General features: G+C 27.0%; 5 protein-coding genes across 8 annotated transcripts; 2 read left to right on the forward strand and 3 right to left on the reverse strand.

Moving 5' to 3' along the window:
• Nucleotides 1-5,239: 5,239 nt before the first annotated feature.
• On the reverse strand, nucleotides 5,240-10,381 carry LOC135927558 (aldehyde dehydrogenase family 3 member B1-like). Its single transcript, XM_065463618.1, has 11 exons — nucleotides 10,317-10,381; nucleotides 10,131-10,274; nucleotides 9,995-10,090; nucleotides 9,820-9,955; nucleotides 9,517-9,769; nucleotides 9,117-9,350; nucleotides 8,713-8,839; nucleotides 8,569-8,639; nucleotides 7,745-7,860; nucleotides 7,532-7,661; nucleotides 5,240-6,069 (listed from the first exon to the last, which is right to left on the reverse strand). Exons 1-11 carry the CDS (start codon nucleotides 10,329-10,331, stop codon nucleotides 6,000-6,002), a joined length of 1,392 nt encoding a protein of 463 aa, XP_065319690.1. The 5' UTR covers nucleotides 10,332-10,381; the 3' UTR covers nucleotides 5,240-5,999.
• A 6,735-nt stretch (nucleotides 10,382-17,116) lies between these two features.
• On the forward strand, nucleotides 17,117-18,913 carry LOC135925914 (heat shock protein 27-like). The gene is made up of 2 exons (XM_065461492.1): nucleotides 17,117-17,872; nucleotides 18,090-18,913. Exons 1-2 carry the CDS (start codon nucleotides 17,295-17,297, stop codon nucleotides 18,271-18,273), a joined length of 762 nt encoding a protein of 253 aa, XP_065317564.1. The 5' UTR covers nucleotides 17,117-17,294; the 3' UTR covers nucleotides 18,274-18,913.
• A 6,019-nt stretch (nucleotides 18,914-24,932) lies between these two features.
• LOC135927020 (uncharacterized) lies at nucleotides 24,933-42,067 on the reverse strand. Its single transcript, XM_065462956.1, has 6 exons — nucleotides 41,915-42,067; nucleotides 38,779-39,158; nucleotides 36,792-36,940; nucleotides 31,525-31,691; nucleotides 30,147-30,308; nucleotides 24,933-28,222 (listed from the first exon to the last, which is right to left on the reverse strand). The coding sequence occupies exons 2-6, from the start codon at nucleotides 39,154-39,156 to the stop codon at nucleotides 24,933-24,935; spliced, it is 4,146 nt and encodes a 1,381-aa protein (XP_065319028.1). The 5' UTR covers nucleotides 39,157-39,158; nucleotides 41,915-42,067.
• Nucleotides 42,068-43,582: 1,515 nt separating this feature from the next.
• Nucleotides 43,583-54,035, forward strand: LOC135925872 (NADPH:adrenodoxin oxidoreductase, mitochondrial-like). Its single transcript, XM_065461415.1, has 12 exons — nucleotides 43,583-43,694; nucleotides 43,737-43,832; nucleotides 43,872-43,994; nucleotides 44,038-44,082; nucleotides 44,136-44,204; nucleotides 44,248-44,349; nucleotides 45,591-45,792; nucleotides 46,694-46,914; nucleotides 48,880-48,930; nucleotides 48,988-49,099; nucleotides 51,773-51,937; nucleotides 53,524-54,035. Exons 2-12 carry the CDS (start codon nucleotides 43,761-43,763, stop codon nucleotides 53,640-53,642), a joined length of 1,281 nt encoding a protein of 426 aa, XP_065317487.1. The 5' UTR covers nucleotides 43,583-43,694; nucleotides 43,737-43,760; the 3' UTR covers nucleotides 53,643-54,035.
• On the reverse strand, nucleotides 53,660-57,581 carry LOC135925871 (uncharacterized). 4 transcript variants are annotated; one of them, XM_065461412.1, is made up of 17 exons: nucleotides 57,507-57,581; nucleotides 57,331-57,462; nucleotides 57,098-57,288; nucleotides 56,965-57,055; nucleotides 56,807-56,920; nucleotides 56,706-56,753; nucleotides 56,542-56,595; nucleotides 56,357-56,492; nucleotides 55,780-55,898; nucleotides 55,692-55,712; nucleotides 55,303-55,429; nucleotides 54,824-54,945; nucleotides 54,572-54,661; nucleotides 54,464-54,528; nucleotides 54,320-54,369; nucleotides 54,159-54,257; nucleotides 53,660-54,048 (listed from the first exon to the last, which is right to left on the reverse strand). In XM_065461412.1, coding segments are annotated over exons 1-17 (1,641 nt in total). In that variant the 5' UTR covers nucleotides 57,508-57,581; the 3' UTR covers nucleotides 53,660-53,867. The 4 variants fall into 4 exon arrangements, with proteins under 4 accessions (XP_065317484.1, XP_065317483.1, XP_065317486.1 ...); XM_065461411.1 differs by having other exon boundaries at nucleotides 56,807-56,923; XM_065461414.1 differs by lacking the exon at nucleotides 56,706-56,753.
• Nucleotides 57,582-72,089: the final 14,508 nt, after the last annotated feature.

The following is a 72,089-nucleotide window of genomic DNA, read 5'->3' on the forward strand; positions in this document are numbered from 1 at the left end:
ATAATTACTTTTTAAAAAAAAATAGATTTAAATAAATAAAAAAACAGAGAAAGTTGAGATTTCCTCATTTTAAATTTATTTGTGAGGAATTAACAAAAAAAAGTTACAAAACTGCATGAAAATTATATCTAAATGTAAAGCCTTGTATAAACTTAACTCAGTGCGACAAGACTCGTGGAGTTCCTACTCGTACGGACATGGACCTCAATTCTAAAAAATCGGATAGAATTGGGCCTAAATTTTAAATAATTTTTCTAATGCTTCCTATTTTTTTTTTAATATGATCAATCAGCGCTTAAGGCCGTGGCCTGGTTCGTCTTATTTCTAAACATTAGTCTATTTAGTCGTCTATATAGGGTGCCCTAGTTTATAATCTTTAGCCCACAAAGTCTCAGAAATAAGATTAACAATGACATGGCCTTAGAATTTTTTCTCTTTTGTTGAAATATCTTACTTTTTTTCATTCGTTTCGGACCTATTACTTAAATAAATTTTGGATTGAATTAGTATCTTAGTGAAAAAAAAATAAAATAATAGATCTGATGGATAAAAAAAATATTTAATTTTTTTTCCCCCGGATCGTACCTGTAAAAATGGATCCAGATACACAGTTCAGACTATATTTACAATGGTAATGAATGAAATTACTAAAAAAATATTAAGCGTGCACGAATTTTTTTGGGTACTATAAGTACGAACTACCAATGACACATGAAACTTACCTTGAGAACGATTCATTCGTCAAAATTCTTGATGAAGGGTCGATGAATAGAAATCAGATTGTGAGCATCAAATTTTGATCTTCAGGATAATAATTTATATAAATGAATGAAACCTCTTGATTTTTTCTTTCTTTATAAAATTTTAATATAAATCATTTATTATCAAAACGACGCGTCCCTGTCACCAATTGATTTGTATTGATACATATATAAATAATTGAATTGACGATCTATGCAGTATTATTAAGAAATTATTGGGTAGTACAAATATGATGTCAAAGCAATAAATGTATATATATATAAATTATTAAAGAATTGTGTAAGAGCATATATTTTTTTAGCTGATATTAATAATCATTATTTGTAATATACTGGTAAAATATAAATAAATATTTATAAATGCCCTTGAGAATGAATAAGAATTAGGATCAGATTTTTATTGTGATAACTGGGAGAATGAAAAAAAATAGATAGAGAATTTTTATGTAGAAAGAAGAAAAAAAACCTGCAGCAAATAGAAATTAAACCACTTTGCAGTGTGTTGTAAACCTGGAGGAAATATTTACAGTACAAATTACAATAGTAACGAGGAAGATTCAGATTTCTTAATAAGGGTCTACAAATATGGACAACAACCAACAATTATGGTATTGTTAAACAACCACGAAATATGGAATATGATACAGGTTATGCAACAATATGGAATAAAATTGGAAGGCCAAAACTTAGAATGGTTAGAGCTCCAACTATATATGGAAACAATACAATAAAAATTATGGGAGAAGCTTATGTAAAAGTTCAATTAGATGATATAATAAAATGGCTTCCTTTATTCCTTAAAAAAACAAATGATGCATCGCTATTTGGATTTCCATGGACTATAGAATTTGATCTATCGTTACCAACAAATGTTAAAATCAATATGATCAACAATAAATATAATAATAAAGATAATGGTAACGTGAATATTGACAAACTATATAAAGAATTCGCTACGGTATTCGATAATAAATTGGGATTAATAAAAAATGACCAATAAAACTATAATTAGAAGAAAATACAAAACCAATAACTCTACCAGCAAGATGTATTTAAAAGCAGATATTCAAATGAACTGAAACATTTGAAAGAAAATAACATAATAGAGAAAATAGATTCCAACAGTAACCTGGAGTACTCCAATGGTAGTGGTACGTAAAACATTTGGTGATACGATTATGTGGTGATTTTAAAGTAACATTGAATAAATTTTTACTAAGATTTAAAAAACGCAAATCTACAAATGAATATTAACGAAGAATCGAATAACTATGGTAACACCAATTGGATACTACGCTATGTACGATTACCTTTTGTTATAAATACATCACAAATAATATTTCAACGATATATGGACGATTTACTGGCTGACTGTAAAGATACAGCAGTTTATTTCGACGATGTTATAATCACAGGAAAAAATTATACAGAACGTGTAGAGAATATTAAACAAGTACTCAAAAAATTACAAAATGCGGGGTTAAAAGTCTAAACAAGCAAAATAAATTTTATTAGGATACCTAATAGATGAAAATGGAATACACCAAGATAAAAAGAAAATAATAGCAATACAAAAATATCCAACTCAAAAATAAAATCATTCACGGTTCATACCAAACTTACATGGAATTATAGCCGAATTACATAATAAAACTAGTAAAAATGTTAAATGGGATTGGACTAAAGAAGATGTTACATTATTTGAAAAAGCAAAATGAATAGTAACAGAACAAAATACTGTACAGTTTTATAAACCAGACCTCGAGTAAATATTAGAATGCATCTAATCAAGGATTTGCAGCTGTACTCCTGAATAAATATAATAACGGAGACGAATTTCCAATAGCGTACACCTCAAGAACTTTACAAGATGCTGTAAAAAATTATTCTACAATAGACAAAGAAGCTAAAGCAATAATAAACGGCTAAAAAAATTTCATAACTATTTGTATGGATGTAAATTTATAATACGAACGGAAACCTCTAATAAAGATATATGGTAATAAAATTTAAATATATTAACAAATCAAAGATTATTACGTTGGACATATAAATTATCCGCATATGATTACGATATTATGTACAAGGTGCTAACAATATAATTGCAGATGCTTTATCATGAAATCCAATAGAGAAAAATGCTGATAGAATAACAAGCGAATAAAACAGTGAATCATATAATAAATCTTACTTATGACATATTTACTCTATCAAGAAAAGAACTTAGAGAAGAAACTGCAAAAGATCCAATCTTAAGAAGATTGAAAATATTAATAAATGGTACAAATATACAAAATCAAGCATCAGAATTCCAAGCTTTTAAAACAAAATAGATGAAATAGAAAATGACGACAGTATTTTGTTTTAAAGTGGCAAATTAATCATTCCGTACTCATTTAAAAAAAAAGAAGAGTTTTACATATATTTCATACCGAACATCGAGGTATTACATCAAAGAAATCCATTACTAGACATTATATATGGTGGAAACAATTCGATAAAAATGTTGAAAAACTAGTTAATAGCTGTATAAGATGTTATAAACAACGCTGAGATATATAGGGTGTTACCGTATACCCGTGTAATCCGCCATCGCCCTTGGGAAAGGGATTTTGCCGGACCACTGGACGGATTTTATTGACTGGTGACGCGTACTCAAAATGGATCGAGATCGATAGAATTAAAGAATCAAGTAAGAATTTAATAAATAGATTAGAAAAATGGGTTACCCGATATGGTATTTCACGTCAAATTAATCGACAATGGTCCACAATTTATTTCAAATGAATTTGATAAATGGTAAAATCAAGAACATACAACATATAAAAACTACACCGTATCATTCAAGAAGTATGGTTTAGTAGAAAGATGCATTCCTATCAAAAATCGATATTTCGCAAATAGAAAACAAACAAATGGGGAAAAATGCTAAATGAAGTTCTATTTACCTATAGAAATTAGAGATCTGCAAAGTAGGTCCAGCTCGTACCAATTTTTTTAAAAAAAATCAGGTTCGGGCCTAATATTTTTTAAAAAAATTTTAAAATATATCCAAATTCCTAAACTTTATGTTGAATTTTTAATTTATTTATAGAAACAAGACGCCATATAACATACTTTTATTTTGACTAATTATAATTAATATCCATATTTAAATAAATTCGGGCAGGGCCGGTATAACTTTTTTTTAAAAAATTCAGACTGGGCTTGAAAAATTGGTTTGATGCAGATCACTAATAGAAATTCAGAACACACATCAACGGGACGAATACCAGCAAAACTATTTAAGTGAAGGAGACTAAATACATTCTTGAACCGGGTCAAACCTTCTATTACTGAAAAATTAAAAACTTCTATAGTGAAACCTAACTAGTTAGACAAAGGAATACATAGATATTTTGGAGAAAACGATTTAGTTTGGATAAAAACCCCAGTTGAAAAAATATGGCATGAAGGAAAGATAATAAATCAACATGATAAATTCTCTTATAATGTAGAAGAAAAAGAAAATATAGTACGAAAACACGCCGACCAACTACGAACAAGGGAAGAACTAGTTGAACCCGAATCAATAATAGATGACAATATAAAGTTAGAAGATAAAATAGTAGAAACAATTAAAACAAGTCAAGAAGGAATTCAAAACTGCAATGCTAGAACGAAAGCAAACAAAAAGATTAATAGACGAACTTAGTGGGAAATAAAATATTTTATATATTTTAAAAAGTTATAATACTCAATGTTATTTAATTATTATATTTGTCATTCAATAATATAACTTAATTATATTCAATATTATATAAAAGGTCAGTTAAATTGAATAATTATAAAATAGTATATAATATAAGAATTGAGAATAAAACCATTGGCCTGGCCATATATATTATGATGTTTCTTAAAGATATAAAAAATTGTATAATTTTTGTAAGATTCAAGATGAGTCCTGTTATATATAAAAAGCAGATTTTGATGCAATATATGATCATTAATTTATCTTTTTTTTTAAAAAAACAATTATTCGTTACCTTAAAATCATTTGATCTTTCAACGGATAACCAATAACTAACTAGATCAATTATCTAAAGTAAGCTTATTTTATTTATTTAATATTCTCAAAAAATAAAAACCCTTCTGTCCCAAATATCAATTCATAATTTTAAAACTTAATAAAATTTAATCCGTTAGCTGGCGTTAATATTCTTATATTGAAAGAAAGCTTTTGGTATAGGGTTTATTTTGTATACACAAGAGAAGCTGATTTTTAAATATACTAACAATTAGGTTGCGTAGAGGTGGAAATTAAAAAATTTAAATTGATTTTTTTATTATCGAAAATTTAAAAATTTTTTTTTATTAAATCAAAACTTGTAATATATTTATTATGACAATTTTTTATATATATTTTCAATAAAAAACAAAGGTTAATATAAAAAGAATTTATAATATCAAATATAGTAAACGGCTAATACAAGAAAATAAAGAAATAAGTTAAGGTCTTAAATAAAATTATGTTAAGTTACAATTTAAAAAATAAATTTAGGTTACTATAAAAGTATAAGAGGTGGTCAAATATAAATTGCTTACAAAATAAGAAAATATTATTATTCTTAAAAAAACATATATTTTGCAAGGCTTTAAATAAGTATTTATTTAATTTATATTTTAAATTAAAAATTTTGGCGAGGTTAAGATTTAAATATATTCAAACCGCGCTTAAAAAATAAATTTAAAAATATGAGCTTTGTGGGTGGTGGTCTAAAAATATGTCTGTGAAAATCTATGTCATGCTTAAAAATAGTTATAAACTGTGGAAAAAGTGATGGATGAAATATTTTAGATTAGAATATTACTGTAATTTAAAGCTAAAGAGGGAAATATTTTTATATTTGGATAAAGGATATTACTTTGGTGAATATTTGATATAAGAAATTTTATTCATATAAAAAATATAAATATAACTATATTTGAATATTTAAGGAAAAAAACAATTATAATGCCCTTATATAAACGTGAGCGTATAAACTATATTTGTATATATAAACGTGAGCGTTATAAACTATATTTGTATATATAAACGTGAGCGTATAAACTATATTTGTATATATAAACGAGCGTATAAAAAATAATTTAATTTGAGATTACCAATTAAAATGTTTGTATTCAAATGATAAAAACATTGAATTAATTACAAACAAACTAGATAAATTAATTTCTATAATAAAAAAAAGAGATCCATTTTTAGACCTTTTTACGCATCAGGAACGATAACCATTTGGTCTTTTTTTCGGAAAATGGCGGATATCTCATGCTAAATTTATAAAAATAATGGGAGGGGGGAGGAGATAAGTAAAGTATAATAATGTTATTTGCTATCTCATGATTGGTAAATTAAAAGCAAAATGTAAGCCAGATATTGCTCCCGACCCCATAGTAATAGCGACAAAACACTAAAAAAAAGAAGGTATCGGATTCAATAAGATTGTGAAATAATGTAATTTTTATAGAATCTGAAATTTTAATATACACTCCATTTTGAAGAGCATTTAAACTTTGAAGAGAAGAAAACCCAAAATTATTTTATTCTATATTTTAATATGCATTAAATTTAAATTTTCAATTTGATATCTTTTGTCTATCTTATTTACAAAATTATGATTATGAAAATGAATATTAAATATTTATAATCTCTTTAATTTTACATTTATTTTTTTAAAAAAAAATGTATTTTATAATTTTGATCAATTAGGCAAAAAAAAGGGTATGAATAGGGAGGAAATACAACATTAATATTTTTCAGGCCATGAGCGATGATGTTACCATTGGCTTGACCCCATAAAACTCTAATTTACAATATCCTATCTAGGAGCTATAATAAATATTTTAGAGCTACTTATTTTTCTTTTAAAATACAAAATTATTTAACCCAGTTCTATAAAATGTAATTTATTCATTAGATGATTTAAAAATATAGTTTAACTATATACAGATAGTTTTACGCAGGAAAAACAAAGTGTTTATTTATCCAATTTCTTATTTAAACCGAACCAATCAGAATCCATGGGCCTAAACCGAACCCTTTATAACCTTTCAACCCAAACCCAGCGAATTTTTTTAGTTAATAGTTTTACCTACTGCCTGCATTTAGCTATAATAAAGCTTAAATTTAAATTAAACCCCAATATTAAATTGCCTAAATCAAATCTAAAAATAAATTTTTAATGGTTGATTAGCAGCTTTGTCTAACGGGTCGGATTTTTAAAAACCTCTAACTCATTGTAGCCAAAAAATACTGTCTAAATCTCGCGATTTCGATAATAGATGTCGAAACCGTTTTGCCATCTATGAGCAAAATCTTCAGATTCTGGATAAAATATTGAGTTAGTCGGTTTTAAAAATCGGCTCAGATCGAACCGTTTAACACTATGGTTGATAATAATAAGAGTATTAGAGTGTTCTATATTTTTACAAAAATTTCAGAATATTTTATTTAAAAAAATTATAGAAATTTTAAATAGGAGATCACAGTGCAATAATGGGAAATAAAATATGATTCCAAATTATATTTCAGCATTTTTATAGTAGATATGAAAGAATATAGTTAATAAAAAAATTAATTTGTCGGGGAAAAAAACGGATTTGGAACACAATAATACACTCTGCCGCTGAATCATAGTCTTAATATAAACATAAAAAGGGTAAAAAATATTATCTTTCCAAACCAAATATATATATTTTTAAAAAAAAAATTATATTCCTCTTTCATAAATTACTCATTTATGGCCTCGAACCACAGCGATGTTTTTAGGCAAGCCTTTGAGTTGGAAAACTGTTCGAATGAATATCTACCATGGTACTTTCCCATTCCGCTGTTTCCTACACCACCGAAAGGTAAATGCTCATCTTTACAATCATTTATTTCAAAAAAAAATGAACAATTTTTTTAGATGATCTCAAAAATAAAAATCAAATTATAAAGTTTATACATGTATAGTGCATGAAAACGTCGTTCATACAGACTCCCCCGCTAGAGGTTTCAGATATTATTTTATTTTGAACGGACGAATCATCGGTAAACAGATATAGCACCAACGGTTTTTCCCTAATTTAAAATAAAATGTGATTATGGTCACCTCTAAGAAATTTCTGTTACAACAGCTATTTAAATTTATATTCGCCTATTTATAGCCATATGACCTAAAAATGATTAAATTTTATTAAAAAAACTACTTCTAATATTTCCTTAACACTAACCCATATCTCTCTCAGAGACCTTCATGGGCTGGGCCAAACCGCAGGCCCATACTAATATATTTTTTAGGCCTGGATTTAAAAATTTTTTTAATGGGCTTGGGCCTAAAATTATTAAATTTAAATGATTTAAAACAGCTAATTTAAAGAAATATTGCCTTTTTCCCTTCTAATAATAAATTTCAGTATTGTAAACAAAATGATTGCCTAAATATATTTAAATATTGTTTATTTTCATTAAATAAAAAAAAATTAAATTTTTGGATATGGGCTTGGGCCGGGTTTGGGAAATTTTTTTAACATTAGATATAGACCACAAGCTTGGGGCTAAAAAAAATTTTTTCACGGGCCTGGGCTGGGTTTGGTCAAAAAATTAAGGCCTATGAAGGTCTCTGATCTCTCTAACCTTTTATCTATTTCTTACATCAGATATTTTAATTTAAAAAAACATAATTTCACCCAATCATAGCTTTCCTTGGGTTGAGCTATTTATCTAAAAAGGATATATATTTGTCAAAAAAAATATATATAAACATTTTTTTATACTCATAAAATTTACCCGTTATTAATTAATTCTATTATGCTTCCAACATTCTCTATCACAATTATAGGCAATAAAGGACCAAATATCTAAAGAATTTAATTTATATATATAAACTTAAAATTGATGATTCGATTATTATAAAAATGTAAATTATCAAACTTCTTCACGCATTATAGGAGCATCGATATTCACATTGACTAAAATGGTAGGTTCAATATACAATTCGACCTCATCAAATTTGCCACCGTGAGCTATTTCACAATCTTCCATTAATCCTTTGATCCGACTAATATATTTAAAATGGTTGAATATTATATAACAAAGTATTATAAACAAAATAGGGGATACGTAGTTTATAGGGATTTTTTATTCATGTCATAATTATTTTAAAGTACTTTTATTTTCATCCATTGCACAATTAATAAAAAAAATATCCCCCAAAACTTAATTGTCTAAAGTTAATCAAAAAAAATCATGAAGCTCATTCTATCCATCATTTGATAATGCCTATTATATGAATAGAAAAACGTTTTATATATAATATAATAAAAATTATTTCTAACTCAAAATGGAATTTATTGATAATCCTTCCATATGAATCACTTGATTTTGGATCTCCACCATAAAATTTAATGAGCAATTCTTTAGCTACTTTGATAAAAGAGTCCCTTGTATTAAAACCCTGGCAGATTAAATAATCAGGTGATAAGCATATCTGTCCACAATTAGAAAATTTTCCCCATAAAATTCTTTTAGCAGCTATCTCTACATCACAATCAGATAACAATATCGCTGGGCTATTTATATATAAGATAAAAATTTGACAATTGTATTAACAATACATTCATTATTTGTGTGTACATTATTTAGCTTAAAATACTAATGATAAAATTAGATTGATCAAAACATTTATTAAAAAATGACAAACCAATAATTTTATTTTATACATTATAAAAAATAAACCTTTTACCACCAAGTTCCAATGTTACCGGAGTTAAAAATTCAGCTGCAGCTTTCATAACTAATTTGCCAACACCTGAACTACCAGTAAACATTATGTGATCAAATTTATGTTCTTTTAACAAAGCAGATGTTTGTTCAGAATCACCTTCAATTACTGCAAAGCAATCATTGTCTAAATATTTAGGAATTAACTTAGCTAATAAAGCTGTTGAAGATAAAGAAATTGGAGAAGGTTTTAATATTGCAACATTCCCTTTTTGATTATATAACAAAAATTTTATTACTAGTAAATGAAATTAATACCTGCTGCAATAGCACCCATAAGTGGAATCAAGCTTAACTGAATTGGATAATTCCAACTACTTATAATAAGAACAATCCCATAAGGTTCCCTGACAACATAAGCTGAGTTAATTGATTGAACCCAATCTTTTTCTACCTAATTTTGTTGTTAATTTTTTAATTATTATGTATTTACACATTCTGGTAACATCCATTTTTTTAGATTGTTAACTATCACCGAGAGATGATTTCTAATAATCAATATTGTTGTAAATAATACCTCATGTTTATTCTAGATTGAATTTTTAATAAGTCAAAGAATTTCAAATAACTTTATGTAAATCCTTATACAAAGCATCACATATTAAATCTTCATTTTCCTTCAACATCAAATCAAATTGATTTAGTTGTTGTATTCTAAAATCATAGGAACGCGTTTTACCCTTCCTAAAACCACGCCTTAGTTTATTTATAATCTAAAAATAATCCTATAATTCCTATTATTTTAGAAAATTTACATCTTTCGCATCCATTCTAAAATTGCATAAATCCCGAAATGAGGATCTGATAATGACGACTGACATTAAAGGTGTGGATATTTCAATGGGACATTTAAAAAACCTGACATAATCAATAAAAGAGTTCCCATGAAAAAATAAATGAATAAACAACGAAATAAAGGTTTTTTTAGAGAAATATGGAGACAGATCAACCCAAAGATCTCTTCTTACAATAAATGCTTACTATCTTTGGTTATACCTATCTATGATTTATCCTTACATCGAATAATCTTCTATGCCTCTATTTTCATAAATTCACTTTGCTATTCTTGATATCTTTTTACGTGACATGATTTTAGCGTTAATCACTCTAGTGTTGCCAACCAAGCTACGATAGATATTCCTCAAAATTCATCAAATTGGATATTTAATTTAGGAGAAAAGAAAAAATAGAAAGCCCTTCATACGTTTGTGGTCATGCCGGACGTATTTATACGTACAACAGTTAAAAAACTGTTATTTAAACAACAAAAGCCTATACCCGAGAACTTCATTGGGAGGGGGATTGGATGATTTTAAGTAATCTTATATGATTACTGTCAATATTGAGAGATTTAATGCATCATATCTAAAGAATTACGATTTATAAATGAGTAAAATTTAATATATAATATTTAACTTATATGTTCCTTCCAAATAAGTTTAAAATTATTTGCATGCACTTATAATTTCATCAATTAGGTTCATTTTGAATTTGAATATTTCAAAACATATGGTAAAGATAAGAGGATCTGGTAAGAATAATAGGATCCTTTTAAGCTTCTATTTTTTTTCCAAACTTAATCTATGTTTTTAAGTTTAATTCCTCTATAAATCCCTATTTTTAAAAAGTGATATATGTTATTTACTTATTATTAATTTAGTTAAGGTTTCAATTTATGGTAATAAATTGATTATCGTAAATGCACTTTATATCAATATATAAACATATTATTGTTAAAATGAAATTATCATTATGATCTTTTATGTATAAAATAAAATTATACTTCATTATTATAAAATTTTATATCTTAAGCACTTTGGACAATTATATTTGAGACGTATTAAATTAGAAGCGTAGAATATTATAATGTATGCCTAACAAAGACTCGAAAATATTTCTTATGGAAAACAAAAAGCATCAACATTTAGTCAATTCCATATTCCAGAATTATTAAATCGAAAATGAATATTCAGGATTATGTAATAATTTAGAACTCATCTTTAAAGTTAAAAATATTGCGATCATAATTTTAAAAAAATCGGATTTGTTATTAACATAGCGTACATGGGTACGAATAATTAAAATAAAAATTTCAATAACTCAAATAATATAGAAAGCATTAATTATGTAACTTTTCTTGATTGTTATAGAAAATATTTAATGGTATCACTAATATTTTCCTACTTTGAAATAACTATACCTTAAAAAGAGGCGGAGAAACTTATTATATATTTGTCCAAATGAAAAACTATCACTAGCATGTTGATAAACTTCTACGAGATATTTTTATCTTAAGAGTAGGGCTGCCTATGTTGGATAAAGAGCTTCTGTCAAAATATCCCGAAGGAAATTTTGAACATACCGTGCGGTTAGCGATAGCTCCTTGGAAAGGAAACCCAGATAGAAGTTAACAAAATCAATAAACATAAGCTGAAGTAAAGTTCCAAAAACAGACATTTTAATAATAATAGTTATAATAACGGTAATAAATTTAATAATAATAATAGTTATAATGCTTACAAATTAAATATTAATAATAATATTCCCAATAATTATAAATCTTTTTAAGCCTAACTTCATATAAAAAAAGTCATATAATTTCGTTGCGCCAAGGCAGACCACATTAGCAAAAAATTGTAGAACTCATGCCTACAGATGATTACTATGTACACCTCACCTGTCATTTCCTAATGAACCAGCCATGCTGTCAGGACTGCGTTCAGTTAATAGAAGTTGCATGGAGACGTATTGGCAAACCATCGCCTGCGTATAATGGGGTATAATAATATCAAAATCAAAGTGTTTGGTAATATATAATATACAGTGAAAGTCGAAGTAAAAATAATTTCTAAATATTCCTGTTAAAGGAAGGAATTCCCTAATTTTTGGATGACTTTTCTTAAAGAATTCGATATAAAGCTTCCGGAAGAAGTTTGAATAAATAATATAAACATGAAGGTTCTCATTTTAAATATTATTGTATCAAATTTCCTCTGGTTTTTTTAAAAAAATTTGGCAAAATAAAACTCCAAAAGCATAGAAACATACAACCGAAAGCATTACCGATAGCTTTACCAGCAAGAAAAGTTCCATTTCTGCTGCGTCAAACCGTTGAAGCTGAGTTGGACAGACTTTTAGACACAGGCATTATCGAAAAGATAAATCCAATAACTCCATTTACTTGGGCTACCCCAACAGTTAATATCTTAAAGAAATCCAGTGCCCTGAGGATATGCTGAGATTTACGTTTAACAATCAACAAATATTTAGCTATAGATAATGATTTACTACCAATTTTCGTCGACTTGACAAATAGGATCACGGATGGTAAAATATTTTTATAGATGGATTATAGAGATATATTTTCATAATTCGGAATTAGTTCAGTAGATTTTGACTCATGTCGGTTATTATCTTTACCTAAGAATCTATTTGAGTCGACTAGTGTTCCAATAATATTTCAACGATGCAAAACCTATTTAAGGGAATTTGTTTCCTCTTGAATCAAGTTTAACAACGTTTAAGTTAAGATCAGTATCAGTAGTGGGTGGGGGGGGGGTCCCTTACAAAAGGGGTGTGTTAATAAATTTTTTACTCTGTTTATATATAATATTCTGGGGGTTAATTACCATCATTATTTAATTCTCATTTATTGAAATAAGCTTTATATACTTTTAATTAGAATTAGTGGTAGCAGAGGTGTTGCCAACTATTTACAAAAAGGGGGTTCCAAAAAGCATTAATTTATCTTTAAAAAGGTGTCTTATAAATTTAACCATTCAATTTATATAAAACTTTCTGGGGGTCTCAACCCCCATATCCCCCTTTTTGCAGGCCTTCGAACCACTTTTTCCCGGCCTTCGACTGCGTTTATTTCTTGCTAATCAAAATAAGATCTAAACAAATGTAAATTCTAACTCAATGCTTTACCCTCATAGTCGATAAAAACCACAAATATTAAAAAAATAAAAAAATTTTTTTAACAAGTTAGTCCTTTAATTTGTCTTTACAGAGTTAAAATGGATAATTTAAAAATGAACATTAAATATGGATAAATGAGCACTACAAAAATCAGTGCAAAAATTAGAATTTTAATGTGTTCTTTCCGGCAATGTGTTACTTTTTTCAACTTTAAATCGTTTTTTGAGGGCGTTTTTTTAATTTAAAATTGTGATTTTACCGACGAAAATGCATTCCAAGCATGTTTACAATACCTATCTTATGAATTGTAGGTAATTTTACCTATAACTTTTGAGTCATTTATAATTTATATAAAAAATATATGAAAATTTTATTTTAAAATTTTAAAAAAATCGCTCAAAAAATGATTTAAAGTTGAAAAAAAATATCACATTGTCGGAAAAAACACAATGACGATAACATATATATAATATACATCTCATTTTTATTTAAGGCGAAAGGAAGAAAAGTATAATAATAATGTCACATAGAAAATGCTACTTATTACATCCAAAAATTTTGTAGAATCACTAGTTGAACATTAATTAAAAAGTGGTGCTAAATTCGAAAAAAGGATGCTTTAAGATCCAAAGCACCTAGCTAATGACGCACTTGAGTAGCATAAAATAATATTATGCTATATTTAATTAAAATAAAAATATCCCTCCTAATATTCTATCCCAATTATATGAAATATATTTAATTGCTATATTTATTTTTTTTAACCTTGACAATGTTAGCTTATTTATCATTACCTTCGTAGATAGAGATACTGATATTAACGTCATTTTTTGGTTAATGTATTGTCAAATTTAATATGAAAATAAATGTAATGAACGAACGTAGTAAAAAAATTTATGATATTATTGTTTGTAAATTTGAAATTTCGCAAATCTTTAATAATATATTTATGAGGGCGTAATATGGGAGGAGGGGTACTTGATATAGTTAGATACAATTGGAATATATGTACCCCTATGCACATTTAGTATTTGCTTCGTTCCTTAATCCCCGATTGAGGAGTCAGTGGTAGCAAAGCTTTTTAAATAGTCATATCCGATCAAAGTTTCGATTGAACAATTAAAAACTTGGGTTATTTGAGTTCTTTTGTGGTTATCAATATACAGGAAGTTTCATAAAATCAACTGAGGATTTTAGTGTAGATAAATAAAGTCGTTTCCCTAAGCGAAGAAACTGATCCATTCGCAAAGTTTTCATCTATTGTAGCTGTGAAAATTCCATATACCTTCAACCAGTACAACGCTATTTTATAACTTACATAATTTACCAACACAACTTCTAAAACTAAAAGTAATAAATTTTCACTACTATTGGCCAACAAAATACATATCTATAAAAAAATAAAGAGTAGTTATAATTATAAAATCTCGTCCATTTTATACTTTTTTTGGGACAAAGAAATCACAAGTTCTACACGTGATATATAAAATCAGGCGACTCTTAATAGATAAAAATTAAACAAAGTAATTAAAAAAATATATATATTTTACGTGAATACATGAGTAAGCAATATAAATTTAAATAATAATATAACAGTAGCTATTTTGACATTAAGCATATCGGTGAGATTCATGCCCAGTAGTTTCTGTTGAAGAATTAACTAGAGGGTTAAGAATACATTTATTTCAAATTATTGGGTTATTGTGCATACATGAACGACTTCTATGAGAAATACGAAAAGGAGAATGAATTTCCTTGAATAGTCTAAATACTGGAGTTTAGAGGGGAAACGCAGAGAGCGTCTTTCGATATCAGGGAGAGTTTTTGGCAACTCATTTGATTAAAGGTATAGTTTTAACTAGATGGTTTTCTTAAATATTTATTCTTTAGGCACATGCGGCTATTGATAATCATATTTGTGCCTATGGAAAATAAACCCTCAAAATATCCCATTTTTCATTTTGCTCTGATTGCAATCTTTATATAATGTTTTTAGAATTTCAGTGATGTCGTTAGAATTTTCTACTTACGTGCTGGGGGAGGGAGGTAATTGATTTCTACTTTTATTTTGTTTTATTGATGATGCCGACGCGTATTTACATTTGGAAAATAACGTGAAATTACGAGAAAAATATGAATGATATGTATTTAAATATTCCTTAATTTTACATAATATCGTCTTTAAACTTTTATACTAAAAAATCCGGACTATTATAATATCAAAGGAAATACTACTAAAATAAAATTTATACAAACTACATTGGGAAATGTTATATTTGACATCATGGGATTATTTAGAGTACTGGACGTGGAGAGGGGACGAAAGTAACCATAAGATTTGATGTGCCAGCTAGCTCTGGGTAAGGAATAGGAGGAGTAGATTGGACCATTGATAACTGTTGATGTTTCAAATAAAAATGCACAATGTCAATTATCCATTATTTTAGAGAGGTCCCGGGATAGATGAGCTTTAAACACTGTTGAGGTAGAGAATCAAAAATAAAAATGGACTTAATGCTCCACACATGTCAATATAGACTCTTTCCTTTATTTTCCAATGTAAGCCAAAGGTTATCACACTATTATGCAATAGTAAAGATGTTCGATTAAACGCACAAATTAATGCAAAAATTAATAATCATTTAAATAATTAAAGTTGACGTAAAATCAGTGGAAAGTAAATAAGTGACTATCCACAAACTATTCCGTCCTCGTATAGATTTTTTTTCCTATTAAGTGTGCTAACATTCTTAGCCAATCATAACATCGAAAACTATGTGGGATCGTTTTGTGTTTTTTTTATCAACAATCCTGTGCTTTAAAATTGGCGCAAACAACCCCCCCCCCCCACTTAATTACACACAAATATCAAATTGGTGTTCAACAATGTGAGGCGACTTAATTGCGATAAAAAGGGGGGTAATTAAAATTAATTATAAATATGTTGCAAACAACAGGAAATATTATTAAATTTTTATGAAAAAAAATCTCTATTACAGTGTTGTGCAGATTAAAACTTATTTGAAAAAATAAAATTATTTGACTGGCAAAAAATTGTTAAAATAACATATCTATATATTCTTATTAATTTTTAAAAGTTAAATAATTTTATTTATAAACGAATTAAAGAATATGGAAATGTTTTAAATTAAATCTGCAAAACTGTCTATAAAATATCATTGATGATCACTCTGAAGTATAAAAAAAGGTTTGCAAAAATCTGTTTACTTGTTATGACAATTTAAATTTAGTAGCTATTTGCCTAGTTAAGTTCTCTAGGGTTAAGCTAAAAGGAGTTATTTAATTTTAGAAAGTGTTGAGTATGGTTCTAACTTAGCATAACCAAGGGTTAAAAAAAAAATTTTATAATTAAAATTAATTTATTTCACATTCTTATCTTATTGATTTTGAATTTTTTTCAAACAAGAAAAAAATGACTCATGTAAATTGTAATTTAAATTTTTTTTTTAAAAAAAATCGATTTTACTTTTACCAATACCAATATATAATTTATTTGTTCAATATCGGCAAAAAAAAATAATCAAAAAAAGATAAATATTATATTACTCATAAAAACGGCCTTGAAATAATTTTTTTTTTTTGCGATAAATAATAAAACGTTTCATTTCTCCTTTTTTTTAAACGAAAAAATAAAAAAAAACTTTACGAAAAATATTTTTTTCAAAAAATAACTTAATTGATTTTTTAAAACAAAAATTGACCAACTCGAAAAACTCTAACGAAAGTGATCTGAAAAGTTTTTAACAAACTCGTAAAAATTTTTGGCACCGTTGTTTATAAATAATTAAATTATGTCTGAATATCGCGGAGACATATCTATTCCCGTCAGGAACGAATCCAGGAGTTATTGGTCTTCCGAGGGCAGGTCCTTGAAAGATAAATTTGCCGAAGAAAGGAGAAAAATGGAAGCCGAAATGGAAAATTTGAAACAAAAATTTCACTTTTCCAAAGATCGTCCAGCCTCCTCCATCGAACGTTCGAATTTCGACAACAGCAGAGATTACCAATCTTCCTCTTACTACGATCAGAGTAGCAGTAGCAATCGAGATAATTATTCTAACAGGAGTCCTCAGAGATACGATACTTCGTATTATCCCGAGAATACATACAGGCAACAAACCGCTTCTTCTACATTGGCGCCTTATCAACCGACCGGCTCCATCCAAGGTTTTGGCAACCAACCAGCCGGCCCCATCCAGGGTTTTGGCAAAAGTCCCGAATGGCGCTATGTCGAAACTGGGCCTGATGGTCGAAAACTGGTTAAACTACAGTTCGATATGATTAATTACCAACCCAACGAGATTCAGGTCTTGGTGGATAACGATTTTCTCAAAATTCGCGCCAAACACGAGGAAGGCGGTCCTAACAGGTATAAATTTAATTTTTTAAAATAACGCAGGTAACCCCTCCTAGACAATGACGCTCCTCATTACCAAAATAAAAATAGGATGCCCCCTCCCCTAAAATTTTAATAATCCCGTTGCATTACAGCCCCCTCCTTTCTTGTTTTGCGAACCCCCCAAAAAATAACTTATTTTTTTAATAATGAAAAAGCGTTCAATATCGTTATATTTTAAATTTCTAAGATCTTGTTACCGGGAGTACAATCGTGAATTTACTCTACCCTCGGTTATCAGGAGCAATCAAATTATATCCCATCTTTCGAGAGATGGCATACTAACCGTAGAAGCCCCGCTTCCCCAAGACTTTGATTACCGCAGAAATGATATGGGGTTCGACCTGAAAGTGCCAATTGAGTATCGACAATAAGGTGATTGGAAAGCTCAAAACGTTTTCTTTATGTTAACTTGTAAATTATAGTAAAGTTTGTATAAAATCTTTTTTTTTGCCCCTCCTTTTTTAAAAAAAATAATATTAAGATTAACTACAAATAACAAACTGTTTTGTTTTAAAAAAAAATTTAAATTTAATAATAAAAAGAAGAAGAAGAAGAAATTTTATTAACCTCGTCGTCGAGAATTATATAAAAAATAAATAAAACTAAAAGTAATATGTGAAATATTGTTTGATAATTTTACACACTACATTACACATATCTTTCTTATGATTTTTTCTTCCTTATTCGGAGTTTCTAAGAATTGATAATTAAATTAGCCATCTTATCACAAACAAAAAAATAAGTTAATTCTAATTTTAGGATTTATATTTTGCGCATTAAATCATAAATAATCCTTATTATTTTCCCCGCGACCTATTCAAAAATTAAATCAAACTTTAGAAAATCATATATATTTATTATCCCCAGAAATCCATTAAATTTATTAATTTCATCCGCTAATTTTTCCAAGTTTTTTTTTTGATTTATTTATTGGAAATTGAAATCAATATATTTTATTTAATCTAATATATATAATTATATAATTAAATAATTAAATAAAATAGAGAGAAAGATATAAAACTATTTTAAAATACATTTTTAGAAACAATGTTTTTTTTAAAAAAAAAATTCTTTCAAAAAATTTTGAGGGATTATTTTTTTTTTGTGATTGATTTTAAGTTTTTTTACTTGACATGTATTATCAAAGAATTTTGGAAATCGATATTCGCATATTTTTCTTACTTTTTTTTGAAAAAAAATTAATTTTTTAAAATCAAGGTTAATATTGAAACTTAATGTTAAAAAAAAAGAAAATTAACACTCTTGTTTAAATTTCAATTAATCACGTGGTATCGACAAGGGCGGGACAAAAGTCTCCGCGACCGCATGGCTATTTATTTGAGCACGCCCAAATCAAGAAAATTAGCCTCCTTTTGTTGTAGCATATTTGAATGTGTTGAGTGCTAAAGACACAATCATGTCTAGCTATCGTTTTGTGAAGCTAATAATAGAATCGTATTTAGGAAAATAATAGTTTATTAAATTATAATTTTTATTTTTAATAAGCTAGATAATATATTCCAATTTTTTAAGAAATTATAATATATTATATATTATTAAAGAATGCAATTCTATATTTATTTCCATTCACCACAACATTATGATATGTTATATTTGAATCTAAGTACTGTCCGGGTATCTAACCCATATGGTAAAATTTTGAGGATCTCCAGGCTGGGATTAAAAGTCTATAAACCCGGGATGAAAAAACTTATGTTCCCAAATGCTACACAGGAGCAATTTCTCTCTTGTCATTTGGTTTTTATTCTTGAATGACAGGTGCAAGCAAGAGTTTTTTTAAAAATCGTTTCAAGGAGACTTTTAGAAATCTCTCGACTCAGCGGAAAAACTTGCGGAATTGGTATGGGAAAATAATTCATTATGATTGAATAATTCAATATTTATTTACGCTTGCCTTTATTTTCCAAAATTATTTAAAAATAACAAAAATTTTTTAGAATCCGGTCCGGGCCGGAAAATTTTCTCAAAATATTTGACCTTTGTAGATCTTTTATTTGAATAGCTAATTTTTTTTTTATAGAAAGGAGGAAGAGGGGGGAGGGGTTTAATATGTGTTTTTTTAAAAAGAAACAAAAACTGTTTTAATATTTCAAGGTGAAATTTTTTTTTTCATTTAATTTTTATTTTTTTCGTAAAATTGGCAAAAAATTTTTTTTAATATTATTTAATCTAAAGGAAATTAATGATTCTCTTTTTAATTTCGATTGTTATATTTTTTAAAAAAATGTTTGCTTTGTCATTTAAATTCCTTATCATCCATCTTAATATGCGCACAAATGGAACGTTTTTCTACGCAGCGTTTCAAAACGCAAATATAACATTTTAAATGCATTCGTTATAAATTGATTTTTTTTGATATATATTTAGACATTTCATATTAAAAAATTAAAAATTTACGGTTCATTTTAAACATAGCTGTGTTTACGTTTTTTATTTGCGCTTTGAAACGGTTGAAACGTTCAATTCGTGCGCACTATGAAGTATTTTTTTTAAACTAATTTTTAAGATTTACAATAAAAAAAAATAAAATGAAAATTTAATGATAAAATTCAAGATTAAATTATAGAATTTATATATAAAACTACCATACCACCCCCACCCCATTTGTGTTTAGAAATTGATAACTCTTTTTTAGACTAATTTTGTCAACAAATATTGATCAATTTTTAAAGCCTAACCCTTCCCACTAGTTCCAAAAAAAAATATCACGTTTTGTTAATGCTCTTGAAATATCCAACAAAACAATTTTAAATGTTTTAAACCCCGAACTAGAACCATTTGAATTTTGGTTTCAATGTTTATTTGATTGAACCCGCCGAAATATTGGTATTGTTAAACGGCTTGATTTTTTAAAAACGGCTACCTCAATATTATAGCCAAAAAAAATATAACGCGAGCCTGTTGATTTCATTCATAAATGGCAGAAAGGTTAGGACATCTATTCACAAAATCTCGAGGCCTCCTAAATTTTATTTTGACTAAATAACATAGAGCCATAAGTAGTGTTATTAAACCCCTCCATTTGAGCTGAATTTTAAAAACGTCTAACTCGTTATTTTATCCCAAAAAATATTACGCAAGTCTGAAGATTTTGATGGTAGATGGCATAAAGTGGGCATTCTCGAGGCTTAGACAATATTTTTTTTTGGCTAAAATATTCAGTTAGCCGTTTTTAAAAATCGACTCAAATCGAGTTATTTAACGACACAAATTATAACTCGTGAATTATTTATTGCATCAAATCATCTTTGGATGTAATTTAAAAAAAGAACACTTTTTTTACGCCTATAAGAGGTAGCGACTGACACGATAACTGTTCGCAACCTCGTTTATTTTTTTAAAAAAAAGCAGTTTTTGTCTAACTAAGAAATAAAAATTATATAATTCTTGCCAATATAAATATAATAAATTTATATTTTTTGGCACAAATTAAAAAATCGTAAAAATTTTTGAACATTTTAAATTATTCGTAGGTATAAAAACAAAATCAGGAAAATTTATAATAATTATTCCTAAGAGGATAATGTCAAATAACACGTATCTAATATATTTATTTCTAGTTTTTAATCCAACTTTTTATATTTACTCTATAATCAATGATAATGTTTTTTTAATAAAAAGAAAATTAAAAACTAGAGCCAAAAAGATTTTAAAAATTGACGAATAATTTATAGATTTTGATTGAGGGGGGTTGACAAATGTGAAACTTTTCGTAAATATCATTTCAAAATTTATAAATTATAAGAAAATTAATTTTTTTAGACGGTTTAGAAATTTCGTTATAATAGTGTTTTATCCAGAGACCTTCATGGACCTTAATTTTTTTTGATCAAATCCGTCCCAGGGGCGCAGTAAAAAAATTTTTAGAACCTTGCCTCAGCCAATATTTAATATTAAAAAAAATTCTCGAGCTCGGCCCAAGCCCATAATAAGTTTAAAGTATTATCCAAAAAATTGATTATGTATTTAATGAAAATAAACATTATTTAAGGTATATTTTAAGGCAATCATTTTGTTTACAATACTGATATTTAACATTATTAAGAAGAAAAAAAATGCAAAACTAAGGCCCAAGCCCATTAAAAGTTAGAAAACCCAGGCTCGGCCCAAGTCTGCTAAAAATATATTATAAATTTTTTTTTGCCTTAATAGATTTTTCATTTCTAATTGTATTAAGGCACTTGGACCAAGATTTGTGCCAAACCCGAATTCATGGTTTGGGTCTTTTTTTCTGAACTCGTACCGTCTAGGGACAGTTTAAACTGAACCGAATCTACATTTTTTTTCTGAAAGGTTACAGCTGTCCCTAATTTAATTACCGTTTAAAAAAAAAATAATTTACCAGTAAATCTTTGATTTAACCGTTTCTTTTTTTTAAAAAGTGTTAAAACTAAAGTATATATTTCATTTTAAACATAATTTATTTAGCTTTTATTGATTTAAATATTGATATGAATGCCCATTTATATATAATAAAATCATGTTTATAATTCTCTTTAGAATTTTAAATTTAAATTGTCGAATGTACATTGTATATTATATAGTCGAATTAAAATTAGAGTATTCTATATAGAGAATTCTATTGAGCTCCTGATATGTATAAAAAAGAAGTCGTTTGAAACCATAATTTTTGCCAATATAAGTGCCTAATGGTGTAATACAAGCAGCAATCGACCCCTCAGTATAAGAATAGGCCTAGACCACACCATTTTTAAAAACTTTTCCAACCTGTTATTCCGAACCTGGCTAAATCATTTTAAGACCCAAATCCCCTCGTGTCATTCTTATCAATAAAATACAACTTTTTATCGCGCAAATTGACCGTTTGGATTTTAAAAAGTAACGCATCCCTTGTTTAAATTGAGGCTGCTGCTTGATTAATATCTTCGATACAAATTTTTAACTAAAGTTAAAAATAATTGGTTTTTGTAAATTACATATTATCGTCTGCCTTTTTTTATTTCATTAATTTTTAATATTATATTTTAAATGGTAAGTAAATTATATTTTTTTATACGCTTTTATATAGTATTGCTAAATGATGAATAAAAAAAAGTATGGAAAAATGGTTTTTAGCGGCAATCGATAATTTGATCAATTTGCACATATATTATTTGAAATGCATATTTTTGCATTTGCAACTCAACGTTTGAAAGGCTCAATTTATGCACATTATTAGGTAGAAATATTTTTGCAGTATTGATTTTTATTTTAGAAAATCCAGCTACAAAATAAAAGATTTGTATAAAAAAATTGATAAATTAATAATTATATATTATTATGTTTGTAGTAATACTATTTTATAATTCAAGTAGTAACTTTCTTGGGATTGAATTTATTATTCCAAATTAATAAATAATTATATACAATGATTATGTTATTGAATTCAAGTATACTTTCATAGCATATAATCTTAATATTGCAACATAATTTAAAAAAATTTTTTTTTTTGGTTTAGCCTAAACATAAACACCACGTTTTTTTGCAATTTTTATAAATATAATTTTTGCGACACAGCGAACCCTATAAATATTAATTTATATAGCAATATAATATAAAATTTTTGTTGAGTTAAAAAATTAAAACGAGAAAATAATATATTTCTTAAAGCAAAAACTCTCAGACAAAATTTATGATTTGGCATCAAATACATAAATTTTTAAATGGGGTAATAGATTTTTTTAATGCTTATACAAGCAAGGGAAATAAATAATAAATCAAATAATTGTTGTAAGAACCCAGTATATTCATTCTTAAAATATAAAAAGAAAGACAGTTTAGGGGCCTTCAACATTTTATTATTAAATCCTATATCCATCAGATAAATAGTAACGTCCCCCGAAAGTGTAAATTTTTCTGTTGAATAACAAAGAACATTACAAGAGAGTTTGGAAATAACATAGGATACCTGTCAACTTGATATCTACTTATATTTGATAAAAAAAGACTTGGTGCCTATTTCTTAATCTTAGGATCAAGATAGAAAGGTAAACTGCAAGAGCTGCTTTCTTTTATAATTACTATTAGAGGGTTGCGGGACAACTTGCGCGAACTATTTCTACAGGCCGGGCAATTATTCCTCAAATTAAAGTTAAGAATTAGGCTAATTTTTTGTCTTTTTTTTCATAAAAAAATTTTCAAATGACCGGTCGCTCACATATGAAGGACTAAATTTTTGAATTATACGCATCACAAATCACATAACAGGTAATAATGTTTGAGATCAAAAACTATAAATCTTACCATCTAAATCATGAAAAATTCCAAACTGTAGACAGAAAAGAAAAATAATAATATTAAAAGCAAAATCCTTGTTACATTATTTTTTGCATTTATCTTGCTATCTTATAAGGGGCTTATTTAAAATTTAGAAAATAATCGAATAAAATTTAATATGAGATCTCTAAAATTATTTATAACCGAAATTAGATCATTTACTCTGGGTTAGATTTATAGTTGGGTAATGGCTATATGTCAGCTAATCCAACTCAATCTTCAAGCGCCTGCGGGAGAAAATACATTAACATTAAAACGTTTTAATTTATTTGAGTTTCTTCCAAATTTGAGCTGCTATCTTTTAAAGAAAAACCTCTAAGCCAAAGTGATAGTTTTCGGCTAAAACCTTGACTTAGCAGGCTAAAAATTGGCTTTAACGATTAATAGTAATTATCCAACTAGCTTAGATCACGAGTCAAGATAAATGGTTATCGATTTTTATTACAATATAAATTAACTATATTTATTATAGGAAGATTAGTTTGAGCATTAAATTAACCATTATTTTTTAATATTTTGTACAAGATTATCTTATTTTTAACACTAATTGTATAAATAAAGGATATATTATTTACAATTCTAAATTCAAATCATTACAAAAAAAAATTATAATTTTGTTGAGGAATTGGGTAAGACGTATAATGCATTATTTAGTATTGTGTACATGACTATCTTATTTTTAACTCGATTGTATAAATAAGGATATAACAATTCTAAATTTCAATAGAAAAAATCATAATTTTGTTGAGGAATTGGGTAAAACGTCTAATTGATAATTTAAAAATTCAAAATTAAGAGAGTATAATCGTTCGTTCAAATTATTAAAAAATGGTCGTAAAGACTTTTTGGGCATTTTTTTATTTGGACATTTTTTGGAGTCATGATTTAATACTTTTATTCTTTTCTTCGAACCATAATTATAACTTTTGTGGGCGGGTAAGAAACCTAAGGATGGCGATTTTCCCCTAGCATCCCCGTAATAGTCTTGGTAAATGCGGACTTGTTTGCGAGGAAGCGGAAAGGGGGGTATATTAATTTCGTGGTCCAGTCCGTGGTCCAAATCGAAGGCTGCGTAAAATGCGAGTTCCTCGGTCTGTATTCGTCGTTTCATTTTCAATATAACGCCTTCGAAAATGGAGAAGAATACGTGATGCCATTCCCTTGGGAATTCTCCATTATGCGTCTCCAGCACTGTTCGAATTACGTCACCCGATAGGATTTCAGACGTATAATTTTTTACGTTATTCGCGAATTCGTTGAAATTTCTCGCACTAGATGTCATAAGGTAATCGGTTATGGTCGGAAGAGTAAATTCGCGAATTATATTTCTGATAGCGAGGTTAGCTTGATTATTAAAAGTTTCTATATTAATAATCGAGTGGGATGAGAATCTAGGATGATGTTTAAAGTCTAAAGGGGGCCATTGAAACGCTTTGATATCGGGACTTATGACTAACGTCTCGATTATGTTAGTTAGGGACGGCAATAATGAAGCGTTAAAATAGGATATAAAGTCGGAGGGGTGCCAAGCATATGTTGGTTTATCTTGAGGTCCACAAAGATCGTTGTTAGATATAAAATTGTATTCGTCGCAAATGGATATCAGTTCCTTAAATGGTGTTCTAGAAATTTTATCGTAAATATATTCTATCAAATTATCCGCCCTCAATTTTTTGCTGATACGAAGACCGAGATCATCGTCCAATTGAGTGTTGAGACATTTCCTAAAAGATTGGATCAAACCGATCTTTAGGTTTTGAAGACCGGGGTCTAATGATCTGATTATTGAATAATGATTTAAATCGGCTCGTACGCTAGATGATTTGATAACGTTAACCAAGCAATTTTTTATCAAGTTATCAAAATTACTGGCTTTTTCTATAAAATCGTAATTCGAATTGTCGGTTACCTTCGATTTTCCATTAACAAGACGGTGATCAAGGTCGTCCAAAATAAGGATTAAGGCGTTCGAGTCTAAAATATTTTTAAGATAAATTTTAGGATTCTCGTGAGATTTTTTTACATTTTCGTTAGCGTTTTTTAAAAAAAATTTGGTAAAAATTTCGAAGTGATCGCGACATGGTCTTCGGGCGGGAGCCAGAAAGATGAAGGCAGAGTTGGTTTGCGTAAGGGTGGATTTGATGATAGGTCTGCTATCCTCATTGTCAACGCAATGCAGACCGACAAAGCTTACGATATAATTTACTCTCAGAAGAGTTTTGATTCCGCGCTGATCAGTTACGATAGATGATATCAAGCCGTTGTAATTAAAGGGATATTTATTATCGCGATCCATGTAAAAGACTCGAGCGTCAACCGAGAAAAAAGGAAATAAGTATCGCGAACAATACATTTCTATCGCCATGTCGTTAAAGGGTATAAAGAGGGTTATCTTGTAATAAACGTCTCGAGAATCCAATGTAGGTGATAAACGGACATCGTCGTTAACGACTTCCGCGTAACATTTATCCGTAGAACATTCCGCCAAAGTGGCGGCATGGGCGTTACGATCGATGGCTGCTTCGTTATAATAATCGTCGATTTTTAAGTTGGTGACGGGAATATAGACGGAAGGAAGAATCATGTTCCTTCTAGGCGCGGCTCGTGTGGGAGATGAAGGGAACCGTTCTAGTATATTAGCTAGGAGTTTGTTTTGCCTATGCTTTTCAACCCATTTTTTAAAATAGAGTTGCTTAACATATTTCTCTCGTTTCGACTTAAATAAATCGAACGTGTCATCATCATTACTATTACTATTGCTACTAACGGTACTTAATTTACTACCAAGTCTCTTACGATTTCTTAGGTTTAAAGAATCCGCTACTTTAATTATTTTTCCGACTAAGGAAGGCGTTCTACTAATTTTTTCCGGTCCTACCTGCAAAGATTTAAGCGTATCTCGGCTAATGACATTAATTAAGACGCAAACGGCGTTAATTAAGAGACTTCTATATAGGTGTATCGCGAGAGAATTTTTTAATTCTTCCTTCAAGTGCGGCTGCTTGGATATCGAAGAAATCACAATACCGTGGTTTTCGATGATGGTTTCTCTGATAAACCCATTTAAAAATTTGGCGCAGATAAGTTTTGAAGCTTTCGAAAAAGTTCTTCGAACGTCGATCAAGGCTCGGGCATAATCGTATAAAACTGAACGAGGAATTTGGGTTAACAATTTAGCTACTATATTTTGACTTATAACTTCGATAATCATATTTCTTTCCATCTTATCCGACTTTGCAGGGGTTTCAAGAAGGGATTGTCCTGCATCAAATCTATGTATTTTAGCCAATTCGGTTCCATTAGCATTGAATGTATGAAAATCACCGCTGATGGATTTGGGAGACGATAAAACGTTGTCACTCTCGAATGGATCGTTTTCTTTCCAATGCTCGGGACTGGAACCGTATTTTCCATTATTTCCCGTCGACATATTCGCTCCATAGTAAAATTCTTCCAAAGGGGGGTAGCCAGTGTAATCCCCCGTCTTTCGGTCGAAAGAAAAGGTGGGCACGTATTCTCTGAGGGCCTTGATATCAAAAGGGTCAGACCCCTGAACGAAATACGCCACGAGGGATAGCTTATTTTCTGGGAGTATAAAAGAATCTAGGTAATTTTCCCGGGCATTTTGGACGGTAGTCTGGCGCTCATCGCGTATGTTATTATAACAAGTTCGTGGCAGCAAAACTACGTTGTCTAGTGAATCGTCGTAACTAAGGAGAGAATTGTCGTCAGAGCCAGCAAAGGGAAAGGTATCCAGAAAAGCTTTGGCATGATCGATGTCTCCGAAAAACAGGAGTCTGGAAAACCATGAGAGGGAAAATAGGCGTAAATTATCGCTATTGATGGTGGCATGATTGTATTGAAGAGATGGGTAACCACGGTAGGCGTTAATCATTTTAGAGACTGCCGATGCTCGCACTCTATAAAAATATCGATGCAGCAGGCAGAGCGTAATAAAATCTGGAATCTGCGAAGAGTCTTTCGGGCGCAAAAGAGTGAAAAATCTAACATAATCTCCGTTACCTGTGTCATTTCAATAAAATATAATGTTTAGAGTTTACTATTGTATATATGTCGTATCGGGATATGGAATTTATATGGTGATTCGAAATATCCCGATTTTAAACTTTCACTGAAAGCGATTTTTAAAATTATCTGATTTGACCGGAAATGTATTTAAGTATATTTAGAGTAACCCATACTGTGAATTTCAAACAATTTATGAGGTGAAATTTAGGACTACTTTTAATTTATAGCAAATTTTATATAAATTTTTCATATAAATTAAAATAATACATAACAATTATTTAAAATTTATAGGGTAGGTACACTATACATGCTGGAATATATTTCTGGGTATAAAAAAAATTTTTAATCGTTCTCGATAAATGATTTAAAATCGGAATCCTATTGGTTTATCCCAACACGACATAATAAATTATATAAGATCAAGAATTGCTATAAAATATGCCGGTAGGAGGAGGGAGGGGAGGGTGGCGTTTTTCCTTGGCAATAAATTCCCGAGTGAGTAAGATTTAAGCCATTTAGCTTACCAAGTGGGCAATTACTTATAAAAACTTTTATAAGAACAGGGTTGAGCAATATCGTTTACACTTATATTTAAAATACTAAATATAAATACTTTTTTTTGTTATTTATATTTTAATTTGGAGAGGTATCTAGAAATCGTATTTTAATTATTAAAAATTAAAAAGTATCTTGTATTTATTGCGATTTGTAAAATGCAAATATTTTTTTAGTAATTCTTAAAAAAAATATATATTATAAATTGCAAAATCCGTAATTTATTTCTTTAAATATAAATTTTGCTATCCGAGTTAGAGATAAGGAATCAAAATGTTATCCGTTTTATCTAATTTTATTAAAAGGGGCAACGTTCATGCCCAAAATGAAACTAAAGAAATAAATATTTTTGAGGTGATATAGAACTTGAAGATATAGATATTAGTTCCAAAGAGTTAAGATATCATGATTGATTATAAAATATTTTCAGAAGATTATCTGATGATCATATTACCGCGCATTCGCCGCGAATTCGTGCTAACTGAGAATGCAGGGTTAGACGGCCAAGTTCTTCAAAATATATTACAAAATCAATAATAAAGTAAAAGTACAATTAAATTTTAAAATTCTATGTCAAAATAAGAAATACATGTAATTTTTTCGATATGATATAATACTTTCTAATAATTTTTTAGAAAATGGTTGATGAAAAAGAAAATTCCGCCAGGCGTGAAATAAGTTTCAATGAATTGAAAGATTTAGATAAATAATAGGTACTATCTAGAATCTTAAAATTTAGGCAATAAAAACAGCTGGTACAATACGCGCTACTATAAAATAAAGAAAAACATAAGCAAGAGAATAAATTTTTTAGTACATAACTTTTTTAACTATATAAGTATTATGTTGACAATATGTAATAAAGATAGTTGGGTATTCAGCTTATGCTTAAACTTAGCTCAGCTAGGGTTATTAAAAAGCCCGATTCGATTTTTAAAAACGAAATTAAGATTTTAGCCAAAATAAAATTATATGGAGATTTTGCTCACAGATGAGACAGAAAAGTTTGGACTTCTATTTACCAAATCTCAAGGCTTACATATTATTATTTGGCTCAAATCTTAAATCGGGCTTTTTAAAAATCCTAATCACCCAAAAAACAATTGGCATTGGCTATTATCCAACTTTAATAAAGAAAAAATCTATTATTTTAAATAAAGGATCCATTGAACCCATATGGTAAGTGAGGTTATATTTTTTATTTTTTGTCTGCTAATCTAACCGTTTAATATAATGTCATTTTTTATATTGGTTTTTATTTAATAAAAACGAAGGAAAACTGTACGTAGACTTTTATGAATCATACGATTGGGGAGGGGGGGGGGCACTAATATAATTAAAATCATGATATTTAAAAATTTACCGTAGGCTTCAAAGATGCGGAAGGCGAAACGCATAGCGGGAGATTCGTAAACGGAGAAAGGAAGCGAAGCCAGATGTGTCACTATATCCCCTTGGCGAGCGTCTAAGTTAGTGAGTACTAGATAAGCCTGAAATTCTGGTTCGTGTTTGGTTACAGGGTTCGCTAAATAAATTTTTTAAAAAAAATTATAGACTCTCCCTGAGCGCGACAAGTAATGACTTTGTGAGTCATATATAAGTGATAGATAGTGGTATTGACTCTAACTGGTGTCGTAGTTCGCAATATTTTTTTCTTTAGTTTATATAAAATTAGTAGAAAGGTCAATCATTTTTAATAATAACTTTGATTTTTTTTCCATAGTTTTTGTTAATTTTTGTGTGATTAAATTTTGAAAATTTATTATTTTTATGCTAAAGAAAAATAAATGAAATTTTTACAATTATTTTATCAAGTTTTTTTTTAATAAAATTTTTCTTCGAAGTTTCTCAAAATAGTGTTAAAGATTACTACTATTCTGATAATTTTGTGTTTAAGAAAGTTATATATTGATCATTGTATGTCTTATATTGTTCGTAGGCTCTTTGATTTTTTTGTAAATTCCCTCATTTTCGGGTTCTTTCGATTTATTGATTTTCTGCAAGTTCCTTTTATTTTATATTTTGGATTTTTGTAAGATTTTTTTTTGGCTTATTTTGTTAGTTAAATAGACCTATGTGCAAATTACGAATCTAATAACGTTTCATGAATCTAATGTTGAATTAAATATACACTATTGAGGTTTTATCTAGACTGAATATTTTTTTATCAACCATATGGTGTTAAACGCAAAAAAATGGATATTTGTTTATGCGGGGTTCCCATTTTGCCAAAATAATAATTTAAATAGGTTATGACTAGGGAAGGTAATATATATTTTAGAATGTCCTGCTAAGCTGCCACATTAACCCAACCCCGGCCCATGATCATCAATAAAAAATATAGACACGGCGCGTTTTTCCGCGAAAATTAATGAATGTTATATTTCTTTCTTATTCCCCCCCCCCAACCCCTTTTAACTTTGATTAAATATCACAATTATAAAATGTTTAAAAAAATCAGGAGGTAATATTTAAACACTTTTTAAAAAATTGGGCCGCGTTCTGTAAAAAGTCTAGATCTAAAAATAATTGCCACCAGAATAAAGGTTATCGGTTCGTAAAAAAACTATTTTTTCCAGGTTTTTAACATTTGATTTTTTTAAAAATCAAATCGCTAAAAATAGGAATTTCTCAAATATAAATGAAATGTTATATCTATAAGGAATATTGTTAGTTTTTGTTCCCCCTCCCACCCTCCCCCATTTCGCTTTTTTCGATCTCATACAAGCTTTTATGTAAACCGCGTAAAGATGACTTGATTTTAGCGAGACGGCATCGAACATCGTAATAGGACTGCTTGAGAGTCTGCAAACATTTAACCAGGTGCTCATCGTTTAGTCGGGCGTCGAATGAGTTAGGATCGGCTTGGCAGAAGAAGTACGAGCAGAATATGTGCCAGCGGGCGCACCTGGGATTTATTTTTATATAAACGTGGAAGTAAAAAATGGGATCATATAATGTGACAATGAGTAACAAAATTTTTTTTAATATAGATTCCTTTAATTTTATCCCTCGTGGCGTTTTTGAACTGATCTTATTTTTTAAAGCATTTTAGTTAATTTGAATAGATTAATTTAGTTCCTATTTTATAATATAAATTTTATTTAGGTTATGGCAACAACACACTTTAAAACCTTGGTTAGGGGACATATTTTATTCCAAATGTTTTTTTTAAAAAAAATAGGACCATTATCTCCTAAAAGCCCTGAATCATAGTAATTATTATACCTAGTCCGAGTCTAGTGTTGTTAAACGGCTAGACTTGAGCCGATTTTTTAAAACGACTAACTCAATGTTTTATTCAGAAGAATATTATGCAAGCCTAAAGATTTTGCTCATAGTTGGAACCCCATAGAAATTAAGGAACTTGGTGAACTAATTGATTCGTTTGTCCAAGCATTTTAAACAAAATTAGGACTAAGGGTATCATATTTATAATATTGGTTAACGTGTCCCTAACTCTACATTCATAATTAGAGGCGCGAATTCGCTGCAACAAAATATGGTGTATTCTTGCATTCTTCGCCGCGAATTCGCGCTTGAATGAGGATTTAGAGATCTACAAAAGCAGGCTCGGCCCAACTCCGGTTCGGACCCAATAAAAATCTTGCCGTATTGGGTTTAAATTTTGAAATAAAATAGATATTTTTTATTTTTTTATGTAAGAAAGAAGGTGCCAATATTTTTTTATTTGTTTGTAGAATAATCAACAAATGTTTTTTTTATTACATTGGGGGGTATATAGAACCGCCTCCCGAAAAAGGTCAAATTTCGATTATAAAACATTTTTATGAAAAAAAGAATGCGACATCATACATATAAGATGGTATAAAACTTATAATAATTATTAGAGGTATGTTTTTTAGATGATAGTTTAAGGCCAACAATTATTTGATATTCGTTTTATTCGCTTCAAAATTTATGAATATGAAAACAGTTATTCGATTTGAATAATAATCTTTGATGAATAAATAACTTCAAATTATTCGTAGGAATTATATTATTATTAATTATGTTGCTCATAAATAATAGAGATCATAGATTTTATCATATAATATAAATGATTAACTAAATAAGGTTGTTAATGTGAGAAATATTTACTTTGTATAATAAGATTGACAAACATAGATGTAGTATTGTTAAACGGCTATGCCGAGTCGAAATAGCTACAACTCGATTTGGGCAGACTCAATGTGCTGCAAAAGTAAACTCGCGAGCCATATTCTTCAGCCGGTTTGCGTGTTTTAACATTTGAGAGCAAATATCTAGGATACCCGCTATAAATCAATAGCATAATTGAGAAAGAAATAAAGAAGATGAAACAAGGATGGTTGTAATCTGTAACGGATAAACTCGCCCAGACTTATTCTTTGACTAAAAAATCCCATATAGAGCCAACTATAGAAACATGGATGAATAATGAATAATATGGGACCATACAGACAATTGGTAAAATACTGAGGTTAATAGTCGGGTTTACTAAAAAGATGAGATACGGAATATAAATATAATAGGAAGTTTATAGGTAGTACCCATAAAAACAAAAATCACGGTAAATACAAGTAGAGCAAGATGGTATGGGTATATACTGAGGAGGCCTGAGAACTATATTGAAAAAAAGGTTGAGTTTAGAAGTGATTGGTAGACCGCAGAGAGGCATCGATAGGCCCATCGCCAAATATAAATTAAATATGAATGAGCTTCCCACCTGCAGAGGTAAAAGCTAATTAAAAAGAAGAGATAAAACATGGCTCTTTATAATTATATTATTTAGATAAAGTAAATAATCCTCTGTATTAGTAAAATTGATTTTTAAAAAACATTGAACAAAAAAAAAAATTTTTTAAAAAGGCCATCTTGCGGAAAAATAATATTATTTATTTTTACTTTTTTTTTAATTAAAAGTTATATGAAAAAATTCTATAATATAATATTGAAGTTAAAATAATTTACAAATGATGTTTTTATAACTGCCCAAACATTTATTTTAATTATTTGTAAAATAATTCCAATAATTATACACAATTAAAATATATTCTAATAAATAAATAATTTAAATAATTCTAATACCACTCATCACAACTGCAAGATTTTTTAGACAAAGCCTTATCTATTTTCTAAACCAATAGTTATTCGGAAAATATTTTAATCTATCCGTAAAATTTTTAATTATTCAGCAAAATATTAATTATCTCCAAAAAATTTGTAAAAAGAATACTTAGTATTGCGTTGCGTGTATCCCTAATTATCTGCTATGAACTCCAAAAATATTCGCGATTCTGAAGGTTCAAAACCTGGTCATGGCACTAGTATTTTATTCCTCATTTTAGCAAGAATAATTGTTTTAATACTCAGTTTATTAGAAAGAATATGTATTTCTTTCTAAATAATGGTAGAATCAAAATCCTTTTAGTTTTTGAAAAATCTATTTATTTTTAAAATCTCAGAAAAATATATACGTTTACGTTTCTAATATTAAAAAGATGCTTGATTGACAGGTAAAATATTATAAAAAACTATATCAACAATCTGCAACAATATGAAGTAAGGGAGTGAAGCAGCGAACAACTAAAAATAAAAAGATCTTTTCGAGATATATACAAAATTTCTAATTAACAATAAGATAAAATATTTTTAAAGATAAAATAGAGGTGAACAATATGTTAAGGTAAATAATTTTAAGTTGTCTTGTTCGTTAAAATATTTAATTTTGAATAATGAAATTAAAATAAAATTTAAATATAAAGAAATTTAAATTTAAAAAAATCTGTCGTAGGAATATTCAACATTAATAAAATTAATTTGCTTTTCAATTAATATAAAACGAGGGAAATTTTCAATGAAATATGTTTAGAAATATATATATATATCAGGGCATAAAGAAATACAAGGAAAAAGTATAAATAAAGATATTATGCATCCAAGGCAGTACAGGACTTAAATTCTATTTAAAATTTTATGTTTTGTTTAAAGATTTAATGAAAAATTTATTTATATTTAAAGGTAGTAAAATTATATAAAAATTTTTTTTTACATTTTAAGAAAAATGTTAAATAAATGAATTAAATATTTATTTATTAGTTTATTCACGATTTATTTTATTAAATAAGAACCCCATAAGATTTCGCTAATCAATTTTACTAATAAGTTTACTAGCATATATTTTATTTTTGATTAAATTTTTTCAATGTCTAACATTTGCTCAAAATTCAAAGACTTTGAAGATTTTTATTTAAAAAAAGATTTCATAGAGGATTCACAAATTCATTTAATACCCAAAATTTTATGAAAGTAAATTTTTTGTTATTTTATTTTTATTTGCTAAAAAAAAATTATCACAAATTTCGAGCGAAATATTTTTGATATTCGAAAAAATATTTCAATTTTGTTGATCTTGGTTTTTTTTAAATATTAATTTAAGAAAATGGCAATTCCATAAAAGAATCTTAGGTCTGGTCATTAATGTGATTTCCGATTTTTCTCTAAATAATTTTATTGTACTAATTTTAATCTTACTTTATAAAATTATTTTGACTTTAAATTTAAATTTTAAAAAAAAATTATTAAAATTTTTTATTCTGTAAATAATCTCAGGGGAATGCGGTTTAAAAGGTTACCTAATCGATTTTGTATGATATATTAAACATTAAAATATTTTTGGGCAAAAAATTACTTTTATCAGATTAAAACTATTATATATAGCGTCTAATTTTTTTAAAGTGTAAAAATCGCTTTTCCAGCCATGCTAATTGTTTAAGAAATTATTTTTAAGGAAAATATTTCTTAAAAAAGTTAATAATTAGAGATCATATTTATTTTGAAATATTAATCTCAAATTTTGCACAGAACATAAGATGAGCCTTTTTTTAAAAAAAATAGATTTTGATGTTTTCGCCATAATTTTCAGTTATTGACTTAGCTATTAATATTAGATTCAATTGGACCTTATTTAATTTTAAATTAAAAACTAATTATTTAATATCAGTAAAAAACAAATAAAGACGATTTTTGGACCCTTTAACCCATTATCTCCGTTAATATAGTGGTGAAAGTGCTAAAATCTAATGTAAACATATATAACCAGCCAACAACTTTTTATCAAAATTGTAAGTGGTAGGACTAAAATCTTAATTTTCTATCTTCATTTGACATGAAATCCTATTATAAAAATTTTGTTTTTAATTAAAGCAAACTCAGTATGATGGTATATTTTTTTTTTGTCATTTCAGTTCAGTAATGATTTCTCATTTTCTTTATTGTTTAAATAATTTCTTGTTTAATATTTTCCAAATTATAAATCGTTGCCACGCCTGAAAGAATAGGGTTTAATATAGTGTTGTTAAACCATCTAACTTTGGCCAGCTCTAAAACAGCTTGGTCAAGTTTTTAGTCTAAAACAATAGTCTCCATCATTGAGTTGAGGCTAAACTTAGACGTTAAAGTCAATTATTTAGGGGATAATCTTGACCACGCCATATTGGAGTTGGTCGACTTAACATCACTGTTTGGAGGAGAAAATCAAATTATAATTCGATTCGTTAATTGAAACGAAGTTTTGCAGTGTGGCCAATGCTATGGCGCTATTCTAAATCATCCTTTACTTTTGTCATTCAAAACTGTCAATGAAATTTGAGTGCAAAGACAACAAATAAGAATATTATCTTGATATAATAACAATTTACATTTCCTATCAAAATTTCATCAATGTTGTCCTAAATGGTGTTGTGAAAAACCTCGATTTTAGATTTCCGAAGAAGATGTCATAAAAGTTTGGCAAAATTTAGACTCTTTAGTTAATATTTCTCATTTTAGCTGCTTTTAAAAATATCATAGTCCTTATAGTTGAACCTATTTTTTATCGATGTTTAAAAAAAATAAATTTCATTTCAGAAAAGGTAGTCATTTGGAAAAATCAGCTGATTTCTATTTTTCCGTGTTGTGAGGCCTAATACTCCTGCCCTGAGTAATCGCGACTAAGTTAGTTATTTTATCATAAATACAAAAAAACCTTTCCAATATGTACACGTCCTCCCCTTCGCCGGATCCGTCTTGTTGTTGAGTCATATCCTTGCGAATAGCACGCGTGCGGCTCCATATGAAATTGTAATAATCCGCGTGTTTTGTGGGGTCAATGAGCACGCGGGGATTTCCAATAACCTGGACATTCCATTATAAAATCATACGAGTTGAGTTAAACATTTCGAGAAAATAGTAAAAATTAACCCATTAATCACCCATGTTTGATTTTTAATATAAACTTTGACGTTATATAATATAGTTCTTTTATTTTATAATTTAAATTAAAAAGGATGAAAAAAATAGTAAAAAGCATATGATCTAAAAAACATTCAGTTGGAAAATTCTTTCCCTTATATAAATGTAAAATCTCCTCTAGAATTATTTCGTATGTTTTTTGATAAAGACATGTATTCACTTATAAAAAATCAAGCTAAATTATATGCTAAACAAAATTAAATCATTACTTTGGCATTCAAGATTTGGATATTTTTATAGGTATTATTTTGTACAGATATCATATTATATTCTTCTCTTAAATAATTTATATTGGCCTCATGATGAAAATGTAGATTCATATTTTATCTCCAAAACTCATCCTACTCCCCACCCAACCCCTACCAATTTAGAATTACCGAAAAAAAATAGGAAACTCAAATCAAAATTAGCAAAAAAAAGTAAAGTCCAAATTAGTTTACACCCTCCAATTTCAATCGATCTTGCGTTAAACACTCGTACATTCTGTTCAAATATATGTTAGAAAGTATTCGTGATATTAGTAACCTATGGGGCTATTCGAATCAGGATTAATCGGGGCAATTAGATTATTCCTAAATACTGTATATTTATTATTTATATTACAATATTTATTCACATAATTTTAATAATATAGAATTAGGATATTTTATTTTATTTCATATTATTTTTAAAATTCAAATGTCATAACTTGTCATTTATATATGAATATTTTATGCATCAAAATATAGAAATATAAATATTAATCTTTTTATTAGAAAATTTAATAAAGCGCTTGATTCTACTCCCCAGCGATGATTATATAGGCTCCAGGATTAAGGCTTGTCAAAAATTTACTTATATTAAAATATATTTTGAGCAAAAAAAGTGTTGATATAAAATTTCTTTGTCAATGTCTAAAGTAAGGATCGTGGGTATCTCATGATATTTTGTAAATTAAAGTATATCGTTTCTGAGACATTTATAATTAGGCCATTTCAATATCAGACAGCCCTAAAAAATTATTTACCATAATTTTATTTTGACATAGAATTCTTAAACCTCGACTGATTTAAAAAATCAGAAAGAAAAAAATATATAATGGCAACCTTAATTTATCCATAAGGCACAATAAACTTTCCAAAAAATCGCTCTAAACTCCTAATATATCAATTTTTACGCAAAAACTAAAGGTCTGGGCAATGTATGGCATCCCTAAAATAAGCCCGAATTTACATTAAAAAGGGAACATTACTAAAGCACCAGTGCATGGGTGCTAACTCGAATAAGCTCTTTATATCTGCCATCGCTGTGCGTCTATATGGAGGAGCAGGAGCTGTATTTATTTTACATAAAAACCGAATGCAAAACCAAAAAAATTCGTGTCACTTGACCACCCAAAGAAATATTCCTTATACATAGTATTCGACCCCATAAAAATATAATTTGTTTTGCAATAATTTTATGATATATTATACTTATCATCACAAAAAGCTAAATAACTTCTTAAATCCTTCAAAAAAATGAGCTATGTTAAGTCGAATGTTGAGAAAGTTTCACTATTCTCATCAAACTCTTTTATCATAGATTCTCTTCATGGCTCAATCATTATTTAAATTAATTATGAAGGAACCATATTGTGCAAATCGTGTGTTAATTACGTCAATATACAAAACATTAATAAATAAAGTGTGTTTGTTATTAATAAAATTTTTTTATTTTATTTGCAAACATAAATTATGGACCTCGCTTATCAAGTAATCCATGGTGAGTCTCAAGACCGGAAATGGTCTCAATTCACTTGGAAGTGGCTCATCTTGGTCTGCGGCCGAACGACTGTATTCCTTGATAGCTTTGTAATGATCTAAAATTCTCCAGTCTTTCTTGTTTTGCAAGAGAGTGCTGGAAGAAATGGACGAGGAGGTAATGCATTTAAGTTCAAAGGGACTGACTTGTTGGCGAGTTTGCCTTAGGTAGCGTTCCTTTTCGGGGCACATGTCCATGCAAGTGGCTCTGACACCTGGGGCATATTTAGATTTGTGTGGAAATCTTCTGAGATACGAATCACGTTTATCAAGTATCTCAAACTTTTCCTGTGCATCCCTAATGTGGAATGGTTCCATATCTATATTTTATATTTTTTTTAAAAAAGTCAGATATTTGGTATAATTTTCACATATTAATTTTATTCCAGTTTGAGTTTAAAAAATAATTTTTAAAATTAAAGATGATTTATTATATGGATTATTTTTATAACATATGTCAATATTATTCGTTAGTTTTTTTTAAAAAAAAAGGAACTTATAATATTAATTAAAAGTTTTAATAAAATTAATTAATGAAATAAAATATGTTATAGGAAGAAATGGAATAAGAGGGTATGGAATATTTTTTTCAAAAAAAATAATTTTTTTAATAAATCAATTCAGCGAGCCGATTTTATGATTACTAATTAAATCGCTAAATATAGATTGAACTTATAGTTCATAAAAAAAATGTTTAAGATATTTTGTCCAACATATAGTTCATATTTATTAATATGATTCGAATCAGATTGGCTATAATTAGTTTACATATTAATGCACATTTTAAAACCTTGCATTAGTTTATTCCATTTCAAATCGATAACAATTCAGATGACCCCTTTCAATTTTTATGAAATTCGATACACAAACTAACAAGGGTAAAAAATACATAATATTTTGTATACTTCGCTGCGAATTAGCGCTAACTGTAAATGAGGGGTAAGGTTTGTATTAACCTATATTTGGGTAAAAGTTCCGCCTCTTAGCTGTTTTACTTTCGGAGATATGAGGAGTAAAACCAAAAAAAATGTTTCGGCTTTCATTTAAAAACCTCATATAAAAAAGTGAGTCGCACCAATTTTAATCAAATATTATTATCATTCTATATGAAAACAAGTAGTGTTGTTAAATAGCCCGATTTGGGTCGATTTTTCAAAACGGCGCATTAAAATTTTAGCTAAAATAATATGATGTAAGCATCGAGATTTGGCAAATAAATGTACAAGCATTTCTGCCAGCTATGAGCAAAATCTTTAGGTATACATAATGTTATTTTAGTTATAATCTTAATCGGGGCCGTTTTTTAAAATCGACCAGAATCGGTCTTTTTAACAACACTAAATACAAGAAATAAGAGATGAAGCCTTTGGGACTAAATCTTTACATTTAAGGTAATATAGTCAATTACTAGCAAAAAATTTGCAATCATTTAAACTATAGATGACGTTTTTATTTAATATTTCATTTGTTAAAATTATTATATTGTTCTTATTATGATATTTTTTGAATAATTATCTAAAAGGTTCTAACATTCTTCAATGTCTGGTTTGTGAACAAGGCTTAGGGATATCATTTATGATTTAAGCCAGGCTGAGCAGCACTAACATAAAAATATAGCATATATTATTATATTAATTAATTTTTATCTATTAACAATCAATAAAAATATTTATAATATAATTTAAGTATTGGAGATCTGCATATTTCATATAATATATACATTTTTACAATTTATATATTTGTTCAGCCCTGTTAAGATTTTATAAAATTTATCAAGCCATTAAGTTCAGATATCTTTAAAGAATATATCAAATACTTTTAGACAAATTTTATTTCCAAAATTCTATAAAATATATTGTATAAGTTGTCACCTGGACCATAATTAATATTTAACCCAACACAGCTTATAGGTGATCTGCATAGATCTCTAATAATTGTAATCTCGGTAACAGAAAGAAAATACCTTAGGTATTTTTCAGAGATTTCACACACAAAGCCTTTTCCACAACTCAGAAAATGATGATAAGAACCTTTTAGAGCATTTATTATTTTTAAAAATTTGATATAGAAACATTAATCACTTATAGGAAGAAAAAAGAATACATAATATATTGTATAAATAAAGAATGTATGATATATACTAGTTTTTAATTTGCATTTAATATTCTGGTAATATTAAATTCTATTAAAATTGGGGCAAACCAGATTCTGTATGAAATTTTTAAATTTTTACAAAAAATTTTTTAAAAGATTTTTTTTTAAATAAAAATATAAAATAGTTTTAATTTGATATTAAATTTATTATCCACAATTTTATAGTTTTAAACAATCATTAAATAAATGAAAACCAATATTAGTAAAAAAAAAGAATAATTTTTCTTATTGACCCTTAATATCTACAAAAATATAAAGGTTAGTAAACTAAGATTTTGCCTATTTATTGACAGCTAACTTGTAATGTTAAAAAGCTCAATTTGGGTCAATTTGAGCTTTTTAACAATCCCATAACTTAGTTTATGTTGTATATTAAATATTATTTAAATCAGAGGTCAATAAAAAATTTATTTTGTTATAAATCCTATGATTTTATTGTATAATTATTAATTTTATAATTATATTAAAATAATTATTCATTTTCAATATAATTGGATTTTCCTCTTAAAATTTACAAACAAATAATATTCAGATATTATTTGTTAAGATTAAAAAAAGGTATAATTGTTTTTAAACAAATGTATTAAGATAAAATAGTTTGATCATTTTACTACTTCAGATATGTCATGGGAAAGTTATTTGTATGATAAAAATTAATAATATTAATAGGAAAATTATACAAATGGTAGCTAGGTAATGCATATAAATTATTATTCATAATATAATTTGGTAAAAAATCAATGTAAGATATTAAACAATCAAATAATAGAGGCATAATTAATATTTGGGAACTATTTTAATATAACTTTAAATGGATTAAAACGAAGTTTAAATATAATTTTTCAAACTTATAACAAAATAAAATATGTGAATAAATAAAGTTAAGAAATAAGGGTACAAAAATATATGCTAAAAGAATTACCTTGAAGTTTTTTATTTAAATTCAGTTATAAACCACTCTTCTAAAGGTGCAAAATGCATCTCCAATAAATATCGTTTTCAAAATTTAAGTTATGGAAGACAAGGGAGATACCTGCCTTCACACGACTACGTATCTTTAATTCCACTGTAATTCCCATTCTATTATATGGCTGTGAAACATGGGAAATAAGCAAAGCTGATAATAGGAAATGTCAAACGTTTATCAACAAGTGTTTAAGGATAATTAACGGCATTTTCTACCCCAGACTAATATCGAACGAAAGGTTATGGAAACAATCAAAACATATTCCTTTCCATATTATACTAAAGAAAAAACGAATTAATTTCTTAGCGCACATCCTGAGACACCCCAACTGCAATTTGGTTCATGATGCTTTAACTTGGCTTTTTAGCTGTAAAGGTAAATCATACAGCAGATACAAAACATTATGGCTCCACCGGGTATTGAAAGACGTTGCTGACCTGAACTTAAACTGGAAACAATTCACTAGATTAAACAAAAATAAAAAGTCTATCAAAAAGCTTCTTAAGGTAAAATCTGGGTACCTGAGATGATATCCCCTATCCGTTATTTCACCCTTACCCACAACTATACCCTTCCTCTCCCTCAGCCACCTCAAGAGTACAAGTAAACTTTTATTTAATAACATATTTTTTATTTTATTAAATGCGAATCTTTAAACATTAACTTAAACCAGCCTTCCCCTATCCAATCATAGTTAGATAAAATTAGGACAGTAGGTATGGGTGTGGGCTGTCTTTTTGGCCCCGTCCCTTTCTCAATCAGCCCATAGACGTTTAAACGATAATCCTTGGACTATTGTGCGTACAAGTACGTACGGCTTGCCCACAAACGTGTAAAGGGTTTCTCATAATTTTCTTCCCCACCTTAATAAATCCAATTAGTGGAAATGAGAAAAACCTAGCGTAGCTCTGTTGTTCCTACAACGTTGAGAGGGCGAATGCGCTTTATCACGTATTATCACGTAAAATAAATAAGTTTTCTCAGGCATAAAATATATATTAAATTCAGGGCTATATTTAGACAGAAATTTTGATTAACAGAAAATGGCAAATAATATATCGAAAAAATGAAATAATTAGCAAAATTTTAAAATAATCATTTTAAAAATATTTTAGGTTTTTAATATGCTAATATAGATGGAAGCTTCGTTGTTATGAACGGCATGTCTGAAGGAATAAAATTATTGAAAATTATTAGATTTTTTATTTAATTAATCATTTGTTCTATTTTTAGTTTGGTAAATCTAAATGGTGGAATTACAATCAATCAATACAACTGCAATTTTTAATTAAATAAAGTTTTGACTAAAATAAAACCTGTATTATCATTAGCCTAGTCAGAAACATTTCATGGGCCTAATGACCAATATTTGCCTTAGCTATATGGTTGATTTCGACGAGAATTATTTCACATATTATATCAATTATTCGCATCAAAAACTTTATGAATGAAATTCTAGTATTTTCTTCAGGAGAGATAGGCTAGCAAGATCTATCTTCAAAAAGACAAGGCGTATCTCAACCTTAAATAATAAAAAATATCTATAGTCTAACCAGTTAGGATAGGACTGATATTCGAGCAGCTGTTTTATAAAATATTTCACACATTCAGTTAAATGAAAAATGTTTTTTCCAAATACAAGGCATATTTTTACCAATTTATAAGAAAAACTCATAAAATATCAATTGTGGGAAGTGGTCCATCGGCTTTCTATACAACACAATATATACTTAAAGTATATAATTAAAATAACATTTTTTATATAGTAGTACTAAAGAATGTAACTAAAATAAATATTGATATGTATGAAAAATTACCTTTTCCATATGGTTTAGTTCGATATGGGGTTGCTCCCGATCATCAATCTGCGAAGGTATTATTTTCATATATTTATAATCTAATTTATTTTTAGAATGTTATCAATAAATTTGATAAATTAATGAAAGATGATAGATTTTCTTTTTTCGGGAATATCTCCATTGGAACAGATATACATATTAAAGAGTTACAAGAAGCATATGATGCTGTTATTTTAGTATTTATTTATTTTTATTTTTTAAAAAAAATAACCATATTAGTGTTACGGTTCTTTTAATAAGCAACATCTTAACATTCCCGGTGAAGTAAATGCTTAATTAAGCTATTATAAGTCTAAATAACAATATAATTTAATTAGAAATTGAAAGGTGTTCACTCTGCCCAGGAATTTGTTGGTTGGTATAATGGTCATCCTGACCATTCTAAAGTAACAAAAATTTTAATTTATACTATATAAAATAAATTTTAAGTTCAAAACTGATTTATCATGTGAAACAGCTGTCATAATTGGGAATGGTAATGTTAGTTTAGATATTGCTCGCATATTATTATCTCCAATTCAATCTCTCAAAGTATTTGAAATTATTTATATTAGAATATTGTAATAGTTATTTTATACTGTTGCATAAATTTTACTAATTGGAAACTCACTAAAAAATTATAAACAATTTTGTAGTTATTCTTGAAAATAATATTCATAAAAACATTAATAAAAAAATATAATATGGAAAATTTCTTAGGTTAAGAGTTATACATGCAGGGAATGTTATTGAATTACCCAATTTTCAAAAATGTATAGCCCAATATTTTAGCCAAAAATATTATGCAAGCCTGAAAATTTTGCTTATAAATGCCAGAAATGTTTGGAAACAAAATCTTGATTTAAAATGACCTTATATATAAATGAATATATCTGAGAATTGCCAGTGATTTTTTTTATATCAATATCTTGGAATAGATTGGCTCGGCACGGATTTGTTTTTTTTTTAATTTTGGCCTGGGTTTAATATTTTTAGGTCCAGCCTGAATTTTTTTAAAACAAAATTTTTGGCCTGCTAGGATATAAAATATATATTTATTTTTAATTTTTATAACTGGGTCTGCACATCTCTAGTAATTTATTCAGGATAGGACCAGCAAAAAATCCTTAAAAACCTTTCTAAAACATGGGCTGATTTTATTAGCCAATACTGAGGCCTTAAAATATTTTTATTTGATTAGTGATAACTTATTTTTAAAGTTTAAATAAGATTTTAAGCTGCCAACGAGTAATTAATTCTACCTATCTTGTTCCAATTCCGAGATACACACATTTTTAAGTAGGCCAAACATTTACATTAAGGTATTTAAGTATTTTAAGACAAATTAGACATATACAATGTTTGTTTCTGGCCTATCCACCTACCAATTTGATTATCCTCTACCATTGTTTTTGAGAGAACAAAAATCACCTGACAACCATGTCATATTCGTTATTAAATTTAGTAATTTTGTTTTGAAGTACTCTTTTTAAAATTTGTTGAAATATATATCTATATGGACATACATGTGTTTTCTACAGATATGAGGATATCCATCGGACTCGAACAATAGCCTTTCGGGATCAGACATTGATTAAGGATCTAAATTTTATGTTTAACCAAATCATACGTTTAACATTTCTCAGACGGGATAAAATTTTATTTTTTTCCGAGTTACTATAAATAAGGGGCTAATCAATATACAAAATTATTTTTAGTAAAATAAAATCGAAAGAAATAAGCCGAATCTTTGAATGATATGTCATTTCAATTACAAATATTTTTTATAAAAGAGTACGGATATATCAGAAATGGCTATTAACGTTCTCGCTAAACATAGACCGCGTCATATTTACGTTTTGGGAAGGAGGGGCCCCCTCGATGCATCATTTACGATTCAAGAATTTAGGAAAATTACGCATATCCCACATTGCAAATTATTGCTGGATCCTTTAGATTTCGACCACATTTTATCGGAAAAATTTGACGATAAAAGTAAAATTTTATTTTGAGAAGTATTTCTTTTGCAACAACAAAAAAGAGGGATTCGCGTTAAGCTTAGCCAATCATTATTTTCAATGTATGTATTAGAAGAATTCCTGATTACAGATAAATGTAATTTTTTTATTCAAACCGACCGAAAAAATACGCCTGAACCGGGCCTGAAAACCTAACCTAGACCTGTAAGCAGCTAGCATTAGTGATGCAAAATGGCTCAATTTGAACCAATTGGTTAATTCATTATTTTAACCAGGTATATTGCCTAAATCTTGAGGTTTCGCTAATGAATGCTCATATATTTGTGCCAGTGGCGTAGCTACGGGGGTGGTTTTCGGGTTTGGACCCCTCCCAGAGCAAAAATTTATTTTTAGATTATACGTTCAAAAGACTTATAAGTGGTGACTTTATATCAAATAAATACCAATAATATTTTTATTTTTCTGGTTTTGATGTTTGTGGAAGGATTTTATATTACTATTAAAATTATTCTGGATAGTATTATTATAAAGATTGAGAATAATCTACTAAATTATTAAACAAATTACTGTTGCATTTAAAAAAATATATTTATTATATATTATCGAAGATATGGTTATGATTGATTTGTAAGATAAACCCGGCCGAAGGCCGGGCAAAAGGGCCGAAGGCCCGTTAAAGGGGGTCTGGGGGCGAAGCCCCTCTTTATATGTATATGGACCCCCTCTGAAGGAAAATTCCTAGCTACGCCACTGATTTGTGCCATCTATGAGCAAATCCTTCAAGCCTGCGTAATATTTTTTGGTTAACATACTAAAGATTTCTCATAACTAGCTTATCAGGTCTCCTTATATAGATATTATAATGCCCTACTTTTTTTAAATAAAAATAATAATTTAATCGTTGTTGTTTTTTTTAGATATAACAAGGCCAAAATTACGAATTAAGGAGTTGTTAATACAACAATTAAAGGAGTGCGTCAAAGAAGATTACATGCCTAAAAACGATGCCACTCAAAAAGTTCTGGAATTTAAGTTCTATCTTAAGCCCGTGCTTATATACCCCAAATCAGAATCTCCTTGCGATAATTCGGAACCAATCGTAGGCGGTATCAAGTTAGCGCCAAACAGAAAATCGATAGTAATAAATATAATTTCTTTCTTAAGATAAGACTGAATCCAATACATCAAAAAATTTAATTTCGAAAATTTTCAAAACTTTATTCAAAGAAAAAACACGTAATAAAGCTCTTTTGTAAATAAAAAAATTATTTAAAGCAAAAACATATTGGTGAATTTTTAAAAAAAATTTTTAAACAGGTTTTAGACTTATGTATCCTAAAAATATAGCATATTTTTCTAAATTTTACAAACATTTTCAATAAATCTTCCCTTAAAAATAGGCAAAATTTTGGCCAAAAATTATTATACAGCCTATAGATTTTGCAGCGAAATCTCTTAACTTGCGTAATATTATTGGCTAAAATTGGCTGAGTCTAGCCGTAAATAACACTATATATTACCCTCCAGATATTTTTCACCGATCCGATCCGATTTTTTTTAATAAATCAATATTTTTTTATACAAAAAATCGAATTATGCATTTAATTTAATTTTTTTTATTTCTATAATTAAGACTATGATTTAAAATAAATTATATTATAATAGATAAAAACAGAATAATACAATTATGTAAAATAAATATACATAACATAAAATAAAATAAAATAACAAAAAAAAAGAAAAGTAAAAGATCGGATCGGATCGGTTTTTTACAGGTATCGGCCATATCCGATATTTTTGGAAAACGCTAAATACCGTTGCCGATACGAGATTTAATATCGGCACAGCCCTACTATATATAATATCCATATGTTTTCTTTACTGGCGTTCAAGTCACGCCATCGGTTTTACATAATATAATTATTGCCTTTTAGGACATATCATAAATAGATCTTTAGGACTTCTTTTTACTTTAAAAAGCTAATAGTAATATTTATAGAAAGAAAGCATTTTAAATTATAGAGTATATTGACTTAAACATATTTTTGCAAAAATTATATCGTGGATCGCGAATTCATAATTATGCTATCTATCATATCTTGATTTACTTGTAGCCGATGCTAGAGCTTGAGCATCTGGGTTGAATCCCCCCCCCTCCATTCATGTTTTTTTATTTAATAAAATCTAAATAATATAATTTTTTTATAGTATTAACCACCAGATGGGAATGGTATTATTTTTTAAAAAATCATTTTCCTGTTAAAATTGATTCGAAGTCAAATTACAACCCTGTAAAAGCTTGACAATCGACAAATCTCGCCCTGTTATTTCTGTAATTTATAAAAAAAGTGAGCTTTTTTGCTTTTTAAAAAGGAAAGAAAGAAAGATTAAATTATACATACAAGACTGATTTCGAACCAAAGGTTTCCGGTTTTGAATATTTGATTCCTATTGCTAAAATTTAAAGATTTTGGTTGATCTAAATTTTGATGCGGTTTTAGTTTATGGATTCAAAAACTCTGGTTAGTAAAGCACAACTCAATTTGAGCCGATTTTTAAAAACGGCTAACTCAATATTTTATCCAATATTGCTTAAACCTCGAGATTTCACTAATAGATATCCCAAACCTTTGTACCATCTGTGACTAAAGCTTCAGGCTTGAATATATTCCTAGATAAAATGTTGAGTTAGCCATTTTTAAAAATCGGCTCAAATCGAGTCGTTTAACAACACTAGTAGAAGCAATCAAAAATATTTTAAACAACCCTTTATGAATAAACGGTACAAATTTTTAAACTCTATATATATATATAAATCATGCACTTCTATTAGAACCTGTTCCAGAACAAGTTCCTGTAAATTTTTTAACCGGCATTTCTATAAATTTTAAAAGAGGGTGTACTACATCCAGTTTCAAACTCATCATCACAAAATAATAAAAAATGTTTATTTTTATTAATGAAAATAAAATCTTTGAAAAAAACACTCTAATTTATAAAAAGATAATAATTGACAGATATCTCGTTAGAAAATTGTATTCCTTTTTTTGGTTCAAACCAAAGCAAATAAATTTTCATGTCTTTTTTTAAAAATAAAATATAGATTGGCGAATCCAATTGTCCCTCCAGTGAAATTGACATAAAATGTGGAATGGTAATTTTATTTATTATCGTTTATGCACGATCCTTTTATTTGATTGTGTTAATTTAGATTATCAAATCTATAGGTTTTAGAGGAAAGGATATCGATGATACGTTAAAACTTGTTGATCCAAACGTAGGCACAATACCTAACATACGTGGAAAAATCAATAATCATCCCGGTAACTGTTTTTAACAGAATAAATTGGGAGTTAGAAAACAACCCTGCCTTCGCTATGCCTATAAATCTGATTTGAGCCGAAATCGTAGGGACTAACCAGAGCAGAGATCTGCAAAGCCTGGCCCATTATTTGAATGTTTGTCCAACCGTCTGGGCCCGATAATTCTTTTTACTAATATCCTATCCCTTAAAAAATTTATTGCATGATATGCATATAACGTAATCTAGTGATTTATTTTCACTCTCTATGAGAAGTTGTAAATTCTGTCAAATATCATTTTAAAGTGTTATTTTCTTTAATTATAAATACCATTTCATTTATTATGCTTCCACAAGATTGCGTTTTAAGAATAGAAAGTCGATGAATTCGAAATCAAATAAATATCACAGAGACCTGCATGCTAGGGGTCTGCAATCGAGTTTTTAGTCCACAAGCCCGCCTGTCCAATATTTTAAAAAATATAACCCGCTCACCCTCACTTTATTCTTAATCTAAATTTTTTTACCCGCTTGCCCATTATTTATTAAAATTTAAATAAACTCATTCTTTCAATTTTTTAAGTATCTAATAAAAAAAAATTTAATTTCAGTGTTACATCCCTTCAAAAAAGTTTTATAATTTAGGGATTTGCTATATTAACAAAAAATATTCCATTTAAATTACGGGTAACGAATTTATTTGATCCAATAAAATATTTATGTAATAATATAAAATTAATATTTATTGATACTAAAAACCTTCCAGCAATGCTAATTCCTTGCTCAGAAGAAGCACTGGTTGCTGGGATTGCATATTTCTAGCTAATCTTGATAGCATTGATACTTTTTCTTGCCGTTTTTAAGTATATCCTCTACTCAAGTGAGTTATTTAAATAAAAATTGATACCTTTAATAATAAATAAATTTAAAAAAGAAGTAATTTAAATTAATTGTTTATAAATTGTAAACTAAACTAAGTAGCTTAAAATCTTAAATTATACAAAAACTTGTTATTTATTTAAATATTTTGATATATTATTAGGTAATGCTCGGCTCTGTACACATCTTTCCATCGTTTGCTCTCTATTTCAAACCTTTTATATATAATTTAATAATCTTTAATTGAATTCTCTTTATTTTTGGGGAAACGGGTAAAATTAGATTTTCATCCACATTTGATGTTATATTATTCCATGCAAATTAAATCCACATCGATATATATTTTTTAAATTAATTTCTTCCGGACAACATCCTCAGTTATCGGTAATTTGATATTAAAGATGTTGAAATTTCAGGGAGGATATTTTTTTTTTATTTGAAATATCAAATAAAAGTTGTAAATTTTTTAACCCGTCCTCCCGTTCTTTAATAATATTTTACGCAAAAATTCGCCCAATGCAGACCTTTACTGCATGTCCGGCCTTGGTAATTTTTTAATATACCCGAGGCAGGCCGGGCCCTATATTTTAAAACCAAATTATTTAAATCGCATTCGCTATAAAAATTAAAAATGAATATAATATATTCTTAAAAATTTTGAAAAAAAATCCAAGCCGGGCCTGGGCAAAAAAAATTTTTTAAGATAAAAATCCGGGCCAGGCGGTTCAAATGGTACCTCTGCAGGTCTCTGAAATATTAGACTAAAATAAAGCGAAGCCGAATTAGCATTAATAAAAGATATAAATTTATGAAACATTAAAAAAAATTATTTTTTATCTTAACTTCTCAAATAAATCTTGATGTGTGGCGCGTCAGTTAAAGTTGAAACCATTTATGCTTTTATTTTATTTACAGAGATTTAATTTAGTTAGACATTAGTTAAATATATGATCATCATTGTTGTTATTGTTATCTCAAAAGAATATCAAATCAAAAATTCAAAATCAGATTGCCAAGGGCACTCCCATTTATTTTTTGCGAATTACCCGAATCCAGTCCTTTATTATTTGTTAGCCACCCATATTGAACCTTTAAACGGGTCGGACTATGAAGATATCTATGTTTATAACTATTATTTTAAACCTTTTTATCGAAACCCTCTAAAATATCTAAAATTCCCAAATATATTGTTGAAAATGTTGTAATTAATGAGAAATTTTTTTAAAAAAGTTTTGCCGGCCCGGCCTGAATCCAAATTTTTTTAAATAGGTTTTGCCAGCCCGGCCCGAACCCGAAATATTTTTTTTAAAAAATTTACCGACCCGACCCGGCACGAATTTATTTAAATATAGAAATTAATTTTTATATTTACTCAAAATAAAAGACATACGTATATGTCGTTTAGTTTCAATAAATAAAATCAAATATTTTTATTTTACATAAAAAATTCAATATAAAATTGATAAATTTAGATATATTTAAAAAAAATTCCAAAGATCGACCCGACCCGGCCCGATTTTTTTTTAAAAATATTAGGCCCGGACCGAACTTGATTATTTTAAATAGAAATATACCCGAGGGCCTAACTTTGCAGATCTCTAGTTGTAATATCAATTTGGTTTGTTATTTTTGCATTGCTTTAACAGAACGTGAAACACAGAATCTAGAACTCGTTTTTTCAAATTTTTAGGAACCGGGAATTAGAACCTTTTTTTCTTTTAGCTCAAGTTCCAAACTCTAATTATAAAATAAAGACTTTGTGAACTGTTATTTTTGGATTTTTTTTTTCAAAAATTTATATGCAAAAAAAAAATAGGATTATATTGTAGTGGTTGGATTAAATGCGGTTCCATAGGGGATATCTCGTCCACAATGTATGACGCTTTTGACACTGGCGAAACTGTCATCAACGATATACGGAAAAATCCAATTTCCAACAAGCTAGGCAGCGATTCAATAATACCCCATTTAGACGCGAAAAGTATAGACGTTTATTTTTACAAACATTATCTATTTGTATGAATCATTTTCGTTATTCATCTTTCGTTCAACGTGCTAAAATCACTTCAGTCTATATTTTTAGGCACTAAATCAATCCTTGCTTATTTTTCTTACGACACACATATTTCTGACTATTCCGGTTTCCGTTCTTATCAATAGTCCCTTGCTTTCATTCCCAGTCACTGTAGAATATATAGCATCTCACTAGAAGTAACTAGTTACTTGGCTAAAAAATAACTGTAACTAGTTATATTTAAATTGTAACTAGTTAAAATTTTGAAATGCGCAGTACTAGTTACTTTTAAAGTTGTGATAAATTTTTTAAATTAATTTATTTTTTAAATTAATTTATTAATTTAAATTTTGTGAAAATGTCTGATTGTTCCCAACAATAACACAAATACTTATATGTATGGCAGATGTGCAAGGATTAAAATATTGTCAACCTCTAAAGGATACTATATTAGCTAGTATTGAAAAAAGGTAACTAAAATCAAATAATTATTTATAAATTAATAATAACATGTTATTGGTTTAATAATCTTTATGATAACAACATCATTGCTGCAATTCTTCACCCTTTATTTAAAACTGACTGGCCTTGGATTAGGCAAGAAAGGAATAAAGCAAAAAAGGAGGAAATTATAAATTTAATAAATACCTTAATACCTCAAAGTGAATCCCAGACGAATGAATCATGCTCAAAACCAACATCACTTGATGTAGTTGGATTTTTTGACCTAAAGCGCCAAAATATTCTGGATAATGAACTTATAGAAAACTTTATCAAATCTAATAACAACACTTTTTCTTTATATAACGATTTTCCAAATTTAAAATTACTCTTTATTAAATATAATGTTGTTTTAACATCAAGTGCTCCCGTAGAGCGCTTATTCAGTCTAGGTAAGCTCATTTTTGGAGATAAACGAGCACGTCTCCTAGATAATAACTTTGAAATTAATTTGTTGTTAAAAGCAAATAAACATTTATTAGATTCTAATTTTTATGAAAAATAAATGTTTTTTTTCAATGCAAATATATATTTTTATATTGGATGTAAATATTCAATTTTGCGATATTTTTTTATATAAATAAATTGTATATTATTTTAAATAACTGATTATACTTTGTTTATCCTAATTTTTTTTATATTAAATAAATGCATTCAATAAATAAATAATGCGCATATGAAGGATGTATAAAGTAAGTAACTAATTACTTTTGAAAATAACTGTAACTAATAACTAGTTACTTTTGTAAAAATGTAACTAGTAACTCTTAAAAGTCCTAAATAAAATCTTCACAATATTATTTACCCATTATAATTATGGCTTGTGAATTAACTTATAAAGGTGGACTTGTTTCAATTAGGGATGTCTTTTTGTTAGGGCCAACATATTAAGCCATAGAATTTTGTATACTGCTTTATTCTACTCAATATAGAATTAATAATCAGGAAGAATATTATAGGGCAGAAAATTGAGCATCCAATTTGTGAACTATTATTGATTCTTTTAAATTAAAATTAGGGTCACCATATTTATATTTTTTTTAATTTATTAGATATCAAGTACTATACATCTAAAGATTGGACTAAATTTGATCAAATGGAAAAGTCAATAGGTCTATCAAAAAACAAATTAAGAGAAAAATTGATCAACATTAATGAATATGAAAAATGATATGAATGTGCTGTCTATAGAATTATAAAATACATTTATTATATTTATATAAGTAATATGTACAAATAAAAATACCCTTCAATAGATTGGATATTATAAATAATCAAAGATATAAAATATAATGTAATAACAAGTGTAATGTACATAAAATAGCTAAGAAAAATTATTCTAAGATTTATACCAATAACTATTAAAAAATACAATATTTATTAGCAAAATAATTTTTTAGTATCTTCTTCCCCCATCACCTCCTCTTCTATTTACTCTTCTATCATAGTAGGAAGGTCTATCTTCATACCTTCTCTTCAGACTACCTGAATCTCCTCCGATAGTTGAATTATAGCCTCTATTTGGAGTTCCAGGGTTAAAGCCTGAAAGTAAATTTTGCTGTGTTTGTTGCTGCTGGCTTTATTATGTTAATTATAATGCCAATAAAATAATATAGATTTGATAAATTAAGATAGGATAAATAAAATAAACTAAGTAATTAAGGTTTTAGATTAAAAGGATCAAAACCTTAATAGCTGACTAACACCAACCAACAAATTCATAGCAGCTTGAGGATTGACACGATTAATTAGAGATTGGTTCATTGAATTGTTAGGCCCCGAATTCCTACAAATTATCAATAGTAACAATATGAGTTTCATAATATAAAAAAGATATTTATTTCTTACCAGTCTTTTCTATAATTATTGTATGGATTTCGGTTAAAATCTCGATTATTCTTGATAAATTATAGAAAAAATATACAATAAAAAGGTGAAATTGCAAAAATAGTTTCTAAAAAATGCAATTATTTAATAATATAATCAACTAACCCGTCTATCATATTTGTCATGATCATAATCACGTTTGAAATGTTTTTTGGGCCTATCGTCATAATCTTTAAAAATATAAATAGTCAAAGAATTATCTAAATATGTTACTTCTGTTCCTACTTTTTTTGGATGAATCATTTTTACCATGAGACCTCTTGTCCTTAGATCTTGAGCGTGACTTATTCTTTTCTTTTCTGCCTTTAAATTTTAGAAAATTTGAAAGTTTATTAATTAATTACATTTAAATGTAAAAACAAAATTTTGACTTTATAATACCTAGCTCTTATATTAAAAATATTCAACATAAGAATAATTTTTAGTAAATAGTTTTAATTTTAAATGACTAAGATAATTTAAAACTTTCTGCTGCAGGTAGTAATTTCAATTGTCTGGTGGCTTCACCATCATCAATACTAACACCAGCATATGTTTCCAAAGCTTTTTTAGCTTCCTCCTCATTCTCAAATTCAAGATAGGCATGACTAAAGTGATTATTTTAAAATATAATAATTTAATACAAAAATATATAAATTAGAAAATATTTGTTTGAATAAATATATGTATTAAAGTAAAAAAGTTTTGTATCTATTATTATTATAAGAATCATCTAATTAACTGTTAAAAATTGTAATTATATTCCCCCCTAAAACAAAATAAACAAGCAGAAACTATGAGAAAAGATACAATATAATTTTTTATAGATAAATTATTCAAGTTCATAATAGTTCCAATTCATCTTGATATAATAGTTTTTTTGATTTGAGCTCTTTATGAAGAAGATCTCGTAGATGCACATTAGAAATGATAATGCAATGTTGTATTTGTAAGTTTGTGTGTACCCCTTGGGTTTTCCTGTATTATCTAAAGGCATATCAATTTCTTTAGCTTCAACAAAAATGACAGTCAACATTTCTTTCGTAGCAGAAGTGGGAAGATTTCCAATATAAATCGTTTTAAGGTCTTTAGCTAATTATTTATAAAGCGAAAATTTGATATACATACAACAATTATAAAATAGGTTTTTGCTTTCATAAATATAAACTGTTTTTGATGGATAATCTTATTAGTTAGAGTTTATAGTCAGTATCTGCAAATCATTTTAAAATGATATTGAAGTGACTGTCATTTTATATATCGTTAACATAAAAGTTTTCAGTTTGAAGTGGCTATTATTTTAAAAAAATATTTATAATTAAGTTAAATATATATGTTATGCAGGTTTCCTTACGATCTGGCTCCGTTGGTTTTTCTATATAAAAAATATGTGAAAATTAGTTAAAATTACTATAAATTTTAAATATATATTAAATAATTACCATCTAACTCATCGAGAGAATGTCGAACATCAACCTCTTTTTCATTGATTACAACACCTTGCAATTTACCTATTGCTTCTTTCGCATCTTCCACAGTGGCAAATTTAATGTCAGCATAGCTAAAAAAACATATAAGCAAATTTAATAAAATAAGAAGTGAAAGATCAAAATCTCACATAAAATTTTAATTAATACAGATATATATAAGTTTTTTAATTATATCTAGTATAATTTTGCATAAGAATATTGATTGATATTTTATTTTAAAAATATTGTTTATTTAGAAAAAATATGTTACAAGATGTTTTTCTCTTCATTTCTACAAATATATTATTTATTAATTTTAATTATACAATAAAATAGTTTGCACTTTTTTGCAATTCAAATTGCATAAGTAAAATGTTGACCTTTTCAAAAACAAATTATCGAATGAAATATTTGCATTTAATTTTGTTACAAATTCATTAATTTACTATTTATATTTATTATTCTATTTTTATTAATAAGCCTAGTATCAATAAATGAAATTAATTTTATCTTAATCCATATTCTCATAAAAAATTATTTTTATATATACCCTGTTTTTTTGGTTGATGGTGAATGATCACGAGTGAATCTCAGAGTGTATTGTTCAGATTTGGCAAGAAACTCCCTGATATCATCATTCAGATCATCACATAAATTCCTAATATTTACAGTTCTTCTCTTAACATCTAATATAAAATAAGATATAATTAATTCATTTTTATTGTTTCTATATACCTTTTCGATAAGTGTGAATATCCATACGATCTTTGGACTTTTTTTCTTTAGAATCTATGCAAAATATAAATTATAATAATTTAATTAAATAAAATATCAGAGCTTCTTAGAAAAATAATCATTTATATCACATTCAGGTTTCATCATTTAAAAAGCATTTAAACCTCTTTTTTTATCTTCATTTAAACTTTTTTCTTCTTGTGCATCATGATCTAGCACAATTATTAATTAACACATAGATATATCAAAAATATTTTATATAAACCTTCTTGATTGTTTTCATCGCCTTTAATATCTACTGAATTTTCAGTTATATTAATGTCCTCACTATTTTCAACTATATTATCTTCCAGTTTAATCTCGTTTTCATTGAATCCATCTTCTTATTTTAAACTTGACTGAAGAAATAAAATCAATAATTACTTATATCTTCAACTATTTCCTCAAGATCATTTTCCAACAATATGTCCTCATTTAAGTCAATTATGTTATTTATATCTTCCATTTTACCATTCTAAATTTAGGTTATATATTAAGAAATGGAAATCTTAAATACTTGAAGGAATTGCATATTTTCATTTTCGGATATATTTACAGCCATTGATTCATCATTCATTATTATATTTTCAGGAGTATGTATACCATTACTTTCAAAGGTTATTGAAGTTTCACATATAGTTTCGCTTGTTTCTTCTCTAAGTACATGCATGTCGGTTAAACTTTGTGAACTATCTATTTCCTTATTCTCTAAATAAATAAATTATTTATACTATTGTATATTCATTTTACCCGTAGATTTTAATCTACATATAAGTTCAGATTTACGTCCTGATGTTGGCATTCCCCTCGATACCAATGCTGATTTTAAATCTGGTACTGTTAATTTCTCCCAATCCATAATATTTTGATTTTCTTCAGACACTACAAAATGAAATAAGTTTATAGAATTATTTAGCCAAGTAAACTTTTAGATTTTGGAAACAATATGGAAGATGTTTATAATATAAAAACTTAACGTGTGTGAAATATTTAAAGAAAATAATTTAATTTGAATAATTATATTTAAGCAAACTATTATACCTAATTTTTTAACACAGTCTTTATTAAAAGTAGAAAAAATATGATAATAATCAAAATATATTCAGTCAATATATATATATATAATCATAAGAATTAAAATTAACAATAATAATATAATATAAAAAAATGAAAGTTATATTTCGTTTAAGAATTTTTTAAAAATAATAATTAAATAAGTGAAAAATGAAATATCTTTAAGTTAAGCAAAAAAAATAAAATGAAATACCTTTAAGTTAAATAAAAATATTTGAATATAATATGAAATAAAGTATAAAAATGAAATTTATTATATCTAAAGATCAAAATAAAATATAAAATATTTTAAAAGATAAATCAAAATTTTGAATAATAAAAATAAGTAACTCTAGCAAATAATATTCATTGCTTATTTCATTATTATTTTTTAAGAAAAAACACTATGTAATTATTCAGAAGATGACTGGTTGGTTAATTATATAAATTTATTAGGCTTATGCACTTTCTTAATCTTTTAGTTTAATATTATTAAATTAAATAACTCTATGTATATTATATAATTTCTTTTAATTCACATCACAGTATGTGTATTGTTTTAGTATTGCTAAAATAGCTGAGCTTACACTAAAAAGACGTTTAAATCATAAGTTAAAAAAACTGGTAAAATAAAATATAGCTAAATATTTATAATCTATTAATAAAATTACAATTATGCAATTATAATATACTGGGATAAACATCGGCACCTATCAATAGAAAATATTTTATTTTTGACATTTATTTTTTACCTTTTTGAGGGAAGGGGTGGGGGATTAGAGGGATAAGTTTTTACAATCGGTTTGCCATTCGATGTAATCCAGGAAATTTTATCATTTATGGCTTTTTGAGTCGCTTAGTATACTCTTCAAACAACTCCATCTAAACGATGACAAAAAAGTGATTAGAAAAGGACAATATATGTATAAAATGAAAAGCACTATGACTAACAACGCGAGAATGTTAACATTTTCACTTTTCAAATTAAATTTTTTAGATTTATACTTCGAGATTTTGCCTTTAACATATAATGATAAATCACTGATCCCAAAGAAAGAGAGATTTGGTTGAATTCCCAGCTAAATGAATTAATAACTCTTTCAAACACGACCATTTGTAAAAATATTAATATTTTATTATAAATGAATAGATATCCTTTGTAAGGGATAATGAAAACATAAATTCAATTGCAAAGGTTTATATTTCACATCATATAATTATACTATTTATATTATTGGATAATTCCTAGTAAATGTAGTAAATATCAAAAAAGGCATACTTAATATAAGGAAGAGAAACTAATTTAATAGATGTTGAACAAATTATAAATTTTTATAATATTTATTGAATTTAGAAATGATTAATGCTGAAATTAAAATGAATGTCAACAACAAATATGTCACTTTTATTTAAATTTCTTTGATCTTATACAACTATTTAAATAGTATATCAGAGACCTGCAGAAGTACCATCTGCACGGCACGGGTTTTTTTTAAAAAAAAATCGTTATTTTTTAAACTTTTTTATACAAATGGGTTATAATTTAAATTATTAAAATAAATTTAAAATTTCAATGAAGATGTACCATAGAAAAGTGACATTGTCATAATCGTTATTATTTAACTTTTAAAATTTTGACGCACAAGCGTAAAAATATTTATTTTAAACATGTTAAATTAAAATTTCAATAAAGATGTACACTAGAAAGGTGACAATCGTCATAATAGTTATTATTTACTGTTAAATTTTTTAAAAAAAAGGATAAGAATATAAATTGTAAACATGTTAAAATAAAAATTCAATGAAGGTGTATCATAGGAAAGTGACGGTCATAATCGTTATTTTTTAACTTTTTTTGATGCAAATGGGTTAATATTATATTATTAACATGTAAAATTAAAATTTCAATTAAGATTTACAATAGATAAGTAAAAATTGTCATAATCATTATTATTTAACTTTTTTGATGCAAATGGGTTATAACATGTAAATTTAGTGATAAACCTTATTTTTATAAAAAAATTTTTTTGACGCAAATAGGTAAAAATTTATATTATTAACATAAATTAAAATCAATAAAGATGTACCATAAAAAAGTTACAATGGTCATAATCCTTATTTTATACCTTTTTGAACTATTTTAGATATAACATAGAAAACTGACCCATATATAATATTTTTAAATTTTTTAAAATTTAAACAAGGATATAACCAATGACATATATATGTCATTGTATATAACATAGAAATTTTGACAATTATTGATTATTTAAAAATTATTGAATATATATTTATTGTTAACCAAGTTTGTAGTCAGAACGGTTCCACAATTTACGTTTCTTTTTATTTGTCATGGTTATCTCTAGTGAATGATCAATTATTTAATAACTTATAATAATTCTAAAATCTAAAACATATTATGGTTTCAGTTAGCTTCTGTTAGATTCAATTGGTTTCTAAGTTTACCATTAACTTCTCTGTTATAAATTTTATTCATCGCCTTGAAATATCTATAATAAATATTTATTGATATCTTATCTACTATACTATGAATGCTACCTGAGATCTAACTGAGCTACCATAAAATATTTCTTTCTTTACAACTTTGATTTTAATAACTTTGAAAATTTTTCTTTTCCAAAGTAATTTTTGTTTAAACGATCTATTTATTTTTGGAATTTTGGCATTAGAATGCAGTTGATACCATTCATTGTCTCCTTGTTACCATTGATTGCATTAGACTTAATAATTAGGCCTAGTCCAACTTTGTTTTCACTCTTCAGCCTAACGTAATATATGTTTGAACACCATTGTAGAAGATAAAATGTTGTGTTTAAATAAAAAAAAGATAATAGATTAAACAATGAAGGGTGTGAAGATTGAAACAATAACATAATATATGATTTCCTCTATTTATCTCCTTAAATTATAAAATAAAAAATTATAAAAAATATATTTATTAACATTATAAAAAGATTATGGTAAAAAATTAAAATAAACTAAAAGTAATACAAATTTTTCCTCACAAAAAATTGACCAGTAAAAATAAACAATCTGTTCCTTTTCTTTTAAAATTAACATCTTCGAAATATACCATTTACATAGTCTATCTTAAAACATTTGTTTTTGTAAAGGCATGAATATCACAACACAGAAAAAACATAAACGTGTGGAAATTATTCGTAGATATGAAAAGCATCAAGGATAACATCAAGAAAGAATAAAATGGTATATACACTGAATGATGATTATTACATCAAATATTAAAATTAAATTACCAGAACTTGAAACTATTAAAATTTGTGAATATCTATTATAAATTATCAAAAAACTTTAGTGATTAATAAATTAAATGAAGATTAAATTAATACACTTATAATAAAATAGGATGAAACTAAATACAATACTATAATATTTCAAAGGTGGCAAAATTAAAAACATGTCTAAAGAACAAAATATCTAAGAATAAAGGTGAAAAGTATTAAATTAATGAAATCAATTATATTGTAACGAGATTTTCATAAAAAAAATAAGGGATAATATAATAAATTTAGCATTAGTAAACTCGAAGAAATTAAAGAAAATTTATTTATTAATAAAATTTTAAAGATTGTAAAATATAAATTACGTCAAAAGCATTATGTATTATAGGAATAAAATTATTATAAATATAATAAAAGACTATATAAATTTAAAACATGTAAATTTACAAGAGATGTGGAAAATATGACAAGAAAATTATTTTTTAAATACTTAAAGCTAATAGAATTATTTAATGTAAAAAGCGTTGATAAAATAAAGGAAAGTGATAATTATAAAGTTATATTTACGTTGAAAAATAGAGACACAAAATTTAAATTTTCTAAAGAGAGAGGTGGAGTACATAAAAAAAAATATTATGAAATAGATTCTCGTTTAAAGTGAAATAATTGACATATTTGAAAGAACGCGCAATAATAAAAATATAAAAACATGACCAACAATATAACGCAAATTTAATTCGTCGTATTCTGCGATTCATTTATTTATTTTAAATATTCGATTATTCGTATCATTTTATAACAATTCATCTAATTTGTTCTTATTTCAATTTTTTTATTCGCAATAAACTAAAAATAATAATGATAAATTACCATGATAATTACAACATCAAATGATAACGAAAACAAGCACACGAGATGATGAAGACAAGTTGACGATGACGAGAAACAACAAGATGGACAAACAGGACAACAATCGAAAAGCTTACAATTTAATAAGACAAATGAGTGAATGTTAAGTTTTATGCCTCATGGCGTGATGTTATATTATAGGAATTAATAAATTAAAATATTATATATTTTGGTTATTGAATAGTATTATGTTTTAATTTATGTAACGCGCATTCATTTAATTCAGTTTATTCAAATTATATTTTTATTTTAGTACATTTTGTTTTATAACTTAACCTTTTTATATTATATTCTAATTTTAGTTTGTAAAAAATATATAAATACAAGATTAAAAAAGTAATAAAATGAACATTTTAAAACATTCTTTATTTTAGTCTTCCGAGAACTTATTTCTTCATGGTGCACCGGGTCTGGGTGGTGGACTTGAGTAAGATGACCAATACCTAACCTAATGAGATGACTAATACCTAACCTAATGAGATGACCAATACCTAACCTAATGAGATGACCAATACCTAACCTAATGAGATGACCAATACCTAATCTAATGTGATGACCAATGCCTAACCTAATGAGATGACCAATGCCTAACCTAATGAGATGACCAATGACTAACCTAATGAGATGACCAATGACTAACCTAATGAGATGACCAAGAACCAATATGGAAGTTGGATGATGGTTATGAATTCTATATGGTTTTCCAAGCACGTTCTTTCACGCCAAAAGCTTCTTTCTTCATGGTGCCCCGGCTCTGGGTAGTGGACTGGACCTAATGTGACGACCTAGAAAGAACTGATATTGAAGTTGGACGATAGGCTATGAATTCTATATAGTGAAACCAATGATGATTTACTAATAATTCTAAATCCACTTAAGAAGAAAAGTTATTATAAATTAAAATTATATGCCGAGATTATGGTATAAATTAACTTATTAAAATAACTTAAATGCAAATCAATCATAATGGACATATTTGAATACATAAAAAGCCTTAAAAAATATTTACTTATAATGAAATAATAGTTGAATTTCTTAGTAAAATGCCTATTGATATTTTTCATATTTTTGATTTCTTGAATTATGACCAATTGTGGAAAATAACTGAATTACCTAAAGATGAATTCTTAGGTATAATTAAAAAATATTACAAAGATAAACCATTAAAAAAAATAAAACTATAATTTTAAGTAATTGAAACATATAAATTTAAAGATATAAATTGTATGATTGATTTAAAAAATTATAAAATCAATATAACTATTATAAGTAATACTTAATGTGATAAAAAGTTTTTGAAATTTAAAGCCTTGAAGACAAATAAGAGAAGTTATGTAAAAACTAAACATCTTCATTTTAGAAAAATATTTAAAAGATGTGATGAAGAGATCATTTTCTAAAAATTATTTTATGAAGAATTATTATTAAAAAAAAACACTTGAATTAAAACTAGGGTGTGAAATTTAAACTTTTTTTTAAAAGAGAGGGAAATGTGCATAATATTTATTTGCATAAATATTAATATATAAATAAAAATAAATTTAAACATTAAAAAGCAAAAAAATTAATTAAACACTAAAACGCGAAAAATAAATTAACACTAAAACGCAAAAAATTAAAACGCTAAAAATATTATATAACAATCTTATTGATTTATCATTCTTCATTCATTCTTATTTCCAACTTGGTGAACTATTATTTCTCATTATTCGTAATTTATTAATGATATAACAATTTTGAAAAATGATAATAATAACAACAGAGTATACTACCAAGCAAGCTATATGACAAAATCATGATTTATGGAGACAACTTACGATAAGGATATCAAGATTACGATTTTCACAAACCAACGATTGGGACAAGCCAACGATTACAATGACTTATGAAACAACTTGATAAACAAAACGATAAACCACTTGGACAACAAACTCTCTTCTTAGATAAAATTATGGGAAGGCTTTTTTAGAAGAGGGAGAATGTTATATTATAGGAATTAATAAATTAAAATATTATATATTTTGAAATTTATATAACGCGCATTCATTTAATTCTTTTTATACAAATAATATTTTTATTTTAGTTTTACTTTTCGTTTTATAACTTAACCTTTTAATATTATATTCTAATTTTAGTTTATAAAAAATATATAAATACAAGATTAAAAGTAATAAAATGAACATTTTAAAACATTCTTTATTTTAGTGTTCCGAGGACTTCTTCTTCACGTGATTTAAAACAATTTAGTTTTATTCATATTTTATCGCGTTACAATTATCACTTTTTTAATTATTTTATTACTTACTTAAACTCAGTGTAATCGCTTAAATTACATTTAATTTTTTTTTATTTTCGTTTTGCATAATTTAAAATGATTGATAATTTATTTATTTAAACATATTTGAATTGTTGACAAAAAGAGATTTATTTATAAAGACAATCATGTATTATTTATGATAGAGTGATATATAATATATATATTGAAACATGATTTAATAAAGTTGTAGTTATATATTTAAAATCTGGCTTGATGACAATTATAGAATGTGTTAAATACATTATTCTCTAACCACCTCACAATTTTCTATATATATATGTTACTCTAAATTAGCTGAAATTTAAAGGCTAGGACATAATGGAATACATTTTTCGGATCTTTAAATTTTAAAAAATAAGCTTTAAAATTTTAAAAATAACATAGCCCGAACAAGAACATTGTCACTAACTACATTCATGCACTTAAAACATTCGACTAGAATTTATTAACTATATTAAAATTGAAAATTTTTATGAAAATGTTATGAATTCGAAAGGTTAGGTTTTTACGGTATAAAAATAGAATTGAAAATTCAATGGAACAATATATAGTTTAACTTTATGTAAACTAGAGATGAAATGCGATCGACAAATTTATTAACATGACAACAATCAGTAGCGTTACTGGGGAAGGGGGGGGGTGAGCGCGCAGGGGCTTAAGCCCCCTGAAAATTTTAAAGAGCCCTCTTAAAATTTTGAATTTTTTAATAAAATAATAAATTTTAGATAATTTTGGCTAAAAAAAGTAATTTTGAAAATAATGGGAAATTTTTTTCCCCTTATGATTGTAAAAGGTAGTGACGTCCCTGACAACAATACTTTCAATTTATTCATTACAAATATCCACACAAATAGAATTTACTTATTTAATAAAGATATTTAAAATTAAAATCAGGCTTTGCTCTACTATGTAAAGTAATTAAATATATGTACAATTATCGGGTATGTGCATTCTCTTTGCCTAATTTTTTTTTAACCTATAAAGTTTTAAATGATATCAAGTATGCGTGGCTTGCCCTTAAACTAGAGGGCTCCTCATTTTTGATTTTATCTAACTTAATTCAGTTAGATGAAAATAATTCTAAGTTTATCTCTGTTGAAACTTCAATAATAGAGGGCAAAGCACCCTAAATCATGTAATAGATGTTTTGTTTTAAGTCGTGAAATACGGAAAATTTAATCTAAACCAGAAGATACGATGAACAAAAGGTTATTAATTATATAATACTATGTATTTACTAGATATCTTCTATATTCAATTTTTTTATACTATTAATATAAAGATGGTTACTACATTATATTTGTTCAGCATTTCCAATCAACAGAATTTACATATTTAACATGGATATAAATTTTTACTGCTTTTAATATAAATAGAGTTCTTATACCATATATCCCGGTTCGACTTAATATGAAATAACAGGCTGTTAATCAGCAAATTAGCTTTGACTAAACAGCCTATAAAGTAAAGGAAAATTTTTTTAAAAAACGAAAAAAAAAACAAAACACGAAAATAAACAATGCCATTAAACACTTAAAACAAACCAACAAAAGCTGTTTAGGCTAGGCTAAACAACATATTAAATATCAAAAATAAGTCCATCCAGGATACAGCCTTAGTTTTTTATACTCATTATATTTTATATCATGAATATTATATTAGATTTTGGAAAAGAATTTTTTTTTCTCAATCAAGAGATAATTAATCAATCAACATAAGGACAAATATAACAAGCCCTAAAGAAGCAAAAATTCACTATATGGACAAAGAAACAAAGACGTCTTGGATTGTATATCGTTTTTTTAAAAACTAAAAAGTATGCATCCTAAATAATATAACGAATAAAATATTCGTGATATATTTTTAATTCATCTATTCTTGTTTAAAAAAATGTTTGCATTAATACATCTAATTTATTATAAAGAAAATTTAGTTACAGAAATTATAGCTTATAAATACATTATTAGAATTTTATCCCATTATAATAATCAAATTGACAATGCAGATTCACTAAGACAACTTTAATGAAAAAATAATGGCAATCAACATTATGTACATAATGTATATTATAATAATTTATAGAAGGATCAAATAACATTGACATAAATGAAGGGCAAGTATCGGCAATTGATAGTTGGAAATATTTATGTTCCACTTTACAAAGCAATGAGACAATTGAAAATGAAATACAAAATAAAATGAATCAAGCGGTGGAAAAATTATCAGTTGTGATATATGGCAAAAAAATTCCAGACAAATTAAAGGGAAATTATACCTTTGAGGAGAAGTTTACAGACAATACGGAGATATAGGCTGTGTGTTAGCTGTGGTATCAAAAATGGATAAACTACGAAATACAAATATACTATGGAGTTTAAAGGAAGTAACTATTAAAACATCTATTATTGTGAACAGACTAAAATAGTACAGTCATACAACGAAAAGGCGCAAAGGCTATATAGGAAACAAGGTTAAGAGTCTGATGGGTAAACGAAAGAGAGACCAATATCACAAAAAAATGAATTGTATGAATAATATAAAATAGAAATAGATATTGAAAGAGTTTACCACACGAAAAGGTAAAAGCTAAAAAATACGTGAAGAGAATATAATAAATATAAATAGTGATAAAATAATCATATTTTATGTCTTGTGTTGTTTAATATGCCTGGGCTCAATCAGGTAGTTTTGCTTTCATTGACAATTTTGTACCTTATTATTTTTGAAAACAATTTTAAGATTAGTAATTAAAGATTTTTGATAAAACCTTATTATTATTATCTGTTTATGAAGGAAATTAATTAATGTTATTTCTATTCCTAAGGAAAACGTTATTAATATTCAATAATATATACTACATTGAATAAACATTGTCTATTATATTTATTTATATATATTATATTATATTTTAATACTATACTTTTACATAATAGTGAGGAAAAAACGACTTAATTTAATATATATAAAAAATAATATAAAAATGACTATAGAAATTGTTAACCTAATTTCAATTCAATTACATAGCTGAAGTAGCTCAGGTTCACCAAGGCTAACTTAGGCCTTAAATATAGCTATCATATAAATCTTTAATTTTTCCGATATCAAACTTCGAAGCGAAGGATGACAGAATGCCATTAGGTACGGATAAATTAGATGTTTAAGAATTAACAAAAGATAAGTAAACATGAAATAGTCAGAAGAGCAACTTAATTCTAAAAGAAGAAACTCTCTTTTCAGGGTTGTAAATATGGTAGCTGGTATTGAGAAGAAGAATGTCATTGTGCTTAAAACGCTGGCCATCACTGCAAAGTTACGCGACTTATTCATATTATCATTTTTCACTTGGCTATTTCTGGGTAAGTTTATATTCAAGTCATTTATTGGAGAGATGATAGACGTCATTTTAATATGGAGAGGAAAATTATTTAAGGAATGTCCTACAGTAGGAATAACTTTCGATGCTCTAAATTTATCTTTTTTATATATCAGATACCAAGTCTGCATATTAAAAATCATTATGAATATGCAAGGTATTGTGATAGAAATTACTGCCGCAAATGGAAAATACCCGGTAAAAAACGTTTTGAATGTCTTGTTTGCCCGAATATAGTATTTGTTTTTCCAAATGCTGGAACCATTTTGGGAAATATAAATATTCTTGTTGAATAGAAGTGGTAAGGATGTTAAGAGGGATACAACAGCTAAGGACAATATTATAAAGCGGTCCAAATTGGAACTTTTATCTAAAAATTTAATCTTGTAAAAAATGGGATATTTAATCGCCAGAAAGCCTCTCATTGATATCCCAGCCATGTACCAATGAGACAAAAATAACAAATTAAATAATAAAAATTGACTGAATTTAGCTATATACATCACTTCTAAAAGATTCATCTCCTTCGTCAAACAATTACCGGGATATTTAAAGTTATGATACACCCTGAAGATACTAATGATACATACAAATAGACTTATGACATAAATCCAGATCAAGTAATATCTGGTATGGATGTTGTATGATAACTTCAGGACTTTTGCGTAATTGCCTTTGGCTATAGGTAATAAATTGAAGAGAATTAGAGAATTTCCTATAATTCCAAATGGAATCAATATACTTATTATGATAGAAATTATATAAACCTTTTTTTGATATAAGTAAGAGGCCTCCAGAATGGAGTAATTGAGGTATAATTCTGAAAAATTTACTGATAACCTGGTATGGTTAAAAATGGGCAAAATGTAATTCATCATTTTCTTATATTTATAATGGAAAACTTTATTAAATTTGAATTTTTAGCTTAAAAATTGGAAAATAAATTTTTTTAAAAAATGTTACCTTTTATTTATTGCATGTTTTAATAAAATATATACTAATTTGGCTGTTAAATTTTAATTTATTATTGCAAAACCCTAATTATTCCTTTTAAAAATTAATTATTTTCATTTTGTAATTAATATTTATTTATTTTTAAATGATTAATTATTAATAAGTGCCAAACTATTGCAAAAGTTAAAAAAATTAATTGATATTGATTAAAGATCTGCAAACCACCTTATCCTGAAATTAAAATAAATTATATTGGGCTGGACCGAGAAATTTGTACAGAAAATAATTTCGGGCCCGGGCAGAAATATTGAGAGGAATTTATTTTTTAAAGTTCACTAATTTCGTTTTGTGATTAATATTAACTTTTTAAAAAAAATATTTTTAATTATCAATAAGTGCCAGCTGTTACAGAAATCACACATTCATTGTTATTGGTTGAAGATCTGCAAAGCTCTGCACGTAAATTTAAAAAAAAAACAGGTGGAACCTAGAAATTCGTAAGTAAAATAATATTGGGCAAAATAATTTTAACATAAAAACCAGGTAGGGGTCTTTCTCTTTCGTTAAATTTTAATTAAGCCACGCATTAAAATTTGATATATTCTTTTGAATTTCTAGCTAAAATTTTATAAATTACAATATGTCCATTTCTTTGTATTTAAGAGTTGTCTAAGTAAAATAGTTAATCTATAGAAACCTAATAACTAACCCATCAAGAATGACGGGCCAACCAGGTATTACTCCTTCGTTCGATAATAAATCATACATGACTTTTTGCCTTAAATCTTTCACCTCTTTATTTGTATGATATATTGTTAGAGGAGACCCAAGATATAAGTAAATCATGCAAACATTAGGATAGTTTTTTATCAAATACCTCTCATTTTTTTTAGCTTAAATTGATCTATAAGTTTTATATTTGAGTCACTTTAAAAAGAAGTCTTCCCCATTAACAATTATGAATTAGCCAAAAATTAAAATTGATGCTGAGCCCTCGAGTTGATCCACTATTCCCTAACAAACCCTTTATACACATAAGCCAGAACAAACCCTTTATACACATAAGCCAGTCATTCCCGATTAGTTAAGGAGAGATATAGAGCCTTAATTAACATTGAGAGAAGAAAAAAAAATTAAATATAGAAATTAAAAATCTAATAGCCGAAAAACTCACACAAAATATTTAACAGGGCTGGGTGAACTCTTCAGAAAATTTTCAACGGGCCCTCCCTGAAATTTTTTTTAAAAAATTAGAAAGACCCATAAAATTTAAACTGGCCGAAGTGTGCCATGCCCGGCAAGGAAGATCTTTAATATATATTAAAAAAATGATTTTATGGATATCAAGACTTAGAAAATATAAACCTAGCTTAATCATTATCAGAGAATCTAACCCCTAGAGTGCATATAGGCGTATTTCCTTTTGAAAAAAAATCATGAGCCAGGTTTATGTGATAATGATAGACTTAGCCCAGGAGGGTTTTTACAAGGTCGAGTAAATATGATTTCTGCGAAAATTTTAATGAAATCCTTTGCATGAGCATTTTTTATTTTTTTTTTAATATTTACTTTCATGATCATGAAATATAACTCAAATTCGCAAATTTTGTGTAAATTAATTTAATATATTTGGTTTTCTTGAAAATCAAATAGCGCCTTATATTCGTAATAGAAATAACTAATATTTAGTAAATAATCATATACTGAAGCTATATTTAAGCAAATGAATACTCAGGTGATAAATTGCCTATACCGAGAGGAAATCCTATAAAAAAAACACCAATAATTTGTCGATTTCACATAGAAATAAATGACTATATATATAATTTTATTTCATTCGCGGCTCATATATTTTTTAATTTACTTTTAAAACAATGAACGCGTCCTTTTTTCATTTTTTTCATGCCTTGATGTCCAGCCAACATGCAGAATTAAGATTATCCCAACTATATGGGTATTGGAATTTTATGGCCTACCATTAAACAGTAGTCTTTTAACCTATTCTAAAATCCCTTCCGATGCCTTACCTCCTCCTTCCTTCCTTATTTCATTTTTTAAATTAAAATTAAAATTTAAATTTAATTTTACATTTTAAGTTTTTTATTTGAAAAAAAAATTATAAGATGAATTATAAATTTTAAAAAAAGTGAAACAATCAAACCAGTTTAAAAAATCTTAAAAGATATTTTGAGCAGAGCAGAATCTTTGAAGATTTTTTTGTTAAAAATAAAAATTTTTGAACTTCTCTTGAAAAATTTTTTATGCATATTACTTAAAAAAAAAATTTTTTACAAAAAATATTTGGCATTTTTAGGTAAAATTTGATCAAAAATCTTCTTTTTTTTATACTAAACAAAATCATCTTCAAATATTTTTGCTCAAAAAGAAGATCTTTTTCAAACTCCTGAATCAAACTAAAAGAAATTTTTGTAGCCATTGAACATTTTAAACGTTTTTTTTAAAAAAAAATTAATTTTAAAATTCACCTATTTAAATTATAGTCATTTTTTTTACATGTAGGTAAAAAGAAGTCCATGCTAAGTGGCTGCGAAAATAAGGAAAGAAAAATACCTAAAGAATTAAGGAATCGAAAAACAAGAAAACGCGCTTATAAAATATTTGATAAAAACAGCAAATATTAAAGCAAAAATAAAAATTTAATTTGAGTGAATGGAAATTGTGAATAAAGAAATTCTAATTATTCTAATTTTGGAATCTAAAAATATAGTTGATAATGCCTCTGATAGATTTATTTTAAGAGATTCTATTCCTTGAGAATGTTAATAAAAATTTTCTTTTTCAATCATATCTGGAGAAGTAAATAAAATACTTTTTTTTTAAAAAAAAAGGAATTCTGAGTTGGGTAAAATATGCATGTCGCTGAGCTCAGCTTAATCACATAAGTCATGCCTATAATTTTCTTCATCCCCCTATAGGGCCAGATTAAATTTATAATAAATAGACTAAAAATATATTTTTTAATTCTCTAAAATCCATATAATAATTTAATTATTTATTTATATATATTAAATTTGAATAAGATAATATCAATTAATGTTGTTAATTTTTGCGATATTTGGCATTGAAAAATAAACGATTTTTTTAAAAAAAATATATATATTAATTGCAAAGTGAAATTAGCGAATTTCAAAAATAAATTCAAATTTGACTATAATTAAATTAAATAGCCAAAAATGATATATATTTTATCGAAACATGCAATATTTGGGGTTACCTTTTTTTTTTATAAATTACTTTTGCGTTTACGCCTCATATTTATTTTAATAAATCTTTTCATTATAAATACAAGAAAATTAATGATTTACATACCCATTATAAACTATACCACGGCAAATTTTTCAGAATTGGACCCTAATTTCGTAATTCGGGAATCCTCATACTTATCTAGAAAAAAAATTTATATTATTTGTATCATTATATGCCTATTGATTCCTTTCGGAATGTTAGGAAATGTTTTGATTCTCTATGGTTTATTGCCTATAGCCAAAAGTAATTACGGAAAAGTCCTGAAGTTATCTTACCACATCCATAGTAGATATTACTTGTTCTGGATTCATATAATAAGTATATTTGTATGTATCAATAGCGTCTTGCGGGTCTATCAGTTAATAAAAGATTC

The sequence above is a fragment of the Gordionus sp. m RMFG-2023 genome, chromosome 3 (genome assembly GCF_954871325.1).
Source record: "Gordionus sp. m RMFG-2023 chromosome 3, tfGorSpeb1-WG-v2, whole genome shotgun sequence".
Classification (NCBI taxonomy): domain Eukaryota; kingdom Metazoa; phylum Nematomorpha; class Gordioida; order Chordodea; family Parachordodidae; genus Gordionus; species Gordionus sp. m RMFG-2023.

Bases quoted from the DNA above. Each gene is read 5' to 3' on its own strand.
- LOC135925914 (XM_065461492.1), top strand. From the start codon at position 17,295: ATGTCTGAATATCGCGGAGACATATCTATTCCCGTCAGGAACGAATCC. The intron at 17,873-18,089 runs GTATAAATTTAA...TAAATTTCTAAG, and splicing joins GAGGAAGGCGGTCCTAACAG to ATCTTGTTACCGGGAGTACA.
- LOC135925872 (XM_065461415.1), top strand. From the start codon at position 43,761: ATGTATGAAAAATTACCTTTTCCATATGGTTTAGTTCGATATGGGGTT. The intron at 44,205-44,247 runs GTAACAAAAATT...ATAAATTTTAAG, and splicing joins GTCATCCTGACCATTCTAAA to TTCAAAACTGATTTATCATG. The intron at 48,931-48,987 runs GTAATTTTATTT...GTGTTAATTTAG, and splicing joins TTGACATAAAATGTGGAATG to ATTATCAAATCTATAGGTTT.
- LOC135927020 (XM_065462956.1), bottom strand. From the start codon at position 39,156: ATGGAACCATTCCACATTAGGGATGCACAGGAAAAGTTTGAGATACTT. The intron at 36,941-38,778 runs GTCCATAATTTA...TGGAATGTCCAG, and splicing joins TGGATTACTTGATAAGCGAG to GTTATTGGAAATCCCCGCGT. The intron at 30,309-31,524 runs GTTTACATAAAA...AAATTTATTTAG, and splicing joins AATCAAGTCATCTTTACGCG to CGAACCCTGTAACCAAACAC.
- LOC135927558 (XM_065463618.1), bottom strand. The intron at 9,351-9,516 runs GTTTATTTTTTA...ATATATAAATAG, and splicing joins TTGGAACTTGGTGGTAAAAG to CCCAGCGATATTGTTATCTG. The intron at 7,662-7,744 runs GTATAAACTTTA...ATGATTGTAAAG, and splicing joins CGTTTTCATGCACTATACAT to ATGAGCATTTACCTTTCGGT.
- LOC135925871 (XM_065461411.1), bottom strand. The intron at 54,946-55,302 runs GTACACACAAAC...TAATCACTTTAG, and splicing joins AATACAGGAAAACCCAAGGG to TCATGCCTATCTTGAATTTG. The intron at 54,370-54,463 runs GTTAGTTGATTA...TAATTTATCAAG, and splicing joins ATGACAAATATGATAGACGG to AATAATCGAGATTTTAACCG.